Source organism: Centroberyx gerrardi, chromosome 6 (genome assembly GCF_048128805.1).
Source record: "Centroberyx gerrardi isolate f3 chromosome 6, fCenGer3.hap1.cur.20231027, whole genome shotgun sequence".
In the NCBI taxonomy this organism is placed as follows: domain Eukaryota; kingdom Metazoa; phylum Chordata; class Actinopteri; order Beryciformes; family Berycidae; genus Centroberyx; species Centroberyx gerrardi.
This window is the reverse complement of record NC_136002.1, coordinates 27,717,655-27,789,743: the sequence shown is the minus strand read 5'-3', so window position 1 is coordinate 27,789,743 and position 72,089 is coordinate 27,717,655. Positions and strand designations below refer to the sequence as shown.

Sequence of the window (72,089 nt, the reverse complement as noted above, 5' to 3'; positions counted from 1 at the left end):
TATCCCCAAAAAGCCAGTCTGTGAAAACGATAAGGCGAATAACCAACGTATTTGTATTCACAGCCCGGAAAGTAGTGGATCAGTCAGTGGATAGTCTTCTACCAAACTCTACTGTTTACAATCTGACCTGACTGTCCGCTAAACTAGTTCATGCCTCACTCACACACTTTCAACCAACAGCAGTCTGTGCTGCGGCAGAGAAACATAGTTCCATGATTTCCTGATTAGTGAAAGTGTCTGTAATGGTGGAATTGTGTCACGAAATCAGAGATAATTTATGTACTTTACAACTTTTCCATTTACTCTAACAATCCCCTGTGGAGCCTACAAATGGCTTTTTTGGAGATATTTTGACAAACCCTGTTTGGACCCATTGTTAGTAGCAAGAGCATCGGGAGCTTGCTGTTTCGACTCTGGAGCCGATATTGTCTGTGGGTCCAAGTATAGGTATATATAAGGTCCAAAATTGCCAAACTTATCCATTAACCAAAGAGAATAGAAATGAAGGTAATATCAAGCCTGATGAAGAGGCAGAGGGGCCTGATGGTTAGGGAGACCGCCCCCTGACTGGAAGGGTCACAGGTTCAATCCCTGTAAAACACTGTTGAAGTGTTCAAGAGCAAGATACTGGCCCCCTACCTGCTCCTCTTACTCCTCCTCATTGTAAGTTGCTCTGGGTAAGAATGTCAGCTAAATGCCTGAAATGAAATGTAAATGTAATAACGTGAGGCTGGAGCCAAAGTAAATGTTCTGCATCTTACCATCAGGACGGTAGGTGTGTAGCCCAGACCGGTGGGTCGTGTCCTGTGTTCAGCAGCAGATGGAAATAGTGATAATCCCTGTATGGGAGCGCTGGCCCTGATCCGCTGCGTTCGGGTCTGGCACTTGTCTCGCTGTTCTCTGCTGTCTGGTGAACCTTCCACAAACCGATCTGATCTACCACAAACTTTCTCTGCTAATTCAAACAGCTCACACTCTCCAGTCAGACTTCATCCCAGGCTCAAGGACAGGCCTCTACTTTTGATAAAACTGGGCTAGTTTCTGATGTCGAGGCAGGTCTGACTCACTCCGGCTCCGGCTTATGGACGGCTATCCTCAGGCAGTTCACCTGTGGATGTCTGGCCCATCTGGCCCAGGTGTCCCCTCCGCCCCCTCACCCCTCTGGGGAGGCACGTCTGACCCACAGGACTTCAGTATCCCGCCCCCACCTGCACTGGAGGCCTGCAATCCCTCCTGCCTCCATCCCCTCTGAAGGCTGAAGGATACGCTACACTGACTGCGATCTTCTGGGAACGGAGTTGTTTAAATGTTCGCTGCACTAATGAGCACGAGTTATTGTGCTGAATGGACTTTAATAATGAATTGGGAACGATTATTGGGGCAGCGGGGCGGCGTGTAGTGATTAGGGAGCCCGTCTCTCAACCAGAACGGCCTGAATTCAATCCCCTGTGACAGCAAGATCCCAAGGGGTGCCATTCTGTAGGTGAGGGGAAGGGGGGGGGTGTCAAGATGAAACTCTTCTTCAGGAATCAATAGAGTCTCAGGAACAAGTGTTTTATTCTTACGCATACGTCCAGGTCCCATTACGGTCCTGTAAGAAGAATAAGAGGTATGTGCGCTTTCTAGGGTATCATGGCTACAGACAGTGATCAGGTGCTGTTGTACTCACTGTGTTGCGAGCGGGACAGAGAGGAAATTGCCCCGTCTGCCAAACCTCAGCGGATCCTGTGAGAGGCTCTGCCGGGGTGACCGAGCCTCCTTCAATCAGGCCCAAGAGCAGCCAGGACCCCTGCATCTGGTCCTGCTTAGGGCCGCCCCCAGCCTGTCCCGAATAACTTTACAATCATTTGCTTTTGCTCTAGCCACGGTGCTCTACCACGGTGAAGCTGCAGAGGGGTTGCTTGTGCGTGTGTGTGTGTGTGTGTGTGTGTGTGTGTTTGTGTGTGTGTGTGTGTGTGAGAGTGCTAAGACAAACTGCTGGGTGTGCTCCTCTCTGCCATGTAACCAAAGTATGCGTGAAAACAGTCAGGGTTTGGGGAAACACATGCACAAATACATAAATAAACACACACATGGAGACTCTCTCTCTCTCTCACACATACACACACACACACACACACACACAATGGAGAGAGAAAAAGGTCAGCTCTGTCTTGCCCCCACCCTCTCAGACATTCCTGGAGCACCTGCACTCACTTAATATTTTGGCAGGAGTGGAAAAAAAAGCTCCTCTGCTCAGCGCCTGTCATGTTTGTTCACTGAAGGAAACAAGTTTGGTTTTAATTAGAGCCCCTGCCAAGAGCTGAGGTAATTGCCACTCTGTATGTCTTGTTTTCTTTTTTTTTTTTTTTTACTTTTCTTTTCTCTTTTGTTGCTTCGTGGTTTTAAAACAGAGTTGCGTGGAGTTCCCGTACTCCCTGGGAAAACAGCATTTACCCAGCATGCATTAAAGGCGGCCAATGGGTCCATCCATCCAGTTGAAAAATGGAAAAATACAAAATCAACAACCAGTGAGTGTAGATTGACCTGTACTGTTTATGGCTGCATAGGGTACATGATAGGGAACATATACAAAGGTGGATCGTTTGCGGCTCCATCCAGGCCCTCATCTCTCTCTCTCTCTCTATATGTCTCTCTCTCTCGTCTCTCTCTTTCTGTCTGACTGTTATTGGCCCAACGCAAGGTTTTGTCCCCGAGGGTCCAGGGTTCCGCTCTGCCCCCCCACCCCCACCCCACCCACCCCCCTACCCCTCTCTCCCCACCTGTAACCCAGCTGTGGCCTTGTGCAGCTCATGAAAATTCCCACCAAATTATTCTGACAAAACACCAACATCTGCTGCTGAGAGACACCCCCTTCCTTACACACACACACACACACGTAAGCAGATGCACACACACACGCGCACACACACGTAAGCAGATGCACACACACACGCACACACGCACACACGCACACACACACACGCAGTCACCCCCGAGCCCATGCATGCAAACAGATTTACATACAGAAACAAACATGCTTAAACGCATTTAGACGCATGCATGCACACACACAGGCACACGTGCAAACTCTCACATGTGAATGCAAGCCCATGGATGCTAAACACGCACAGATACACACACACGCGCACACACACACACACAGATTTGACATGCTCATCCGTCATCCTGCTGCCCTGCTGTACGTTCCTGTCCTTTCCTGCAGTCAGTTTCATCACACCTTGTGCAAGCAGTCACAGCGTTGAGATTGAGAGGGTGTGCTTGAGACAGGGAGACACTTTTGATTTGTCTGTCTGTCAATCCGCGGATGGGAATCAGGGATGCATTTTCTCCTGGGCTCTCTCTCGCCGGGGCCTCAAATGACTTGAGCACATGCTGGGCCTTTCAGAGGGCTTTTATTTTGATGTGCACCGGCAGGGGAATGGAACGGAGCCTGCTTGGTCTCTCTCCACCCGGGCCCCTGTGGACCCATCAGAGCCGCGCTCCAGTCCAGAGATGAGACGCCGCGGCGCTGATTTACTATTCAGAGGTTATTCATCGCCTGTGGATAAAAAGACAATTGAATTATGTCGTTGGAACAGCCAAGGCTGAGCAAGAGCAATTCAGGACGGACGATCTGCGTGAACCGAAACAGAGAGAGAGACAGAGAGAGAGAGGAGGGAGGAAGACAGAGAGAGAGAGAGAGAGAGAGAGAGAGAGAGAGAGAGAGAGAGAGAGGTCTGATTCTTCTCTTTGCTCTGGGCAACTTCCTGTTTCTCTGATCAGTTCTGTGGTTTGATGTAAAACAGAGATGGAAGTGCTGTTTGCAGTCAAGGCTGCTGATATCCGCTCTGATGTCCACAAAGCGCTGTGTTGGAAGGGTGGGGGTCAGGGCTAAAGGCCTCGAGAACGTAATTGTGGTCAGGTGTGTGTTTGGAGTGATTCAGTCCAAAATGAGATGGCTACCATTTGAAAGATTTGGCACCTACTGTTACAAAATAATTTATAGCATGAAAGTAAAACAGACTTGAGGCCTTTACATGGAAAACAGCAACATTTCAGTACTTTAAGTATTGAGCAAAAAACCTTGGGTGACAATTTTTTTCCATAATGGATATATAGCATTTGGAGTCAAACCCTTCATTTGTCCTGAGAGAACAAGAGGAGAGAGAGAGAGAGAGAGAGAGAGAGAGAGAGAGAGAGAGAGAGAGAGAGAGAGACAGGTTTCTGCTCTCCCCCTATAATGCCCTCTGTGGAAACACTGTGGACACGAATGCTTTAATTTATGGACATCATGTCATATCTGTAAAATGTCCAACATATACAATCTTTTCTTATTTTTTTTTTTGCTGCAATGAAGTAAGAATGCTGTCAGGATTGAAAAGTCAAACATCAAGTCCACACCCATAGTAAAACGGTTTCTTGGATGTTCTACTTCCTTTCTCCTCGATGACATCATGCTGTTCGTCCTGACCTGCCATCAGTGCAGCTCCACTCTCTCTACAAACGGAGAGAGTGGCACATATATTCTGTGCCAAATCCACTATATGCACATTTGTGGAAAATTAACAGCCCGGTCATGTCTCCGATTTCAGCGCAGGTGAAATAAACCTCAAGGGGACGCTCATTAATATGCGGTCTCCAGGCTTCATGGCCTGCATGGGCCACGCTCGCCATGTTTCCTATTAAATAGTTTTTTAATCACTGCTGCAGAAATGTCTCTGCCAGATGCTCCGAGGTGATGGCAGGACATCCTTCGTTTTGAAGGACAAGGATGTTTTACCCATTTCCCATCACTCATGTGGACCCGCTGGTATTAAATAGAAAATGCACATTGAAAACCTGGGACACACACGAATCGCGAAATTTCAAAACATCAACAACGCTAAACGGAAAAACATTTAACAGCGTGAATCTGTGTATCCAGTCAAGCAGCAGTTCAGTCGGTTGGGTGGCCTTTTGCTCAGGGGGTGGCCCACCGCAGCATGTTATGAGTGCTGATTGTGTACAGTGTGAGTATCAATTGTAACGCCCCTCCTCCGCTCGCCGAGGGGAACGCAGCTCCCCGAGCCCCTAACCTCCCAGGACACAGAAGGTGAACTGGACACTGGCCCAGATAAATGTGCTGTCTGTTCCAGCTGGGGTTGTTTCAGGATCTCCTGGGCAGCGGGGACAGGCCGCTCTTTGTCTGATGGGAGCTGCGTGTGGTTCGGTATCTTAAGAGAGTCATAATCACTTTGGCGATCGGAGTGTTAACAGGCCCCCACAGCTGTCAGAGAGCGATGCACTCTGGGAATGCATGACGAAGGAACCGCTGGCCCGGCGTGTTGCCGTATGTGTTTATCTGCGTACGCACAGCATGCATCTGTCTATTCATTTCTATGGGTGTAATATGGGTGGACGCCTGATTTCTTGCCCAAACACACCAACAGCTATGGCAACACGTCAACAGCTCAACCCTCTGTAATTTAAATGACTTATGACAAGCATCTGTTTGGGGCATTGTGTCAAGGCACAGTGAAATTCAGAGCGACGCTGTGATTTATCTTCTTCAAACAAGTGTTGATCTACTGTAAATTACTGGATTCAAAAATAAATATGACAACATGAAACAACAATATAATTTCTGAACCGAAAAAACCCCAAAACATCATCTGCTTTACATCAAGCCAGAAACATTCTCTCTTTGCCGAAGAGACGCTCGGAGGCCTTTTGATGCCTTGAGGGTGACCCGAAAATAGCCTGGCGGTTAGGCGAGGGGATCTATAGGGCATCGCACAGCGCTCTGTTCATGACCCGCGCTCAAGTACCTCCTGTCCGGGGGCTGATTCATGGCCAGGGGTCAGTCCTTCAGAGTATATATCAGGTTCTCAGTTTGTTGCTTTTAGCAGCTGTTATTGCATTTAAGAGACTGAGCCGCCTGCGGCTGCCCCCGGTGAGCTGCAGGCATGAGGGGGGGGGGGGGGGCGGGGGGCAGGACTTTGCCCCCAAGGGCCCCAGCATGCAGGCAGAGCAGGAGGAGGGACATTCATGATGACGCTATGGTACTACAGCCCAGCCCATGCAGGGATACAGTAACACTGCGCCCATGCCAGGCTTTCTCCTGGCTGGCAGGCGAGGCAGCGCAGGCTAGGTGGTCCAGCCTTGTTTACCCCTTCAGCCGCGTGCGCAGGCTTGTTTAAACAAAGCGGGTGCCTTCATAAGCTTCCCCTCAGTCTGTGGACGTCATCAGGCAGGCGCGTGTTGATGTGGCCTTTCCCTGGAGCACCCTGGACTGTTTACTCCCTCTCTGTCCAGGTCTCGTCTGTGTGCACTGTGTGTGTGTGTGTGAGAGGGAGAGAAAGTGAGGTGTAGCCAGCTGCAGGCCTCAGACCACAGCACCCCTGTCCCAGTTGTTTGACCAGATAACTGCGGGCCAAGCCGATGGTGGAACAGCATCAAAATCTTGGCTCTCTGGCAGCACTGATTAACATTTGGATCCTAAAGTCAGATACTCCAGCCAACGATTCAACCTTTTTCCACTTGGGCCGGACAGTACTGCCAGCTCTGTCTGTGCTCACTCTATACTCACTCCATCACCTGTTGCCTGCTCCCTACAGGTGATCCCCACTGTTATGACCACTTGTTAAAACCATAACAAGTATGGGAAGCCATGTGGCAAAGTACAGTTAATATAAACCATGCGTTATGTGAAGGCTGTTGCACGCATTTCTAACGTCATGTGTGGGTAGGTGTCATATGGTGCATGAAACAAACAAAAACTGAGGAGTTCCTAAGAGCCACAACCAGACCATGTCAGGCAGAGGAGAAAGAAGGAAAAAAAGGCAAAAAAGAGGGGGAGGGCGAGTGAAGGGGGACGTCTATTTTTAGGTACAGTCACAATCGCTAGTCCTATTAGCCCAACCTGAATTAAAGAGACCAAAGAGACCAAGTTAACCAAGGAAGCCAGAAGGCCATCACACAACATTAAGGACTTAGAGAAGTGCTTTTCTAAGTCTGGGTTGGGACCCAAAGATGGGCCACAGGAAGATTAAGATGGGCCCTGAAATTACTATGGACAAATTGTTTACAAAACTCTCCAGCATATATTTTTGGCTAGTAAGTTAAATGTCTTATTTTCTTTATTTATTATATTTATTCATTAACCTATGTTATAGCCTGCAAAATAGCATCAGGCGATGATCTTTCGTGTTTAAAAACCTATAATTTGGAGACTACATTGTCTTCAACTTGTAATAAAATAAAGCAAATCGATCCTTTTAAAGGAATTGAGCTATTAAAAAAAAAAATCGTATTTATTCTTCATGGGTGGAGGTGCTGGTAGGAATCTCTAGACAAACGGTCTAATCAGCAGAAACATTTGAGATGGACTTTATCTCCTGAAAACAGGACACTGTTATCCAGCTGAACCCTTTTTAAAGGTTGCCTGAGGAATTTTAACTACAGCACCTCTCCTTATGGCGCACCACTGTCACTGATACCGGGCCACATCCATATCAGTCGAAAGCAGTTGAATGACTCATTAGTAACTGCCATGAAGGCCACTTGGCTGCTCACTTTATCATCAATCAAAGCCCTGTGCCTCTTAATGGCACCAATCGTGTGTAACAAGCAGCGCTATCTGAGTGCTTTGATCATGCGTCTGTCTGGTCTCTATGATAGCGCTGGCCCCCGGTGGCCCTGGGTGGCCCTGGATGGCCCTGTGTTGGAGGCCTGGCCCGGTCCGTGGGGACAGGGTGTAGAAAGGGTGTCTCTCTCTCCCCTCCTCCACCTCGTCTCCTTCTCCGCCTGCCTGTGCATTCCCCCCAGCCTCCTCTCCAGCTCATGAAAGCGAACAGAGGGCAGGCTGGTCTGATCCCAGCCGCTGACATGAATTTTTGATCAATGGCTGGTGCCTCTGAAGGGCCTTTTCCAACACGGCTCCTCTTGCCAGCCTCCCCGCCCCTGATGGCAACCCCCCTCCTCCCCTTTCCTCTCACTCTAAAGCTTGGGCAACTCCAAATGTCAATGATGTTAGTTTAGCCATTGTACACGGCTGGCCGCATCTGAATGGGTGACTTGTCCCCAGGCCAGCCCCCTACAATGGCCTCCTTTCTCACTCTGACTTGTTCTCAGCGTTTTCCCCCTCCATGAAGAGAGGGTTCTCTCTCTCTCTGGCTCTTTTAGCTCTTTGGCTCTGCTGAGAATCGTGGAGCCAGAGTTAAACTAGTAGAGAGGGAGCAGGAGAACAAGTGAGAAAGGCAGAGAGAGCGAGGGAGAGAGAGAGAGAGAGAGAGAGAGAGAGTGAGTGAAGGACGGATGGAGGTGGGGGGGTCAGAGGAGAGGTGGACCGTGACAGAGCAGTAAGCGGTTTTATAAGCAGAATTGTTTCAGCGCACTCTGCCAATAATTACCAGTACAGAGGAACGGCGGTAAATCTGGCTTTCACAGACCAGCTAAGCTTGTTAGTGTGCTTAATCGGACAGGGAAAGAGTGTGTTGTAGCGCTGAAAGCTTTGGGACTGAGAGAAATGCGCGCCGCTTCCTAATGAAGAGTGACGAGAGGAGACGGGTGAAGGAGGCGGCTGGGGGGAGGTGGGGGCTGGAAAAGTAATACATGTATGGTGAATTTACGGATCTGGATGGGTTGAAATTCCTCAACTGTGAGAGAGAACGCAGTCGCACCGCTATATGGGCTGACATGGGGCCGGGGGACAGAGGGGAAAAGTTATGGAGGGGAAAAGCCAGGGAAGCAGCTTGGGGCCCTTATCTGGTCCCCTTATGTCTGAGAGAGGGGGGGGGGGGTCACTGGGGTTCAGCTGATGCGGTCCGGCCCCAAATCTCCTCCACCAGCAAGTCTCCAGTCCCCGCTTGCCTCATCAGCCGCTGAAATAATAATTATCATTAAATACTCTTCCTCATTTCCCATGTGGAAGAGGTTTATTTTAACATATTAGAAGACAAACAATATCAATGTTATATTTTCTTGGACAGCTGCTGGCTGGGCTGCTGCCAGAATTCGGAGAGGACTGAAAAAAAAAAAACCTTTCCCCCCTTCTATTTCTTTTTCTCAATCAGCTTTTTACAGACAGTGAACATCTGGAGCGGGAAAAGGCAGTGATGCAGAGAGAAGGAAGGGTGGAGAAGGGAAGTAACAAGTCACTTACTGTCACTAACTCCCTTGTATGGGAATGAGGCCATTGTATTGGCAAGAGTTATGATTATACTATCATGTTTAATGCCTAATGAATCTCCTATCATGCTTATTTATGCATTCGGTGATTATTATTCATTCTTGCTCAAGGAAAATGTCCATAATTGAGTTTGGTGTCAAGTTGATGTTGATGTTTTCCATCCAATCACATACAATACCAAAGCTTGAGGTACAAGACAATAGTAGCTGTGGAATCTGACACCTAAAGCCAATATTTGCTCTACCTTTGAACATGAAATAGAAGAGCAAATCATTTCACAAGATGGTTTCAAATTGATTATTTAGCTATAATTTGGAACAATTGCTCATCTCCAAGCACCGGTTTCTACAAGCCAACCTTGTGTGCTGCCATCTACTGGTGCCTCACTGAATTGCCTCTTGCTGTGCGGGGGTCAGGTACGTCCACATCTGGAAGGCACATGGCTCCGAAAAACAGATGTAAGAGGGGGTCAGGGGTCATTTGGGCCCTTTAATGGAGATTAAAGAAGAAAGTGAAGAACAACAGAGATGAACAAACCTCTGTAGTGGCTCCAAGGCTGGACAGCGCAGACTGAGACTCTGATCAGCGTCAGTCTGGGGGAAGCGTGTGATGAGGGGGAAGTCGATTGCTCACGCCATGTAAGAGGGGCGCTGAGGACGGGAGAGAGGCTGCAGACATCGTAGGTCCAAAAACCGCTCAGTGTGTACACTACCAGTCAAAAGTTTGGACACGCCACATTTCTCTTTATTTTAGAATAATAGTAAAGACATCAAAACTGTGAAATAACACTAATAGAATTATGCAGTGACCAAAAAAGTGTTAAAGAAATCAAAACTATCTTATATTTTAGATTCTTTAAAGTAGCCGCCCTTTGCCTTGATGGAAAGACAAAGGCTTTGGAAAGAAATTCATACATAGGATCAACTTCACTATTTATATTTGTCTAAGAAAGAAATTTCAAGCATTTAAGCAGAAGCCTTTAGATCAAAACGGCTTTAAGAGAATGAAAAATATAATATATTCAATCAGGTGTGTCCAAACTTTTGACTGGTGTGTATGTGTGGTTACAAAGACAATACTGGGCTATATGTGATGCGGAATTGTTTCAAGGCTATTTTATTGCAAAATTGAGTGTTTTATTCTCTACAACAAACACACACTTATCTTCGCCTTCACAGAGGATGGCGATGACTTCTGAAGCTCTCATTTTGAACGTGGATGCGTTACACGGTGTGTGTTGTGTAAAAAACGGACTTGTGTCGAGTCTTTGTTCCCTCTGTTCCTCTGGTGCTCGCTCTGCTCAGACATGTTTCTCTCTCCCTCCCCTAAATTCCCTTCTTTCAGAGAGAGGTCAGAGGGCAGGGACTGTGACCCAGCCTGGGGGCGGGTGAGAGATCCCCCCCCCCCCCCCCCCACACCCACCCCCCTCCCCTCTCCCTCCCATCCCTGAGAGATGGGCTGAGCCTCCCCATCTCTTTATTTTGTATACACCTGAGTCCCTTATTCTCTCTCGGATCATCTGACAGAGTGCAGAAAGAGCCGCTATATCCAGTTTCCAGCTCTATTTTGGCTCGCTCTGATTGATCAATACGCCCCAAAGCCAGTTTGTATGGAGTCATTGTATGCAAAGTAAAAAAAAAAATGGATGGAATGGAACTTCACTTAAAGTTTTGATCACGCAACTTAAAATAAAGTTATCAGTTTACAAAATCAAGATGACATAATGGCGCCTGTGGAGAGCTGAATAATTTCCATTTTGCATGGTTTGCGTGGATTTTTCCCAAATAATTCACTCCAACCAGTAATCTCTTGAAGGTTTCCACATCCTGAGGAGATGAAGACTCATAGATGACGCAGTTTATAGAGGGATTTAACTGTCACTTCACCTGGTTCAGGGAGGGGGGGGGTGGGGGTGGGGGGGTATTTATGTACAGGTTAGTTTTGATGAAGTCAGCGCCCCTAAAAGCAACATCAGACAGTGTGTGACTGTTCCCATCCAGAGCCACAGGTCAGAGTGTTTTGAAGCTGACCACCCTCCCTCCTCCCGTACCCCCCCGCCTCTCTTTGGCACCGGTCCCTGCTTGTGTGTTGGCTCAGAGGAATTTTCTGGAGCCTGCTGGAGAAACAGAGTTGCATTACACACATCACTGTCTCCCGCCCGCTCGCTCGGTCCAAAGCAAAGTGTTGCTCTGTCTCTGCTTGCGCTCTTCAAACACGTTTAAACAACTTGCCTCCTCTCCGCTCCTCATTCCACGTTTGACAAGCCAGACAAGCAAAGTGTTTGGGAGGAAGCCGGGCCAAGTCTCAAGCTCGTCTCTTCTCACTGTGCCTCTAGTGATCTGGATGATTTTCTAGAATCTGATGCTCGGCTTCCCAGGCACCCGATCAAACGTTTCTTACGGTGCCTGTAGCTCGTCTTTTTACATCCAACTCTCGAGGTCTGAGGGCATTCATGAAGTTGTGGTGATAATTCACTTTTCAGAGAATTTTCAGAGAATATTCATATCAATATCAACTGATCATGTTCTAATGTCAATGCATTTGTGTGTGTGTGTGTGTGTGTGTGTGTGTTTTCTTTGCTTGTTTTGAAATATTTTGAGATATTATTATGAGACCCTTTTTATTTCAGGTGCACCAATTTAGTATTTTTGTTCTGTTCTGTGTTTTTCATCATTGCATTTTATCACATATTGCTTTTCCACTTCACTTCTACGTTTTATAACTGTACAAATGAAGAATATATTTTTTTATTTCAGCCGTGCCAGTTTATCATTTTTCTTCTCTTCTGTGTTTTTCATCATTGCGTTTCACCACGTGTGTTTTTCACTTCACTTCTGTGTTTTATAACTATTTTTTCATTCACCTGTGCCAATTTATCATTTTTCTCCTCGTCTCTCTGTTTTGTGATTTATTCCTGTGAAAATAAACCAGACTTGAACTAAAACTAAACCAAATATTTCAGCAGAGCCAGCGTGGAAACAGGTTAACAGTCCCTATAAACTCCTGAAGTTACACTTGGCTTTTGCAAGGTTTTATGAGTGGGATATGAGATTCTGCCCTTCAGCTGGTGGCATTCCTTTCCTCCTCAAATGCAATTATCTTTTCCCATTTGTCTGTTTTTGTTTTCCCCATCCTTCCCTCTTACGCTCATTTCCTGTTTTGAGCTACGCTAGGCTTTTAGCTTTGCCCCCGAACCTCAACCCCCCCCCCCCCCCCCCCCCCCACCCCCATAAGTATGAGAGCATATCTCTTATTTACAGCCCCCGGGGGCTACCTGTCATTCTCACCGCTCCATTGTGATTGCCATGGTGACACCCGAATTCCACGGAGCACAGGTCCCGACCCCCACCCGCTCCTCCATAAAGCCCTGACCCTTCACCTCCGCACCTGGGGATGCAGGTCACAAAACTTATTGCTGTTGATTGGAGACTGGAGGAGGAGATCTGGAAGGAGAGAGAGAGAGAGAGAGGGAGAGAGAGAGAGAGAGAGAGAGAGAGAGAAGGGATCGGACAGCTGGAAAGTCACAGAGTTGCAGAGTTGTGATGGTCATTGCTAGCTATATATGGAGAATACAACTGTCTGTGTTGTATTGGTTCTTGTCCGATCTCCCTCTGTGTATCCTTGTAACTTTAATTACAGTGATTTTACATTTTTTAGACTCCTCTTCGGGTTGAGAAAAGTCTCTTCTCCTCCTGGGCTTAGGAAACCCTTTCAAAACCCAAATGGACAACGTCAAAAAAATGCATTGTCCTCAAGCTAAAAATGTGGCTGCTCGCCTTAGTTCCTTAAAAGTTGAAATTTTGGAGATACAAGGTTACATAAGCGATGTTATGTATCCCAGCAAATGTTTTGAGGTTGAATAGATGTTGATACAAAGGCCTGCAGCAGCGTTGAAAACCTGAATACAGCGCCAAAATGAAACCTGAGACGATGTGTGTAGTCGTCCAGAGCTGCTACCGGCGTCGTTTTGTAAAATCGCGAATGTCTGAAATCAGTTCAAAACAGTTTCCAAAGCTGTTTTAATATCAACTTTTACCATCACATTCAACATCATGTTGTGAAAACGCTGTGCTTGTCCTGGTCTCGTTCTGCACACACATTGCTTCTCTGTGAAATGCTTTCTGGGTATTTTTCACTGCCTGAGGATCTGTAGAAAAAAGGTTTGATCTGCGTTTCTGTTTCCCTCTGTGGTCTTCAAGTTCATTGAAGTGCATCAGTCTGGATGTGTTTGCACATGTTCCTCTGAGAGTCAGAGTGTGTGAGTGAAGAGACTTCTCAGGTCCGTAATATCCTCCTTTCTTTCTCTCTTTCTCTATGTGTGTGTGTGTGTGTGTGTGGGCAGCTTTGCATTGCAGACCTGTTGCCATGGGTACAGCGGCAGCAAGAAGAAGACACGGTGGAAGGTGATAAGACGGCTGTTTCGAACTCGTGACCCCGACTTACAGACTTACAGACTTACCGACTGACGCTGATTGTAATCTGTAACCGAAATCACGAAATGTAAGGGTATCACCTAATAGAACGGCGGAAAATCATCCAGCATTGGGGTTTAATTTTCTCCTCTTGTAAGCCTTAAGGGCTGACTCATACAGCTGCTACTGTTACGAGTAATGGTGATATGTCTGTCTGTTAACGAAGGCCCAGGAAGCCGCTCTCGTTCACGGGGCGCCGTCAAACGTCTCGGAAAAGAGACTCGCGCTCGTGTGTTAACATTGTGCGACTGTTAACATTTAAAGTTGGGGCGAATTAACCTCCCGGTCCCTCAGGCTGTATTACTCCATAATTACATGGTTTCACGTTTTCCCTTACTCATATTTAGCCATGTAATGGTTTACTCCTGCAAAATATTTTGGTCCAGCTGGCGCTATAGTGTAACTGTAGAAGGGGAGCGCCGTGTAAGAGCGGAGAGGCGCTTTCTTGTCTGCTCACGAGTTATGTTTGTCAGAATATCCAGGCAGACATAATAAAGTCGTGGAGAAAATACATATTCAGAGACACAGAGAGAGAAAATATGAATAAGTGGGAAGAAAAATATTATTATATATTTGGGGCGTTACTTTAAAAACTAACATGTTACAAAATCCGCCCTTAGATATTATTACACCGTTAGATATCATCGATCTGCGATGTTCAACGCATTCCAGGAGTTATTTTGTAATCAAGTGTTGATCACAAAAATGAACCCGCTTTCCCTCAACCTGCCTACTTCTCACTTCACTTATTGATTTCATACATTTCCCAGAATGCCTTTGGACAATCCCCAGAGAACGGACGTGAACTTGTTGCATTCAGCTGTGGGTTATACGTACATGTAGGGGGAGAAAGCGTTAGCGGTAGTGGAACAACTCTCGCTCTCTCGGTCTAAAGTGAGAGTTACACCTCTTACACAAAACGCAACATTTCTTGCTGCATTGCATTCTGGTCTATTGAGGCCGCTGTCAGTGGAGAAATCGGTCTCTCTGCCTCTTCTACGATGGATTTCTCCCTGTGTGATTGTTGAACTTTGGTGCAAAATGGTGAGTCTGGAAAGAAGCTCTTGCTCTTTGATTCTGAGAGACTGACACCAAAATCTTACTGTTGATGTTTTAGATCAAACTCCATTGTAGCTGCTGGAAATATCTCAACATGACGTCACATTGTCTACATTTGGCTAGTTAACCACAAGAATAAGAAAAATACACCACTTTTTTCCTTTAACAGTTAAGTTATAAATGTTACTTCTGTTATCAGAAATGTGTTTTTGTCCAAAAACAAAAGTAACAACAAAAGTACTGTATAGTTGATTGATATTCTTATGTGTAAAGTAGGAGAATGCAGTAAAAGAATAAGTAACCAAATTATTCAAAAAACGAACTAGTCAGGTGATTACACAAGCTGAAAAAATACCACACCGAGTTACTCATTACCATAAAAAGTAACCTAAGCACTCTCCCTGGTTATTTAGCAGTGTGTTAACCCCATCTGTTCCTTTTATAAGATTTACAGTCCTGAGCAGAGCGCTTCACGAGCTCCTTCCCCTCTGGAACAACTGGTCAGTCTCGTGGTCCAGTGTGAGGCCAAATCTAATGAGGCAGACATTATTGTTGGCCGGGCGGCTCGTGCGCCGGGTCTAATCCTTTCGTGCCAAGATGCCAATCCGGATCCTACATTACTGCTTTCCATCTGACTGCCAGTCTGGCCGCTCCGCACCCATGTGACGCCCACCTGTCCGTCAGCGTTTGTTTGCCTGTCTCCCGGCCTGTCCGCCGTCGGGCCAAACCACACAACCATCTGCCCTTTGCCTGGCACGGATCGTCCAAATGTTATCCCACTGTAAACCTCAGCAGAAGTAGTGAAACCCCAGCGCTCTGGCACACTCCGGTATTGTCTCTGGGATGTGAGGCGGGTCAGTTCGCGGGAGGCCGGACTGTAAGAGTGATTCCCTCCCCGGGAGTGCAGGAGGCCTGGCCCGCTTCAGACGGGGCAAGACGTCGGGTCAGAGGGCCCCGCTTCATCTGCTGTAGGGAAACACACACACACACACACACGAGGATGGTAGAACATGTGGGTGGTTAGGTAACACACACACACCCCTTCCTCCACCCATGGCTGTCATTTTGATTTTTTTGCACTTTTTTCTGTTTTTATCACTGTTTTGAATAAGTTGTTTTTGTTTTTTAACCATACTTTTGTATACTTTTACCCTTTTTTCCCACTTTAATTTTCATTGTTTTAGCTTGTATTTTTATTCTTAAACCTGTGTTTTTGTATTTTTATATATACTTTCTTGATAAAAGCCCAACATCAGCCCTACAACTACAATGCAGACGGATTCACTTCCTCCTTCTCCCGAGAGCTGAAGAACTTCTCCAGCCCTCTTCACCCTAAACCTCTCCATCAGCCTCTTTTCATACACTCCCTTTTCGCTGTGTCTCTACTCTTCTCTCTCCTCTCTCTGTCTTTGTTTGAAAACAGCTTTCAATTTCCTGGGTAGCCGTCTTCAAAGGGAGCGGGAGGGGGCGAGAGGCCGAGGAGAGGAGGATGCCAGAGGCACAGTGACAGCTGGGAGGCAGGAGACTCCGACAGGAGATCAGAGGGTTCGAGTTTCTCCCCGCCGCAGACACGCTGTCACTCTCTCAGCTCCCGCCCCTGCCGCTTTCTCACACACACACACACATGCGCACACACACACACACACACACACACACACACACACGGGTGCATGCACACACATACAGAGACGTGCACACATGCAAACAGATGCAGAAATACACACTTAGATACATATAATAGTCAACAACAACATACTGAGTCAGCAGACGCATTAACAAACACACACACATGCACACATGCACACACATGCACATGTGCAGACGTGCACAGATACAGACAGATGCAGAGACAAAGACACACACACACATACAGACAAAAGCAGAGATACAAACACACATAGTTACACACACATACAGTCAAGCAACCACAGACAGACGAAAACACACTTACTTACAACCATACACACATACAGACAGATGCACAGACACAGATACACACACACACACACACACACGCACACATGCACATAAAGTCAGATGCAGAGATACTGCCAGAGATACACACACTTACATACAGGAACACACACAGTCAAACAACCATGTATACAGTCAATAGACGCACTGACATGCAGAGATACCCACAGCCACACACACACACACACACACACGCACACACACACGAGTCAAGTGTTCATCAGAGCTACAACTGAAGGCTGTCGCAGAGTAAACTCAGTCTAAGCACCTGCCTGACTCGCTGCCCTTTCTTCCAGCGCCAGAGGTTTTCTGAGGCTGCGAGCCGGGTTGCGACATCAAACTTTTATTCCCAGGTGATGATGTAAGTGTTGAGGGAAGAGCGAAAATAATCTTATTCAATTTACATAATGTGTTGACTTTGGAACCGACACCATTCTTTTGGAGAGAACGCAACCCCCTTTTTCATTGGCAGCCCTCGCGCAACACATTTTAGTGATTAATGCACTTAAACAGAGTCGAAACATCTGTCCCACTTTCTCAAGTAACCGTCCTGTGGCGCTGCAGTTGGCCTCCTCCCACCGTAGCGGCTGCGGGGTTTTCGGCTTGTCTACCGTACACCGGCTCGGTTCGAGTCAGGTAATGGCGCTCGGTCTTTGTGATGCTGCCACCGGCTCGCAACTATAAAGAGCCTTTGAAGATCCAGGATGCATTACAACAGTATCTCTCTCTCTACCGTTTAATCATACCTTTCTGGTGGCCCGATGAGCTCACTACAAAAGGAGACAAATTGTGGCTCAATGGCGACGAGTAAAGTGATGCCAGGCTGTTTTGTTGCTGCCTGACGTGTGGCCTGGCAACCCTGTCCAGCCCCCGGAGTAAAGTGACATCAGCGACCGCAAAGCTCCCGTTTTTGCATATGACCGGGGCATAAAGGGAGAATCTGTTTAGAAAAGGGGGCTCGATGAGGATCTTTTCCCAGTCTCACCTCAAAACCGAAGTGTTGACTGCCCCCCCCCCCCGTATTCCCAGCGCATATCACACTCTCAAGGAAAAATATGCAGAAGCGGCAGAGGAAAGACTGAGATTGAGTATGAAAGAGAGGGCGAAAGAAAATGAGACAGCGGGGACTCAAGCTAGAGGGGAAAGTAGGGAAGGGGAGGGAGAGAGAGAGAGGGAGGGAGAGGGAGAGAGAGAGGGAGAGTGAGGGAGAAAGAGAGGGGGGGAATGGTCTTTGTTAATCCCTCCACATCTGGCTTCTATTAGGATGTGGGGGCCGCTAAAATAATGTTTTTCACCCTACAAGCCTTTCTGTGCTATAAATTACCCACCAGCCACTGTGCCTTACTGACTGAAACTCTTTCAGTGAGCCAGTTTTCGTTTCTCAGACAGTCAGCTCCTCCCCCCTCCTCCTCGCTCTTGTCCTCTCTGCTTTCTCCATTTCGAAACTCCCTCTTAGCGTCACTGCAATAAAACAGGCCTTTCTTCCTGTTCCTCATGTCGGCCTCTCTCACTTCCTGGCTGCGCTCGGCTCTCCACCGGCTCCGCGGCCGCCGGTTGACCAACACCAGGGTGTCTTCGGTCCAGTTGGCATCTTGGCTTCAAAGGGGGCGAACGGATCAGGTTAGAGCCAATGATCTGAGTCCCTCAGGAGCCGTCAGTCTCTCAGCGGTGAGACAGTCAGCCAGGCCCGATCTGTCACCGGTGATGTGCCGCTGCTCATCACCACCAGGGGTTAAACAGAGTTCAATGTGCAGAGGTGCATAAAAGGAGCGGGCTTGCGTGTTTGTGGCTGGAGACATGTGGTCTAAGGGCCGGCGAGAGGGCCAGGGCAGAGAGGGAGGTGGAGGGGGTGGCGGCGGAAGGGGCGAAGGGTGGAGGGTCAGTGCCTCTTCACCAGTAACACCAATTAGATAAATGAGAGCTGACAGGCTGGAGGATGAAAGGGAGAGGATTGACTAATGCGTGAATTCAAGCGGTAACGATGAACCGGCCGGAGCTGATTTTCTACCCATTAGGCACCTGTTGGTGGAGGGCAGCTGGTGCTGCCAGGAGGCCGAGGCATCCCCAGGTGATGCCCGATACCCGGGCGCATCTGCTCCGAAACCAGAGCCACGCCGGCCAGGGCGCCCTGCTCCTTTGATGACAGCCTAATCATTAGAGAGACGGCTTTAGAGATCAAATTAAAGAAAGACTTGAAAGGCCGCTCGCGCCTCAGCTCCAGTCTATCATGAGAGCAACAAGAGAGCAACAAGCGCTACCTCACCCTCTGAAACTGGCACTTCATGGGTAGTGGCCATCAACGTGAGAAAAATTCTGTCCTACTCAGCAGGAGAGCAGTGGAGGTATCACATATCGTATGATTTATATGCTGTAATGTGGCAGTGTTGCGGAGAAAGACGGAAATTTGGCACAGTTAATTCGACTTTTGTGCGCATACTTTTGATTGTTTGAAGTCGTCCAGAAAAAACAACAGGCATTACAGGATCATATGAGGCCAGAGAGGAGAGTGTGCTGACATATTTCAGCGGAGCGTAACTCTAGCTGGTCACGGCCTATCATCTGGATGGAGAGGATGTCGTCCCTGTGCGGGTACCCATTGTGTCAGTGGGCCCGATGCCACATACTTCGATGTACCCCCCTGTCTCCTATGTCTGTCTCTCCATTACTCCATCCCGTAATTACCTTGTGTGCTTCACTCAGTGAACCCAATCCTTCCTTTGCCCGTCTGCCAGCTCCTCAGATGTTCAGAGAGAGCCATGTCATTAGCCTGCTGAGATGGGCTGGCCCGAGGAGTGACTGTCTGGACCGGTCTTACAGAGCCTGTATGTCTGTTTTGAAAAACAGAATGTAAAACCAGCCTCCCAAACAACTCAGAGTCTTAAAGACACAGATTTATTACGCATGAGTTGCAAAGCGAGCATTTTTGTGGTTCTATCGTAACTATATCTATATCTCTGCGGTCATCTCATCGTCTAAAAGCGCTGGTGCTGCGTCTATCTGCTAGCATGACGCCTGCGTATCTTCAGGCTGTCAGAGTTTATCTCAGCTTAAAGCCAGAACGTCTAGATAAGAGATGGGTAATGAGATAGACAGCCTGAACACGGCGGTTGCTGATGAGAGCTGTTTCACACGGCGAGGCCCTCTAATTCCAGCATGGGAATGTCCCATCTTATCCGGCCTCCATCCCATCAAAGTGAGCCTCGCATTAGATCCTGTGAAAGGTAAGGGAGTCGGGGCTCCGAAAAGACACAAACAACCTTTCATAAAGCAACATAGATGTGTGTCAACCACGGTCGGGATACTAAGACCCACGTCATTTTTCTGTCATGATCCATGGGATTATTTGTATGGAACGGGGGGGTGAGGTGGGGTTGAACAGGGGAGGCTATTCCTCCATGCAGGGGTCTAAGATATCAAAGCCGGAAGGCAGTGGGGAGGATGGAGAGGGTGGATGGGATGGGGGTCGGGGGCGGGGGGGGGGGGGGGTTGTGGGGGTTGGCCTTTGTTCCAACCCCTCCCCAGGATCCCATGAAAGGATCACCGAGCAGCCCGATTCGTCACGGCTCCCGGCTCTCCTCTCTGATTGGTTCCGCCGGGCGAGCAGATGTTGGAGCTGCAGCAGGGGGTTCGTCCGACTCCGGCTCCTCGCTCTCACACCGCGGGACGGTCGCGCAGCACCAGCAGCTCTCACACACACACACACAACCTGTTGAACCGAGGGCCCGCCGCTCACACCACACAACACACACTCGCTCACTCGCTCGGGTGACTCTCAAAGAGAGACGCACACTTACCACCGTTCACTTCTGTTTCCTTACATCGAAGTTGAACGGAAAAGCCACCTCCGAACTATGTTTGCGTCTGAATTTTATTATGGGTGTTAATTGAAGCATGTGTCAATCCACTTCAAGGTGCTATTGGGAGACTAAAATCCTGTCATATAGGGTCACAGCTTTACTCCTCCTTGAGAATAGATTACAGATTGGATGTGGATCTACTGTTTTTAATGTGATCCAGGTTCATTTTTTCCCCAATATGTTCTATTGAGTGTAATTATCAGCCACATTATGTTTAATACCCTCTATTTGCGACATTCTTATTTATATCCTTGCTATTGCTATGTCCTATTCTTTGTTGCTGCACTGACACAATTTCCCCACTGGGATCATTAAGGTCAAGTTTCATCTAATCTAATATAATCACATTGAATATTTCACGTATGTTATTCTTATAACCAAGACAAAAGTTTGTGTAAATCTAAACAAGCAATAGAAATCAGAGATTGTACCACAGCCTGTAGTTTCTCTATAGACAATGAATAGGAGACTGATAGGAGACACATGCCTGAACTTTTACATCCATATGTGTTTTATATTCTCATATTGTAAGCAGCTACCAGCAGTTAACTGACAAGAAAATTAAGTCATATTGATACAAGTGCTAGCAGTTAACTGAACTATAAAATGCAGCCAGATCTCCAGAAAATGATCCTCAATATTGTCATCATCTTTTAATTCTTTCGCAGTTCTTTCTCTATGGAGCTGTACATCTGTGTGACTTCACAGATCAGGAATCGCTATTGGAAAAGTTAGCTCACTTAAATACAGCTAACTGCCCAACAGAATAGGAATAACATGCTTTAAGGCTAATATTCAGACCTATCCCCCTTTAAGTCAACTAATTAGTGTGATTAGTGTAGAGATTAGTTGTCTGTCTGTCATTTGAGTGATCCTGTTTCCCGTCCCAGTAGCTCGGCAGCTCTTTATCCCTATCTTTAGCTCCTCCGCCGCGGGAGATAAGAGTACAGCATGTACATAGTGGTCTTGTGATGCAGAGACTCCGCTTGGAGGAGCAATGAGTCCTGCAATTTGGGCAGGAATCGTAATTGCTCTGCTTTGCATCAACAAGACTCGTGCTTAGTGAAGGGTCTGGGTCCCATACAAACGCTTACTGGCAGAGTTCGGAGGCAGATAGGCTATCTGGAAAAATCTGCTGGGTCTGGAGCTGAAAACAGTTCCCATACTGTCCCTCCTCTGCTGGCGAAAACCCCAGAGTGAACGACCATTTGGACTGTCTTCTGGTTTTCTCTTTCTCTTCCTGACATGTGTTTTTATACACAACAACAATAACAACCAACACAGACAGATCAAAATGAAGTGAAAAATTATATATATAAAAAAACAGATTGTTAGAACTAACAATACAAACTTATAATATGGTGCCCAGGGACAAGTAGAGAACAAATTTTAATCATCTCCATGATTTAGATTGTAGGTTAAATCAGGTCATGTCTAATAAATCTCCACAAGACCGTGATTTTCATTCTCATTTCTGAAAAGAAATTGAATAAATAAACTAATAAAGACTAAATGCCAGAGAATGTTTTCCTTTCATCTTCACGTTCGGTTGGGATCCCCAAATACTGTGCTGGAAGGAGTCTACACACTTGTGTGTGTGTGCATGTATGTGTGTGTACACATACTCTCACACACACAACACAAATCAGAACATTTGGAAAGCCAACAGGGACTCTTTAAATGAAGATCCCACGAGATTTATGGGTCAATTTAAGGCATTGCATTTTCTTGTTCAGAAACAAAACAGATGTAAGGCTATCATGATGGCAAATGTTTTATTGACAATGAGGCCCCTGAAGCTGAAAACCTTTCAGCCTGCGCCTGGACAACTGCCACCAAAAATGAAGAGCAGGAGTGCAGCTGGCAGGACATTTCTAACGACTAGGTGTGTTCATCAGAACCATACAGCCACGTCCCCAAGGCCTTCAGAGCAGGACTGATGTGTTCAAGGTTGATTTAACATTACTCAGTTTGTTTCCAGTGTTATTTTTCTGCATGGCATATTTGCTGCTCCGGTTAGTTGGATCAGAATGTGTTTTTTCTGTGTGGTGCTGCCACATTATGTTGCATGTTTTTGATTTCCCTGCAGTTCAAAACTATGCGGAGACAGGCAGTTAATGCCGAGTGATTTAAAGCAGGTGGCACACACACAGGAAGGCATTTCTGATTGATTGAAATAATGAACAGTCAGTTTGTCAACGTTAAAGCCAAAAGTCAAAGGTCAATGCCTCTCAGAGAACAGACAGGACTTGTCTTATCCACTAAAAATCAGCCTGGTGTGGCTCCGTTGCGTGTGCGAGTTCACTCTCTTTGAAGCGGTACGCTCCCGTAGGTACAGCATGGCGTGACTTGAGCCGAAAATGGAAAGGAGACCTATGAGGGGAGATGTTCTGGTAGTGTTTATCGGTGTGCTATGCTGGCACCCAGGCAGCACAGCATGTTGGAGAGATAACAGGCCTTTGAGAGAGAGAGAGAGAGAGAGAGAGAGAGAGAGAGAGAGAGGGAGGGGGGGGGGGAGAGAGAGAGACCATCCACCTTTCAATGCCATGTGACCAGGCCTCCACCCAGGTCGCGGACAATTGAAGTCTAAGCCAGTAATGCACATCTGTGCCTTATTTTATTGCTGTTCAATTTTGTGTCGGTATGTGCAGAGGGCAACAAACAAAGCACAGTTCCACCCTGTTCCCATATCCCCAACTGAAGCCCCCCCCCCCCACCCCCCCGCCTTCCTCTCTCCCCCCGTGTGGAGACCCATTTGGACACACATAGGCATGCATTACAGGGAATGCAAAGGTACAGATCTTATATTGAAGTAGCATTCCAGCGTAGCCCCCATGGGGTAGATGACAGGCTTTACTTAAAAGAAAAAAGGCAGGGGGAGACTTCAAGTCTGAAGAGGATATTAGAAAAATACATTGAAAAAAAAATATCCCCTCTGGCAATTTTTTTTCACTTTCAGGAACAATTTTGTACCTTTCCTTCAGAGGGAAAAGTGTGTTCAGTTGTGAGGGGGCAGAAGGAAGGGAGGGATGCCGTTTTTTTTTTTTTGGGGGGGGGGTGCAGAAGGAGAGGTATTGTGTGGGTCTGAAGTGCAGAGTGCCTAATGAAAACCAACTGGCAGGCCGTCACTATCTATCTATCCTGGCGCAGGAGTGCATGGACATGGAGAGGAAAAACAGGCCCCCTCCTAATCCAGCCAGGCCTGCACTTCTCTTTTTCTTCCCTCCTCCCATCCCTCTCCTTCTATTTCATTTTCAAGACGGAAAACTGTTTTCAAACCGGAGTTGATATTTTTTCCAAGTGATTTGATTTTCCATCAGAAAACAAAGACTGTTTCAATGACTGTGTGTTTTACAAGAGGGCTGATGTGAGTGTGATGTGTGAAATGAACAGGAGACGGCACCAGGTGAGCACTGTAGCTGTGCTGAAGGTTATGGACTCTTCTGTCTGAGACTAGACTAAATTTTCCAACAACACAAACTCATTTTCACTATGTGTCCCTAACAATATCAAGAGCAAACTGAGAATGGACTTATTTTTTATTTTAGACTTCAACATCAATTATCTGATTTCCCTTTTTAATCAATCTAACACAAATCCTCCATAAAGATTCTCAGAAATATCAGGCTGCATTTTAACCTTATATTTTGCTTATGAAATGGCAAACCTGGGTTATCTAAAAGGAAGTAACACATAGGATTGTGGGATGGAACAGGTGTGATTTGGTGGGTTGACCCTGGTGACGATGAGTGAGAATAGAAAGAGCAGAGTGTGTATGGGAGCACAGAGCAGCGGGGGCCACTGCCAGTTGACTTTAGTCAAGCTGACGGGCCCGGCTGCTGTGTTGTGTCCCTCCCGGCTGCGTGCTGAATGCCGTCTTTACAGCGACTCTGAAGGTTGCCCCGCACCCCGGGGGTTAAGGCTGCGGGGCGATAAGGCCCTGAAGAGAGCTCTTTCACACCCACGCTGCTTACTAATCCGCACCGCGCCACCCAAACCACCAAGCCCAATATTAGCTTTCCTGCAGCTGGCGGGCCCAGGTAATGAATATGAGCATGTTTGTTTGATTGCGTGTGTGGTGTTACAGACCTCTGAGAGGCGCGTGGGTGCTGCTGAGGAGAACGTGTCTTAGTTTGCAGCGTGGGTGCATCAGAGCTGTTCACTGAATGCCTCAGGCTGCCTGTTCATTACACTGCAAATAACACTCTCTTGGGTATTATTGTGAAAGAAATACATTTTATTTGGAAGATTAGTGGATAGAGACGCTGTTTTCTACCTGCAAGGTCACAACAGCCAATGCCTCTATCATCAAATGTTCTATCAAGATATTCTCACTCACTAAATGTCACTCTGGATCACTTGGACATATATGTAAAAGTGTAAGCACAGTATAAACGACTCAAACAATTGAAATACAAGAAAAAAATCTAAGATACTCAAGATGTGAGGTATAAAGTTAAAAAGCCTTTATTTTCTTAGCTATATCATAATAGAAAAAAAAGTTAAAATCAGGATATGAGGCCTAGATAGGTAGAGGTGTTAAAGCACACCTACGCATTTTGGTGACGTTGCCTTTATCATGGAGAGGGACACCAAACATGTCAAGTAGCGTCAAAAGATGACTGAGCAAATTCTGATTTACACAGCATATCAATACATCACAGTATTCAGAGAAACCACTGTGGTGCCCATTGTGGCCTTGGTATGAAACATTTACGGCCACTGCTACGTAGTTAAACCTTTGTTAACACTCCATCTACCCTTTCCTAATCATCAGTCATTAGAAAAGCCCCAACAGGCTCCTCTCATTAAGCAGCGCAGGCTGACAGGTAGGGAGAGCCTTTCATTCTCTCCCCATTTATTATTGCCTACTTTAATGAGCACTTTTGGCCATCACCTTGACTCTGTGATTTATAGCATTTGTAGCGAAGATCAGAGGCCCGGGCCTGTTGCGCGCCTGTGAAGCCGGCAGCCTTTCCTGACACCCTGGGCTGGCCTGGGCACTAGGGGACACAGCTGGGCCCAACATGGGGAGAGGTGTGAACTCCCTGGGCTTAATGAGCTGATGGGAGAGGCGGATTACAGAGGGGGTCAGAGGTGACGGGACTGGGGCCAGGGAGGCTGGTCTTAATATCCATGAGCCAGATTAAAACAGAGGAGATTAACTCACCAAAGTGTCGTCCCAGAGAATTCCTCAAAACCAAAATGCTCATTCTGGGACAGGTTACCCTTTTTGACGAGCAACCTGCGAGTGTCCTCTTCTACAGAGCTTGTGATGTATGTAATTCGTTAAACCAGAACACCAGAACAAAGAGAATGGTACATGCAGGAGTGATACTAATATATTTTGAGTTGGACTGGGTAACCCTAACCCTAACTCTAACCCTAATGCCATTGATGTTCGTAGGACCACCAAACACACAACAAGTTATCCCCCATAGTTCCACCTCAGTCTTCTCCTAAACTATTGAAGAAAACATAAAATGTCTTTCAAATTTCTCCAAACAGCGCGTGCAGCATAATCCAAGTGTTTAGTAGCCAAACAATTGCTCTGTGGGTCCAAAAGTCCAATATTTGTATCATCATCTCCTACATTTCCTCACTGACAATGCTTTGTTCTAAAACATGCCAACAGTTGCGCATGACCCTAAGTAGCAAGCAGAGTCTTCTGGATGCTCATGCAACCAGAGTATTGTCAGTGCGGAAAATAGGAGATAATGAGGTAAATGTTGGACTTTTGGACCCACAGTGCAATCGTTTGGCTACAAAACACTTGGATTATGCTGCACAAACTGTTTGGAGAAATTTGATGAACATTTAATGCTTTTTTGGAGCTGTACAAAGATGGTTAACTTCAGAAGGTTAGGAGAAGGCTGAGATGCAACTATGAGGGTGTGTTTGGTGGTTCTACAATCAAGTTTTGACTGATATGGGGGTGAGCAGATAATGACTACATTTTTATTTTGAGGTGGGTGAACTATTCCTTTAAGGTATTGTTTTCCAGCAGCATCAGAAATTACCCAAGCAAGCCTCTTAGGTAATATTTTACAAATAATTGTTTTAAAGTGAGCGGTGGACCGATCATATCTACCGGATGGGCAAGGACAGTAGATGGTCTAACTATTGAGGCTGTTTTGACAGTCATGGTGCTGCGAAGAAACTGCGAGCAAGGGAAATTGATTCCTTTGAGAGGGCAGGGTCGGGTTCGCCACGCTCCTCCTTTTCCCCTGACCCTGAGCAGCGGGTCCAACGCACTTCTACCTATGAGCACCTGGGGTGAGATCAGTCATTATCAAAGCATCTGGCTTGGGGCTCGGACTGGTCGACATGACACCATACCTGCAGCAGCGGCAACTGGTCCTTCACTTCCCCCTCCGCTGGTTCCCTCTCACCCTGAACCCAAAACAGTCCTGCCATCGTCCAGTAACATAATGACGAACCTGAGCTGCCTGAGTGTTCCCCATCGTACCATCAATCCAGACCAACGCCGGGACTAGAGAGCAGGCCCTTCTACCAGCCCCATCTCTCTTTCAACCAATTTGTCCCGGCTGCTCAGTTACTCTTCAGATCTGCCACTCAAAACAAAGAATTATCCTCTTGTCCTCTTTCTCATGTCCTATGGCTCTGACCATAAATCTACACACTTTCTCGTTATCCAGCTCCCTTCTCTCTGTTATGTGATGTTCTTGTTTTGTTTGATATGCACCAGATAATGCATAGCCTCTTTTATCCTACTTATGCCTACCATACATTAGAAGACATTTAGTCTGACACACTCTCACATTTAACAACAATCTGTCTCAAGTCAGGAGTTTTTAGCCTTAGAGGTTCTCACAATTTAGGATTCTGTTAAGTCCTGCAGCATCACACAGTAAAAGACTCCAGCAGGATTTTTGGTAGTAGTTCCTTGCTTGCATCACGCAGGTTTTCAGATTGGCTGTTCGCACCGTTGACCGTCACACACCTTTTGAGCCAAGACTAAAGACTTAAGATAATATTAAACATTTTGATTTTGTCAGTCAAGACGAGAAAAAGACTGCATTAAGACGGCTCCAACTGAGTTTTCCACCTTATGATTGTGGTGATGGGAGCGTGCAGCAACTGCCGTGAAAATTTGTCTAAAACTGTGAAATCGCTTCACATATCGTCTCGTGTAAGGTCAGCATTAGTTTCATGAGAGAGGCTTAACTCTGCGTTGACCTATAGGTCCATCAGGGCATGGCGGTAGAAGGAGAGAGGAAGTCCAACGAACACATGCTGGGCCGGGGCATTAACTGTGGGAGCACACAGGCCATGAAATATATGCCTCTTTAGAGAGAGGTTTTTATTCGCCTTTAACGGGGCTGTAAAGCGCCTTTCAGTACCCTGATCAGGAGACCACAGGCGCAGTGACACCTACAGCCATCGGCCCCGACACACTGACGTACAGAAGCACACTCTCACTATCGAGTTCCTGTCCGCGGCCCTGGAAGGCCTCAGTAATGGTATATGGGAAGTAGATATGGATCGAATGCAAGGTTCGGGTGGGCCCTCAAGGGGTTGGGGGTCTAGGTGACTTTTGTCCAGCAGACCTAATTTGAAACAGGAGCCTTTTCAGACAGCTCTATCTGGCTCTCGCTCGCACTGTCTTTGCAAAAGCCCCCCCCCCACCCCCCTCCAGGGAGCTGCAATTTATGCCTCTGGAACAGGCGCAGAGAATGGAGCTGAGAGAGGAGCGCAGCCCGCGGGATGGAGCGGATTGTTCACGGCTCTGGCTGGTCTCTCTGGCATGAGGGAGGCAGCGCTGGGAGTGGGAGAGAGACCATGAGCGAGAGGAGGAGAAGGAGATTATTATGAAGACATCAGTGTCTGAGTCTCCATTTCACATCTGCCCAAGATTTCCCCCCCAGCCCATCCTGTTCCGGGGGATAGTCACTCCTCTGGGGTTTGATTTGAGCCCACCAAATCTCTAGCATCTCCCCATTGATTAGATAGTGAACATTATCGCAATGCGGTTTGCGAGACAAAACATCCCAGCACCCATGGACATGTTTATATGTGTGCACAAATAAACATACACACATATGCAAGAGCCCGTGCATGGATGGACACACACCCAACACACACACACACACACACACACACACACACATACACATACTGTCACAGGCCCACATGCATACGCACCATCATGCACATTCACTTACACATACAAACATGCACACACACATAAACACAAACATGCACATGCAAAAGTGCACAAACACAGACACACATGCAGACACACACACTCACATAAACACACACACACACACACACACACACACACATACAGAGACATGCACATGCAAAAGTGCACAAACACAGACACACACTCGCATACACACACACGCACACACACACATACTGTCACTGGCCCACATGCATACACACCATCATGCACATTCACTTACAACACAAACACATGCAAAAGTGCACAAACACAGACACACACACAGACACACACTCACATACATACACACACACACACATACAGACACTCTTCTGTTTACTCTTGGTGCATTTTCCTGCGGCTCCACAGTGATTATCTGCTGATATTCTGCAGTGATTGTGCGCTGGCTGTTGCCTGACGGGCCGGGCCTGTGTTCGGGTCTGTGAGGCTCCACATCTGAAAAGCGGAAGAGAGATTGATGGTATCTTCCTGGATGGTGCGTTGGACCAGCGGGACGCACAAACACAAATGATACTTCTCCGAGATGAGGGCGGCGTCTGTGATGGGAGAACGGGAGAGACGGGCGACGGATGAGGGCATGGGACGCTCTATCACACCCTGACATCCTGTGCCCGGCCTCCCTCCATTCGCCACGCTATCAGCCGACTCTAATCTCTGTGTCTTTCCTCGAATCACTAAAAACAAATGAGCATGACGGTGCGGTGAAATGTCCTCCAGAGGAACATGCCCACTTGAGGCTTCTGCTAATACCAAACCATTCTGTTTTGTTCCGCTCTCTAAATAATGTGGATTATTTTAGCACCTATGGGAATGCCAGAAACTCCAAAGGCCATAATGAGATAAGTTTAAACATTGAAACATTCGGGGCATGCGCTCTCCTTTGGGGTTTGTTTGACAAATGCAGGGAGCAAAAGCTGCGTTCAGAAATGCACGCTGACAGCTTCATGGCCTTGTCTAAAACAGGGACTAAAGCATGATGGATGGCGTCCTTCTTGACAATGCCAGCTGTTAGATGTTTGTATATGTGTGTATTGACATCTATATATATATATGTGTCTGTGTGTGTGTGTGTGTGTGTGTGTGTGTGTGAGCGTGAGTACGGATGAGGGGGGATTACCTTGAAGAGATTCCTTTTCTTTACCCCTTTGTCCTTGTCTCTCTGTCCTCTCCTCAACAGCTTCCTGATTCATTCCCTACAGAGCTGAGCGCATCCGCAGATTTATTTCCAAACCTCCAAGTTTATGCTTCTCTGCCCCTTATGCGCTGTGCAATGTCCCACTTCAAATCATAATAGTGCAGTAAAGTCCTGTAGTGTGACGATAAAAAGGGAAACCACGGCACGCACTGCTCACATAACAGAACGATCGAGGGAACTCATTCAAAAGTCAGTATAGGAGTTACTTAGCGCTGCGGTTCTCAACGTGGGGTCCGGGGACCACCAGGGGTCCATGAGGGGGTTCCAGGGGGTCCTCAGCAAACTGATGAATTGTTAAACTTCACCGTTATTTCATTTACAAGAAGTTAACACGAAGAATGACTGTTTTGGTCATAGATTTGTTGTTATCTCTCTGCCTACAATACAGATAGTCAAGGAATTCTGGAGAAAATCATATCTAACAGTAAAAATATTCTCAGATTTGGGTCCATGAGAAAAAATGTAATCAAATGGGGGGTCCGTGGCCCTAATGTGGATTACATTAGGGGTCCTTGATATGAAAAAGGTTGAGAATCACTGACTTAGTGTGCAAGAAAAAACGCTGAATGTAGAGTCCGGGTTTGTGTGTGGAGGTTATATGACCAGACGGAGCGTGAGGGAAAGAGAGTGTGGTGACCTGGAACAGCACCCGCTCCGTGACTTAAGTCTGGAGCTTTTAAATCCACACGCCGGGGTCCTGGACTGAACTCACAGTAGACTTCACTCAGTATAGACAAGGCAGCCCCAATGGGAAACCGATTGTTTATTTAACTACTGTTTTATGGAATACCTAGTGACAGGAAGTCCTTAAAACAGCAGCAGTTACTATTTATATAGTCCCTTTCGGAGTAAACACTCGCTCGCCCCTCCTCCCTCCAGCCAGACACCCTGCCGTTGAGGAATGCGCCCATTCACAAGCTGGTGGCCATCTTGGAAGCTTGCCTCTCACTTCCTGTTTCCATGGCTACACTCCAATACTACAGGAGATGATAAGCACTCCAAGTCTCGGGTCCTAATCCTCTTCATCTAGCTCATTTTTTTCATCACTTCATGCCATTCAGAATGAGCTGGAAGAGCCGGTTAGTCGCAACGAGCGTCACATTTTTTACGTGCATAATCTTTGGATTCACAGAAAAAGATTTAAGGAAATTTACACAGAGGGAAAGACAAGAAATGAGGCTAAATATGTACAATTGCTTCACTTGTTTTTTCTCTAACAGCCTGTAAACATTAGATTCAAAGGAAGGCTGATTTGAATGTGAATGCGGACAAAGAGTAGCAGTGGCTGCATGTGAGGGTGTGTATTGGTGGGTCTGGTATACACATGTTTGTGTGTGCTTCTATGGGGCAGCTGTATTCTGATCTGCTCCTCCAGCGCTGCCCCATAAATCACAAGGTCACCATGAGCCGGTGGGACCAGAGGAAACATCAGTGTTAAACAGGAATGATATTTCACTTCAGCCTCTTCCTGCTCTACAATTCCCCAGATACTTGTCCCTCCCCCCCCCCCTTCCCCCGCAACTCCCAAATGCTTTATCATGACAGCTTCACGTCAATTTGGTTGTTGTTAATTATTCTGGTATGCCATGTTCATATGATTGGGGAAACTTGAAAAAGAGAAGGAGTACATGCTTGGTGTGGAGGTGGTAAAGTGCAAGGTTTGGTAGTGACGGAGCAGTTGCAGAAGTGTTATGTGTCTGAAATGAAAAAAAAAAAACCTGCACGCCTTTTTTTGTCAGAGTAACGTTTCGGTCCAACTGGACCTTCCTCAGACTAATCACGTGTTTGAAATACCAAAAAAAAGTAACTGTATTCCCTTAAATTACCCAAAAAATGATGTATTCTGATTACACTTGTGAAAAATTATAAGATTACTTCTGGGAATACTTAATAAAGTTAAAGCAAGAAACTCACATCATTTCAACAGTGGCAGATGTTCTGCGTCTTTATAAAATGTGGCGCAGAAGAAAATTTGTTTGCATGCAAACCTTAAATAAATTTCCTGAACTTTGTAGTTTTTAACTTTTTCTTATCTTTCCTTCATACCTCAAATATGGCAACGCAATCTGAAAGTAATACATTACTGAGAATACATACATTACTGCCAATTTTGTAATTTTTAACTGTAAATTTTAACTAGTAAAAGTGTGAAAAAGCAACGTTCCTGTTAAGCCTCCTTGATGCTTGACATTCCTCCCTCCTTGATTTATTTAGTTCCATATTGGCAAAGCAATAGTTGTGTTTATGTGTATTCGTTATGGAGCCATAGTGTGAAAACAGAGCATTTTGGGGTTTACACAGTTTTATTCCCCGTATAGTTTTGACTGAGGCTGGATCAGGTGAAGGGAGACAAAGGGAGTGAACAGTAGAAGTGGGGGGAGAGGGTTTAAAGACATTCGGAGGATGTGCAGGGTCACCGCAGTGTCAGGAGGGACCGTCCTGAGCGCTGTGCATGGTGAAGCCCAGGGAGATGTGTGAATAAGTGAGATGTTACAGACTGATGAAATTCCCAGAGAGCCTACGATGGATAATGTGATCCTACAGCGGAGTGATGCACAAACCAGATGGAGAGGGGTTAGCCTTCAAATTTCTCTTTTTCTCTCTTTCTCTCACCCGTCCACAAATACACAACCGCAGCCACACATACCCCATGCCCACAGACACACACACACACACACACACACACACACACGCACACACACACACCTGTCTAAGCCATGAGATATACGGTCCTCCTCAGGGAAATCCATTTAGTCTATGTTGTAAAATGTTGTGATTTTGCTCACTCTCATATATTTCTTTCACCTGCACAAAACTTTCCTCACCTACTCGTGCTAAGTATCAGACTCTTGAAATCAGACCAAAATATAGCTAGCCACACATTATTTTTTCTTCTTTTTTCTTTATTCTCCTCCATGGCCAAAGACGCTACAGTAACAGAGAGAATAAATGCATTTTTGTGGCATTTCACCCAATTTTACCCAGATGCATAGTCTGCTTTTAAGTAAATTTGAACAAAGTGTCAGATCCGAGGCCTAAGCATTCACCCTTGGTTGAATTTATGGCCTTGCTGACCAAACCCCCGCACCCTGAATGGCCCGAAACAGAGGGATGGCACTCCTGTTATCTGAAAGTGCCTTTTAATAGCACCGGGAGTCGGGCGTCCCTCGGGCCCCCGCTGACAGAGTCAACACAACGGAGCGCTGCTTTGCAGGTCGTAAACACTTTGTTGACAGTGGCCAGAGGCTTATTATCCTCAGAGCAAGCTGGATGTACCAACTCCAAACAATCAACAGCCTGCGGATTTGAAACCCAAAGCCCTTGTTAACACGTCTCCTGTCATTCCCCCTCTTGTTTTAGCTCGGTCAAGGCATTACACACAAGAATAGCCGCCTCTCTATTGAGTGTTTTGGTGCATAAAGTGTGAACCGCCGGTGTTTTCCAGGCCTCTCGTCTCGCAACGGGTTTGGAACTCGCCGCGTTATCTCGTATTGACAAAATGCGGCGTAATCTACTGGTATTTGATCAGGCCTGAAATCAGTGAGGAAACAAACCTCGTATCAGTTAAATGTGGGGCAGAGGTCGGCGCTGCTTTGTGTGCTTAATGTTTCTGCTGCTTTCGCTCTCGGCCAGCAGCCTTCTGAAGCCGCTGTGCCTCCAGAGTGCGGAGTTGGCAGCTCCGCACAGATAAGTGAGTATATACCCCAGGGGGCCAGAGACAGCCGAACCCTCAGTGGATGAGAAGTGTCTGTGCTGTCAGCTTTAGTTCCCAGCGTGGCCTCTCCTCCGCGCCCCCCTCCCGCCCCCCAGCCCCTCCCTGGCCCTTTGTGTGTGGACCCTGCTCCCTGTGGACTCCCCGCTCTCTGGCCTTTCACATGCGACTGTGTCCAATCACCCCGCTCACCCCCCTCTGAACCCAGAGCCTCCGTCTCCATCTCCAACCAGCCCCTGACCCTGAGAGAGAGAGAGAGAGAGAGAGGCAGAGAGAGAAAAGACAGAGGGAGAAAAAAGGGATTCCTATCAATGAGTGGAAGAATAATCTAAAAGAAAATGCATCACTTGTATCAAAGGAGGGGAGGGGACTTGGCAGTTAGTAGAGAAAAAAAACACAAGAGCGTAGGAACAAAATATCATACATTACACTGATAGAAAAGAGCTGCAGTTAGACAGAAGTGGTAAAAAAATGAGATAGCAAGACTGTCCAGTTCCTTTAGTGAGGAAAAGCAGGAGAGGCATCCGTCCTTCATCAGGCCCGTCTCCGCCACCTCCTCCATGTTGTTTTCCCTCTCCTCCGGTGTCAGAGGTTTGCTGGTTTGTTGGGTTTGGCCCCGACCGCCTGAAGGCCCTCATTTGGCTGATCCAGCCTCGGGAGGATTGGATCACACCTTCCATAGGAGTCAGCTGTCAGATGGTGAGCTGCACCTGCTGTCTGAAGCAGGGTGGGCCCGCCGCCGCCGCCACCGCCGCCCAGCCAACGCTGCAGCGCATGATTACTGCCTCAAAGATGATTACGCTGTTTACACATGCCCATACGCACAACAGATGACTGTTCCACACACACACAGGCTTTACTCGCCAACTCCCCTCTCCCCCCGCCTCCCAGTGAAGGCGTCGCACCTAGTGATGAGGAAATGGTCGGAGCCAACCAACATTCAACCCATCCAACCAACAGCTCCGATGCCAAAAATGACCCATAGCTATTAGCTGTTCAAACATCTCCCTCCCACATAACTTTAATTCAATTGAATGGGCCCAGTGAGAGCCAGTTTAATCTACAAGGTGCAGTGTATCCCACTGCAAAAAAAAAAAAAAATACTGTTATGCCTTCGGGGCAGTGTTGGGGCTGAGGTTGTTTTTACAGTTGCATAGATGAAACTAATGTAATCTTAAACTGAAAGGGAGCATTACTGACAGTTATTTCACATCTATAACAAAGCTCTAAGTTTGGGCATCAACATTATAAGCATATAGTTTGCCTGTATGAATAATTATGTTTATTCTGTTCTTGCTAACCAAATGTTGACAACTTATAGTAGATGTATGTAGTTTATGTGAACTAAAGGTTTTGAAAAGATACATAATGGCCTTCCAGTTATTTTAACATTAAGCATAAGCAGACTATACAGTAAGCAAAAAACCTCTCACTCAACCTATAATGCTTCAATAGAAGAATAGTAAAACTAGTTAGTTAGTTAGTTAGTTATAATATAGTTATAATCAGGGATGTAGTGGAGGGTAAATAAATAGAGTTCATCCACCTTTTTTAGGCAGATATAAATCTTTATGATGTAAATTCACAGTATACATGTTTGTAAGTAATATCAAGCTGATATAAGTTATGTAGATAAGGTACACAATAAGCATAAATGTCAGTAAGTGCTGATTTTTGTTTATATTGGTGGCTGTTTGCCTTATGATGATCACCTACTGGAGGTCATGGTTTACTCACCTTGTTATTTAGCCCATCACTGGTTATCAAGGCTGGTAAAGAATACAGCCTGCAGTAGGCTAAATTATAACGTGAAAGATGAAATTACTTTATTGTCCTCCTGTGCAATTTCACACAAGTGTCCATACTGGTTATATAGTCCGCAGCCAGTGAAGTAGAGGTAAATAAAGAGGTAGGCAGACACAAAATATAAAGAAAAATCAATTATATTTTCAAAAAAGCGTCAATTTACACCCTTTATCCTGAAAAAAACCTTATCCTCATGTAACTTACACCAGTTTGATACTTCTTACTATGAATTAACATCATAAGGATTTATGTCAGTGGGTAAAATGAGTTCAGGTGGGTTTACATCCTGGTTAAAACTCATACAGGTGAGGCGAGGTGTGCGCAAGGAGGAAGGAGGAAGTTTTTTTTTTTCCTAGTTAGATGGTAAAGCTTGTTAATACACAGTCTATATGGGCAACCTCCCTCCTCCCTCCCTCTCTCTCTCTCCCTCTCTCTCTCTCCCTCTCTCTCTCTCTCCGTTCCCCTTCCCACTCTAGGAAGCGTATTGAGCTGTGGGGTTGGGACATTCCTGGTTTGACGACCAGCCTCGCCGCTGCCATGATTTGCTGAGCAATTCGACACTGGGTTCAAAGATGCGTGTGTAGAAGAGACAGCGGTACAGAGAGAGAGAGAGAGAGAGAGAGAGAGAGAAAGAGAGAGAGACGGAGACCGAGAAGTGGAGAGAGAAGTTACAATAACGGGGTTGGAGAGAGCGCACCAGGCCGGGACGCGGCACTTAGGACGCAAAACTTCAACATAAAACAACATAAACCCACCCGCTACCTCAGCTCGAGTTAGACTAGGGGGGCCGTCGCACCTTGGCTCCGAAGTCTGCGCTGCTTTCCGGGGCTGAAAACTCCCTTTTTTTCCCCTTATTCCTCCAGTTTGTCTCGCACTTTGAGCCCGTGTCTAATGGAGGGCCCCGTACGGATTTGCCACCATAAGAATGCGTTTTGCTGCTAATTCATCCGGCGGCTCGCAGCTTTTCCCCTCCTGCAAGAGAGGTAAGCCCGGGGAGAGAGAGAGAGAGAGAGAGGGAGAGGGGAGAGGGGAGAGGGGTGTCCCGGCTGGGGAGCGGGGCTGGGGGAGGCTTCGGTACGCGCCGGGCTGGCCGGGCTTCTCTGAAGAAATACCGTTAATGATGACATTCGGTAAAGCCAACGCCATCCACGGTGCCGGTTTACACTGTTTCCCAAACATTGTCGTGTTTTCCTAACGTTGTATTGTGGTAGAAAGCGAGGCACGGCGGCACTGACTCGGAATACATGCGCTTTCTGTGTGGTAGTAAATGGGGGCGCCCGTGTACGAGGCACGATATTCTGAGAGTCTGTAATATATCCATGGATTAGTTGTCCACTGTACATGTCTGCTGTAGCTTGTAAACTACCTGTACTGTGACTCTAAAGCTTTAGATTTATATATAGACTGTGTAACTACACGTGCAGTGTATTCCTCACTACAATGGCAATACTTTTATTATTGAAAACAAGGACAAAAATCATTCTAAATTAGTTTTCCTGTAGCCATGTGTCAGAATAGGCTATTTGATATAGTGTTATAGATTGCCTTTTGTTGACTCGGAGCTTAATCTCAGTTAAATCATTACCTGAAGAGAGAATAACCTAATGTAATCCCTATAGGCTACAAGATTTTTTTGACTAGCATTTCTGCATAAATCATGCTGTAGGCTATTGCTATGGAAAATACACCAGAATTCAGAATTTAGCATTATCAGTGGTTATTATCTATCCGCTCGTATTTTCATACAGCTCAGCTTTGTTTCCTCTGCAGCTTAATAAAAGAAACGGCCTAAATATTTGTTTGGTAAATAGAACAGGCTACTTTTGCAGGCAGCGACACTAACTTGCATCCCAGTTGAAAACAGATGGCCTGCGGGCTGCATTTCTACTTTGAAAGATGAAAGAACATTTTTAGAAATGGCAAATATGTCCCATGGTTGACACATTGGTGTCAGACTCATAAAAAGGTGAAAATGGACTGGAACAACAAACCCTTCAGATATCTGAAACATTACTTTGTGCTAAAGTTATACTTTTATGGACCTGATTTAGGAACCAGCTTTATACCACAGTTACCACTGTGCAGAAACATAGATGCTTTGAATAGGAAGCAGTTTTTTCTCTCCCCCAAAGACAGACAACCTTTATTGTTTTAGTAATGTCCCTTGAGGCTGTCATAAATGTTGGTTTGGTAAATCCGTGTGTGAGTATTGCTCTTAAATATCAGAAGTTAACAAAATCAATTTAAAAAGCACTATAAAAGCAAGTGTAGTACCTGCCTGGTTAAAGAAAACTTGTAAAAATAATAGTGGTGGTAGGAGTTGTGTATATTACAGTGCTGAAATTTCTCACTGAATAGGATAATGCTTTTCACTGATTCTTGGTATGGGACAAAGTGTTAGTTTAGTTATAGAAATGACAAAAACACTGAAGATCCCAGTTTAACAAGCTTCTAAAAGACACTGTAACAAGAAGAGATGCAGCTGTGTGACCACAGTCTGATCAAAGTAATCAAACAGTTTGTGCATTGTTGCTTATTGGCTCCGTTTCCCAGGTTTCCTCAGTGGAGTTCACTCCCTCTCATAGGGAAAGTCCCAAAATACAGAGTTTGTTTGAGATGTCAAACAATAAAAGTGTCACAAGTAGCTCAGGACTGAGTGTGCAGAGGAGTAACTTATTTGTCTTGCAGTGTGTCATCTCTGCTCCGCTGTACTTGAAGACGTCAACTCAAAACTTGATACATTTTGAATTATACCATCCTAAAGCAATGACTAATATTCATACATACTTGACCAAATTCTACAATTTTAAGATTAAACAACATTGTTCAAATGGAATTTTCTGTATTTTAATAAGAAAAAAAGTTAGTTTTGTCTTTCTTTTCATGCTAAAACTTTTTTTAAATGACATCATACAGCACACATACAGCATACGTCATGAGTAAATGTAATATGTGCTATTAATGTTAAGGGCTGTGGATATTCTTTCCATGATAATCACATAGTGTTAATCCCAGATGAGATTTATGGTAATGTGAGTCTGACCAGAAATGAAAAATGTCCATTAGGATGATAGAGTATGAGAGTAATGATGTGGCTACTGAGATAAGTCCCTCACTTTTTTTTCTTTTCCCAAGCAATTTCCTCAGTGTGCTGTTCACCCCTATCATCAGAGCTGCACAGTGACTTCTGTTACATAGGGGTTACACTCAGAAAATGGAACACTTAAAAGTTATCGAGAACAAAGTCCTGAATCCGTCTCAAACGCATGACATCCAGTCGGTGGGACACACATGGGCGCTTTCAGATAAAACACTTTCAAGTTCAAACAGTCGCTCGTGCATTGTCACGTCGGCGGGGGACAAGAATACACTTCCGATGGCTTTCAGATCCTTTCAGTGCTCTCCCATATTGGGTGAGCTTTTGACAGGGTCACAGAGAGAGAATTGCTATTGTGCTGCTGAGGCTAAAGACACTGACGACGTTCAAATTAAAGCAGAACTCCACCCTAAGATGCTGTTAAATATCATCGATCTGTGATGTTCAGTGCGTTATTTTGTGATCAAGTGTTGTAATTCACGTTTTTGCTGAACTCACTTTCCCTCAACCTGTCGCATCTACTTCTGCTTCAGTTAGCGGTTTCCTACATTTCCCAGAATGACTTTCGCCCCTTACTCAAAGCGTAACACGTCTTGCGGCTGCATTGCATTCTGGTCTATTGAGGCTACTCCATTGCAGCTGCGCTGTAAATATCGCGGCATGATGTCGCGTCGTCTACATTTGGCCAATTATCGCTATAGGAATAAGGCAAACGCAGCATCAAACAACAAAATGGACCCAGAAATGCAAAGTACATTGCCAATAACTGTTTTTTTAACAGAGTTTAAGAATTTTAGGGTGGATTTTCCCTTTAAGTTGAACATATGGATGCATGGAGTATATTTAGTTTGCGGTATCGCTGACCGCTGTTGGTGTGTGGGAGTTTACCCGCAGTACATCTGCATGGCGAATGTGATTGAATGAGACAATGGCGATGCCCAGACAGTCATTTTGTTCTCAGAGCCTGTTTTTTGTGACTTGTAGAGAGAAATTAATAAATCATTAGTGGCCCGGCTCTTATCAGACAGACTGGAACAAAGCACAACTACGCCATTAAGTGCACTCGAATAATGTTTGAGCGATTAGGGCTCTCGCTAATGATAAACACATGTTGCTGTAGGAGAACTATGTTAAGTGGGCAATTTGAATGTAAGCACATGTAATGATACCAGCCCCGGCACTCATAATGGCTCTCTTGATTTTTCTGACGCAGTATTTTAATCACACACCCCTCAACCTGCATGGGTTATAGATGGAGGGAGGGGATCCATTATTGGAAATACCACTGATGAATGGAAGTTGATCAGTAGAGATTTACAGCGGGTTTAGGTGCAGTAATATGTGGAAATACATAGTGGATCGGATACGTTATTGATTAAAGGCAAAGCTAAGCATTTCTACCAAGAAGTGAGGTCATACACGAGTAGAAAACTTTAATGGAGTGTTGCTGTGACAGTGAGGTAACTTTTGGTCGCCAGGGAAACGTGACTGGTGGATGTGTGAATGAATGGCTGTGAGAGACAAGGGGGTGGAGGGGGTGGGGGGTGGGGGAGGGTGTGTCCAGATGGGTGACAAAAGTGCACCCAGTATATTTTGGGAGTCTTTCCTGCGCCATGCAGATGTGAGGCAAGGCAGCAAACCTCAGCCCCGGCCCGCAGGGGATGAAAGTGAGTTTTAACGGCTAAATCACAATGCGGTTTGGTTGTTTATTTGGGTTTTGCGCTCTGATCTGTAATATTATTGCTCTAAAGGATCAAGTCTTGGCCAACGCAGACGTGCCGAAAATACCGACTCGTAAAAAAAAGAGAGCGGGAGAAATCAGAATTTTGGGCAGCCACCTTATTTTTCATCATCATCACAATATTTTGACCATTTGGATTTTAGTCTAAATCGTTCTCTAAGTCTGTGATGGATAATCCATTTCAGCTTCTTAGGATAATTAAGTAGAATTTAGTTGATTGTTGTTTGGCTGACTTTTGACCCTCCAGCGAGCATTCACACACCAAAACCTGGCTGGGGTTTGAACTATTGATGCGCAACCCTCCCTTTCCTCTCATTGCTCAGGGATTGAGTCATACTGTATAGCTTTTTTCTTTCTTTCTTTCCCGTTTCCTAACGCCGGGCCGTTACTTTGCGAGGTTTCAGCTCCCATTCGTCAAGGACAAACCCCGGAGCTCGGGGTCCATTAGATGGACAGAGGGGAGTTTCGGGCAGCCTGCCAAAGAGCCCCCATGTTTCAGGGAGCCGGGGTGGGGGGGGTGGGGGGTGGGGGGGGGTGCTGACTGACAACACCCAGCAGCCATGAGCAGGGGGTCGATGGGAAAGATGGGCAGGTCAGGGAAAGAGTTTGAAATTGAGTTCTTCTGACTGCTGGGTTGGTGAGTGCACCCCGCTGCTGCAGTTTTAGCAAAAAAAAAAAAAAAAAGCCTGTATTTTATTTTCCACCCTCCATTTCCCTCCCTAAATTTATTCTGGGGACAAGCTGCGTGTGGAATTGGGCAAATTGAACCTCCTCCCCGGCTGTGTTGAGCTAGCCAGGCAAAAGCAGTAGCTGGAGGTGTCACTCTTGTTTATATGGAGCTGTCATTAGTAGCACTTCTTATCTGCTCCGAGCACACACTGTCATTATTTTAACTATACAACGCATATGTCTCTCAGTGGAAACCCCTCACAAGGTGTTTCTTACACGTCCAGAGCCTGACAGATGATCTAAACAGCCGCGCCGCCGACTGCCTGTCCCGCCCGAGCACGCTCCTCCGGGAGGTTACAAATAGGGTGAAGGCTTTCTTTCCGTGCAAGTTCTCCCGAAATGTCAAAGGTGAGCGGACTGTAGCGGCGTGTATACAGCAGCTTTCAACAGATGCTCGTATTGGGTTCCTGAAAAATTCAGAACCTTCAAGGACCTGAGAGGGGATAATGACTTTCAAGAGATTTGAGAAATGAAATGAGAAACATCGGGGCATAATTGTTAAAACAAACAAACAGTTTTTGCAGCAGCAGAAACAGATGTTCCAGCCAGCCACCGAATGCAGCGGGACGAAGCCGTGCGGCAGGAGATAGCGGGGCTGCGAGGCCTGTTTCTTCTCTGAGACGGTTTGTTTTCTGTAATGTAACGGTAATATAGGCTTCACTAAAATATATATATGTCTGTTTTCTGAATATGATAAGGGAATGTAAACCGGTAGCACACACAGATGGTCCTTCAAAGCATAACACACTGTTCAGACTGCCACAGATAATCAAAATGCCTCAGCAGCAGATGGTCAGAAGCAGTTTGACGCTGTTTGAGATAGAAGCACATGCACTGATAGAGACACTGGTTTTTACTGTAGTAAAATATTTAATGTAGACTCAGATCAGATCTTATACGTAGTTGGTGGGCTTGATAAAAAGAGCAAAAGACCGTGGCAGACTGCGAAAGACCGACCTGTCCTGAGCCGTTTTTGAGCTTTTTTTTAGCTTTACAGTTTAAAGTTTATGACTTTCTGTTGGCTTTTATCATGTGTTTGTAGGAAATGAAATGCTAAGGACATTGTATTGTAATCGTGTGTGTGGGTGTGTTTGAGGGAGAGGTTTTTGGCTTGTGCAGCTATAATGTACAGTATGTGCCTTTAACGTGATGTAGTACACCGCATGTGTGGAGGGAGAACAAAAAAAAAAGGCCAGTTCCCTTTGGAGGTTTCAACGTGGCATTTTACACAATACTCGCCCCTCGCCAAAAACAACTATTTTTCTCATAATCGTCGAGAAACGCACGATGAGACCCCTTGTTCCCCAGCCCATGTTTCATGTAGTTTTTTTAGCGGTACAGCAAATGAATCTCCAGCCCTGGGGAAGATTTGAGGGAGTGAACTTCTGAACCGGACCCTTGCTGACAGCTCTCACAGAAAAAAGGAGTATTTCAGAACATGCTAGGGAATTTTTTTTTTTTTTTTTTTGCATCCTCAGCGTCTTCCTGTTTGCAAGATTCATTTCTTTTTCCCTTCCTGAAATTGACCCTACTACAGTAAATATGCCTGACTTAGTCCGTTGCCTCAGCGCGGCCCCAAGAGTTAGAGCCTTTCTTCTCGAAACTATGAGTAACCACAGCTTTCTATTTCAAATGTTGAACCAATAAGTCACATCTGACATGGGTTTCTCCGAACCCAGAATGTGTGTGCCGTTGAAAAGCCGGCGAGAGGATCAGCAAGACTATATTAAGGCAAAACTAGTGGCTGGCACTCCCCTCCGGCTGACAAACAGGCTACTTGTTTGAAGGGCTGTTTTTCTCCCGGATCAGAGTGTGAGGCAGTGTGGGTGCTGCTGCTGCCTCCGGGCCTGCGGTCATGGGTGCCATTTTGGGCCGTCCCTGCTGGAAGATGTGGCCCCTCAGGGAGCGATGGAACCCCTTATTTGTAAAAGATATTCGAGACTGAGGAATAAAACATATGGTTGGTCGAGCCTTCTGCATTGTTCTGTGAGTGGAGTCCACATTATTTTAGACTGAGCGCCTGGATACACAGTATATACTTATGATCGGTATATACGCTGTAATCGGTGTTTGGGGTCGTTACTGGAAAAAAAGTAATAAAATACACATTACTCGTTACTTTTCTCAACAGTAATGAGTTACTTTACGTGTTCCTCCCCAAGAAAAGTAATTAGTTACACAACTCGTTACATTACTTTTGCGTTACACCCTAAAACGACTGTGTTACGCTTCCTTACCAGCAGAAGTATCTAAATAATGACTGACGCAAAATCTTTCTTTCAAGGTTTTTAATAAAGATAGAGCCTACAGCATTAAATTCAGTCTTTCCGAGTCATATTTACCACTTTGTTGGCTCGTTCATGTGCGCTCTACTCATAATTCTGTTATTTCTGAGATGACTTGAAGTCAGGACGGGGAATTTTTCGACAGATACGCCCATAAAGAGGTTAAAGAGGCTAAAGAACGCCCTATCTATTAGATCAGTAACTGTAATGTGATTATTGAAATGACTTTGTAAGGCATTACCCCCATCGCTGCTCATGATATATGAAAACATCTCCTCGGTTCGACAGACTTTAATCAAGTGAAATAAATCAGTCGTCCCATTCTGTGATTTGCCTGTCCTCACCCACAGTAGCACACACACACACACAGCTGAGTTAGCACACACCACAGTTTCTGTATTATTGCTGTGTTTTGCTGTTGTCATGAGGTTGTGTTGCTCTTGGCGCCATCGGAGGCAGTACGTCATCTGCCAAGCGCTCCTCTCACCTCCAACGGCGCGCTGAGAGACTGGATCCTAAACATGTAGAGGGGTTTAATGATTTGACCCAGAGCCAGAAGTGGAAAGTCAGACTGCGAGTTTGTTGAAATCTCACCACCCAGTTTGTTTTGCGATCCCTCGATGCCGCACAACAAGTGTGGAGTGTTACAAGGCAAGACGGATAAACATTTAGACAAACTAAATAAAGCATTTACGGGCTGCGTTTGGGACTACATATTTATCTTCATGTCCTCAAACATGTACGTACGAGGGAGCCGGGTTGTTTGTTTGGGTTTTTGAAGCAGATTTGTGGAATCGGTGAAGAAGACTAATTATGTTTTAACCTTTTACATGTGTTTGTTTTTGTTCTGTCTGCTGGCTGTGTAGCTCGGGGTTTTTCAGCAGACAAGAGCAGGAAGGCTTTCTGTCCCTTAAATCCCCCCCCCCCCCCCCCCCCCGTGAATATATGGCTATTGCTCCATTATATTCGCGCAGAGTCAATTTATCATTTTGAGAAATGAAAATACTGTGTGTACTTTCTTTCTCACGCCTCTCGAGTGACACACAAAGCAACAGCGAGCGCACACATACACACACACACACACACACACACACACACACTGAGAGCAATCCAATTTAGTTGTTTTTTTTCCTTTTAGGATATTGGTGAGAGTTCTTTGTAGAACTCCTAGTTTCTTGTTAGTATCTGTTTGGGACACACTGTCATTTTGTTTTCGTTGTAGATGTTTGAAATTACATTATTTAATATATGTTTTAGCTTGAAAGTGCTTTTGGTCGGCAGCCAGGGACCTATCTGTAGGAGACTGAACAGAAACTGTTGTCCACGTCTTCGGCGCTCGTTGCCGTAGAGACGTCGGCGGTGATGGAATCCAGGAGAGTTGGGGAGGGATGGGGGAGAGAGGAGGAGGGGTGGGGGGGGGACGGGGAGGGGGAGGGGGGTGCAAACTGGATCAGATCACTGTATGTCCAAAGTTCACAGCCCACACAGCGGGGTGTGGAAACACAGATAGCGTCCTGTATAACTCTCCCAAGAAAAGGTGAGATTTCCAAGACATTTGGCAAACCTGACGATTATAGATTTTTTTTCCCAGCATCGACGCGTTTTCCCATCATCTCTCTAATCAAGGTCGATAGCGAGGAATGTGAATCCCCGGCCTCCTCTGCCCGGTGCCACGGCTGCACAATCCCCAGCTCCCCTCTCGCCTGGCGTGATGAATCAGACTCTTGGCACATGTTGGAGATCAGTGTTATAACACACCCTGCGGGCAAGAGGGCCTTCTTGTTGCATTCCTCCCTTCCATCAGAATTACCTTTCGTCTGAGCAGACGTTCCCCTGTGGGCTGAAAGGCCTGTGAAATCAGCCGGAAGGGCCCAGAGAGCTCCGACAATGGGAACGGGTTGTTAGTTACATGCGCTTTGCAAAAGGTCTCGAGGTGGCCTTGTATGGCGGCGATACCCAGGGATCTGTTTCCAGTGTCCGAGGCCGCTATTGAGTTTCGCCCCTGTGGTTAATCCTGCTGTTCAGGACCTTGGGAAACAACCGTACCTCCCCGCTCTCCTGCCCCCCTCCCCCCCCCCCCCCCCCCACCCCGACACAAATTCCCAGGAAAAACAAGACATTGCAGAACAATCTCCAATTAAGATGGGTCTTACATACTGTACCATTCAGTCCTCGCTCTCTCTCTCTCTCTTTTTCTCTCTCTCTCTCTCCCCCTTCTCAGCCTCCCATGCTCTCAGTTCACTGTTTGTGTCCTTGGCCAACAAGCCTCGGGGTAGAATTAACGCTGTCTCCCAGGTCCCGGCCCTGGCACTTTGGGAGGGTGGGGGCTTTGGTTGAACGGAGGTGGGGGGGGGGGGAGGTGAAAGGGTGGAGGGTGGGGAGGTGGGGGGGTGGGGTGGGGTTGTGTGTCCTTGGTAAACAGGGCTTTGTGGGATGTGACTGTCTGATCCCTGGGGGCCCTCTCCTTTCATTCCTGCTCTCGTCTGATCCCACACCATGGCGGTGTCGTCAGGGCTGCGGCGTGGGCGCTTTGCGGCGCTCTGGGACCCGCTCGGCCCCGCCGTCACCCCGCGCCTCCCCGCGCCTCCCAGACCGCCGCCGCTCCTTCCTGTGGACACAGAGAGAGAGAGAGAGACAGAGAGAGAGAGAGAGACGCCACTGTCTGAAAAGGAGACTGTCCTTGAAGATGTATCCCAGTTTTTTTATTTGCTGCCTCACGCTTCGTTCCAATGATTTATTGAGGAGACTTGCATTAACTTTCAGGAGAATGACGTTTTTTCAGAGAAAGGCCAGTCGTTTTGTATTATGGATCGACTAAACCCCTCGAATTTCATTTTCTCCTCAGTTCCCATCATAAAACAAAGAGGATTCCTCTCCCCTCCTAATTCCCTTAGTGCATTCCAAATCATGTCTCTCTCTCTCTCTCTCTCTCTCTTCTTCTCTGAGTCTCTCCCACTTTTAATAACGTCTCAGTCTTTAATCAGAGAGGTAGCCCAGACCAGAGGCCCAGTGTTTCCACTCATTAGTCTCCTCTGTGGCCCCAGGCTGCCTCAGTGGGCTCACCCAGACCAACAGAAGCCCATAATGGTCCCCTCCAGTCTGTTCTCCTGAGCGGCTCGGCCCACTTTCTGCATGGGCTTTAGCTGATTGCACCATTAATGTTGCAGGCTGAGCCGTCAGGCACTTTGGCAGACACGGATGTGAGTTCGCCCATTATCTATACGCCTCTATCTCCAAGCCAGAAAAAAGAGGGAGGAGAAACTTTGGCAACTTTTCACCTCCCAATGAATGTTTCACCTCTTTATACCCCCATCTCCTTTTACTCCTGTCCCACAAAGCTTTTTTTTTTCTTTTTTTTCCCTTATTTTCTATCACGTGCTTTTCCCTCATCGGCTCTCCTCTTCTTGTTTTGCATTTAACTCCCGTCTTTAGTGTCTATGTGTGTCTTTCTCTGTCTCTGTCTCTTTCTGTGTCTCTGCCTCTCTCTCTCTCTCTCTCTCTCTGTCTCTCTCTCTCTCTCTCTCTCTGATCGGGGACTGTGGAATGTCTGTGCTGCAGATCCTCTGTCAGTGAGATGTGGGGCGAGTGCCGACAGGTTTGGGGTATAGCATGTGAATCAGCTTCAGCGCACAGGTCAGATTAGACCATCATACCAGAAAAGACTTGCTCTTTCTCTCACAACCCCCCCCCCCCCCCCCCCCCCTGCCGCTGCTCCCCCCTACCCCTACGTCTTTATCTGCGACTCCCAGCTTAGCTTCGTTCGGTTCCGGACATTAGTTACGTTTTTTTTTTTTTAGATAAACCTTTCAGATTTTACAGCGCAGGACTGCCGTTCATACCGCTGCGGTATCGATTGCCAGAGCCGGCTCCTGTTATCGGCGAACGGATCGGCGCTGGAGGTGCTTCACGGTGTTTGCTGTTGGCTCTCGTTCAGCTGTGCAGTCTTGTGAAGCGGAGAGGCCGGGCCCCCGCCTCAGTCAGCAGCACCAGTTGTGACCTGTTCTTCCTCTGCCCTCTGGGCCTTTGATGCTCCGCCGCGTTGCTTTTGTCCCTGTTTACTCAATATGACAGGGATATGGGCCAGCCCCACATGGGGGCAGATGGGGCTTTAAGTAGGGCCCTGCAGAGAGGAGGCCAAATAGAAGTGCAGGTGCTAAACTCCCCCCCTCCCCTCCACACCCCCCACCCCCCCCCCCCACCACTCGAACCCCTTCCCCTTCCCTGAGGCCAGCCTGTCAGTATGTTTATTTTCTCCTGTGTCATCGCCAGGAATCCCTCTTGTCCTACGAGGAGGGGATAGATGGTGCTATTCCTGTGTCTGTCCTCCAAGTGAGTTTTGTATCGCTCTCGGGACGGCGCACCAGAAAAAAAAACCACAAAAGGGTGCTGCTACCACCGATCCATCTGGAGGGGAGTGGGGCTGTTCGACATGACAGACAAAGTGCTGGAGATACAGAGAGAGTGTGAACGAGGGACACGGGGTTTTCTAAGAAGGCTGCTGTGTTCTCTCTCTCTCTCTCTCTTTCACACACTTAAGCCAGGTGTCAGTCAAACGTTTCCCAAACATGCACGGGTCAACCCCCCCAAAAAATAGGGACTTTTCCACTTGAACTCACTGACACGACTCCATTTATTTTCATGAACTGTCCTCGCGTCTGTATATCAGCTTTCCGCGGCGCAGTCTGTTTTCTCCGCAGGATGTCTCTCCGCTTTAATGGCGAGTCGATCCCGATCTCGAGAACGGCCACGCATCTACAACATAAGTGCAAAAGCAGAGAGTAACAGAAGATCGGACGGGGGAGGAGAGAGGAAATCTGGAACGCAGGAGTTTTCCTAAGTAGTGTAGTCTGGTGCCTGGAGAGGAGAGGAGAGGAGAGGAGAGGAGAGGAGAGGAGGAGAGGAGAGGAGAGAGGGAGTGGGCCGGCCGGCTGGCTGGAGATCAATGCTGGAGGTGGTGGCGGCGGAGGAGACAGCTCTCAGGCCGATCAGACTTCACTTGACAGGGGACTTCCCCTTTTGTGAATGGGTATGTTCCAGGCCATTCCAGCTTTTGTCTGGGTGTCTGCTCAGGAGGAAGTGGGACTTGCCTTTTCCAGGCAGCCGGCGCTGCCAGCATCAGGATGCGTCTCTGTGATGAGGGATACAAGATATCCTCTCAGTGTCTGTCTCCTCTGAGGCGGCTTCATGGTGGCGGATGTCAGAGGAAAGCCAAACAGATAAGGGGCAGGAATGATGCCCCTGTGTTTCCTCGTTGCGCCAGATCAATGGGCCAGATAGGCAGCTGTGTGTGTTTACACACGGGCACCCAGACAAAGCTGGAGCACTCAGCCGCTACACCCACCGGGGGAAAGTAAAGGGTTAAACACGGAGAGAGAGGGAGAGAGAGAGAGAGAGAGGGAGAAAGAGAGTTACAATATCAGCTCTGGTTTCTCGTAGTACCATGTGCCAATGTGCCCGTCTCTGGCTGTGCGTTTTTATAGTGCCGTTGTTATTATTGTAATTATATATCATTATTCCGGCAGAGAGAGAAAGATAGTTTCCACTGATGACATGGGGGCAGTGTGCAGGGCCTGTTGTGACTCGTGGGAAGGAGAAACGCTAGCTTACAAGATGTGGGTTTGATCTGCCTGAATGAGCATGCACACACTTAAACTGGAGCCTGTAATGCATAGTGTGCACCACATGTACAATACAGCATGTCCTAAATTCAATATTGCATATTGTTGGTCACAGTAGCACTTCAGTCAGCAACAGTTGGTGTGAATCAAGTTGAAATTTGAACTTTTGAGAAAGCAGCATTATTGTTTTTTTAACAAGTTTATTATTGTTTTTAAGTGCTTTTACACCTGTTTTGGGTGGAGTGTTTGGTAGTATGCATAGAAGCAGTAAAAGCTGCATGTGTCTGTGTGTGTGTGTGTGTGTGTGAGTGAAAGAGAGAGAGCTGGAGGTGACCTCTGGGGGCCGGTCCAGGGCCACCAGACACCCGCTGCTTCACCCTCTCTCTCTGCTCCTCCCTGACCTTTGACCTGGGGGTGAGAGAGGGGCGTGAGCCAGGAGCTGGGAGAGTTTATTATTTCCTGCCTCCTCTCTCCTCCTCCTCCTCCTCTCAGGATGCCCTCTGAGGGGGCGGAAAAAGAGAGAGAAAGATGAAGAGAGAGGGAGACAGTGTATATACATATGTGTGTAAAGCATCTTTGCCTAAGTGTTTCAGTTGTAAGACCGTAGAGACACAAACTACCGACTCGCGTCACTCAAAACTATCGCTCAGTGGTCCCCTTGTCATCCTCTGCACATTGCAACACTGATACAACAAGAGGTGGAACGATAGACCCGCTTGAGGATAGAAACCTGTTCAGCTTGAGCGCTCCCACCCAGACATCATCCTTTTAATTTGACCCACCCTTCAGCCCCGTCCGTCCGGCTAGCCGCCTGTCCTTCCGAGCCACCGAAGTGCCAGTGTGAATATCGCAGCTGGACGGCCATTGTCCCCCCCGCCTCACCCCACCCCACCCCACCCCTCGGCCTCAGGCTCAAACCCCGGTTACCAACCAGGAACCTGGGATCAAAGACTGCCCGGATTACCCTTAGTAGAAAGGAGGAGGAGGTGCCGCTGTTGGAGGGGGTGCAGGCTTGAAAAGGAGAGAGGAATGCTCCTAATTACGTGCCCTCCACTCCTTTTCTGTCTTCTCCCTTTGGGTCTTCTCTTGTCTCCCTGTGTGCGTCTGGGGCCTGCACTTCAGGCTACAGTGAACCTGTGAGGAAGCAACACACTGTGACAAGAGAGTGATATTAAGAGTGAGGCGACAGTCTCTCCACAGCCACTCCATCAGCGGGAGCCCTCAGCGGCCCGGCGGGGGAGAGGGGCAGGGGGGGGCGGAGAGGCTGGACATTCCAGCCTTCTGGGAGACACTCAAGTGGGTGAGAAGACGGGTCAGAGGACAGGGATCTCCGGGGGTGAGGGGGGTGGAGATCAAGGAGTGTGTAAAGGGGATGTGTCGTGAAGATTAGAAGGATTGTTGCACAGGATTCATTTGGAACCTAATAGATTTTCTTTTCTTCTAACAGTCGACATTTCAGCGACGGTTCACCGCTCAGATCCAGCTTTTGGAAATCCTCCTCCGGCTTGTTTGCCGTTTATTTCAGTCTGTCTTGTCCTTTTCGCTCAAGCGGATGCTGTCGTGTTTCAGTGCAGAGCTCTGGTTTGATGTGTTTCTTCTTCTCCCCCCCGTGTGTGTGTGTGTGTGTGTGTTGCAGGTTCGCTGAACAGACAAGGGTGTGTGTGCCGGGCATCACGGCTGCTGGCAGGGGTGAAAGGGCACCATGGACGGTGGCCTGAGGGTCCTCCTGTCCACTGTGCTGTGTCTCAGCCAGTCCCTGCTTATCAGCTGCTCATGTAAGTTGCTGCCTTACTCTTAACTTAACATGGATGGAGTGGTTAGATCTATTCTCACAGAACTTCACAGAAAGGACGCTTGCTATATGATACGGGTACTGATCGGTATTTGTTCAAAGTAATAATTCGTGACATTTTCACATAAATAAATGCCTGTTCTAATACTCTCACAATAGTGTTTCAACCTATAGCCAGTTCATGTTCTACATACAGAAAAATAAAGGTGCGAACTGGAACAGAAAATGGTTTTTCGGAATGCCATAGAAGAACCAGTTCTGGTTCCACAAAGAACCTTTCAAGAACCTTTTTCCCAAATGTATCCCATTAAAATGTTCTTATTTCTTAGTTAGTGGATGGTGGGTGATGGCATAAATGTGGAAAATAACCAAACCCCTCCATAGTATATATTGTGCAATTGCAAATGAGGCGATACAAGGGCAGATAAACAAAAACAAGGCAGGTGTCTAAAAAAAAGGCACAAAGGCATCACTCTGAAGAACCATTTTCGGTTCCAGTTCGCACCTTTATCCTTCTGTGTGTAAACACTTAGGCACTTAGGTGTTAGGTACAGTAGGTCTTTCCTCTGGTGAACAGGAAGTGATGCATTTCAGAACCAGGTAGTTAGCATGAGCAGTGATAGCCACCATAGTTGAATAGACAAAGAAAAGAGACAGAAACTTTATCAGCAGGAAATCCTAGGAAAAAGACGTCATGTTACCACCCATACCGTTTGAGTGACAGGTGATCTCTGGGAAATGCAGTGCAAAAAAACCCCAGCAATGACCTCTTAGCACAAAAGATGTCACCAAAATAAAACAAAAAAAAAACACAAGGACTGAAGATGACCACTTCAGCGCTCTCTGACCCTTGGTTTCCTCTGATCCTGTCTTCCTCCACCAGCTCAGTCTCCCTCCTTCCGCTCTGAGCCGGTCTCCTTGGTGCAGAGTCAGGGCTCCGTGGCTCGCCTGCGCTGCTCGGCGAGTCCCGCGTCGGCGGCGGTTTCCTGGCGCTTCGGCGGCCTGCCCCTGGACCCCGCTGCCCTGCCTGGGGTGGAGCTCAACAGGGGCTCGCTCACCATCTCCTCCCTCCAGCCCCGCCATGTAGGCATCTATCAGTGCGTGGCACGCTTAGACCGCGGGCCCGCCGTCGCCAGCCGCCATGTACGCGTGGCGTTAGCAGGTACGGATACAGAGAATTACACTTCCACGCACACATCCACAGAGCTACACACACACACTAACATTTCCTCAAGCTCATATTCACTTCAAAGTCAGGGAGAGGGGAAGTCGCTTTGAGAATAGGAAGGCCGTTTCTCGAGTGTGAAACACTTAGTGAGACTGCCTGGCCTCGGCTGCCTGCAGCAGAGCGGCGGGGCGTGGGGGGGGGAGGAAGCAGTAGGATTTTTTTTTTTACTCGGGCAACCTTCCAGACGCCTCTTGACCGGTATCCTTAATGAGCCTGGGGCCTTCCTGTGTAGCGTGTTATGTTCCTGCTGGGACGCCGCTCTGGACGCTACGCCGAGGGGACGACCTCGATCTGGAGCCGTATCAGGCATTAATAGAATTATTCACTGGAACAATAAACAAACCCGACGATCCAACACAAACACCTCCACTCAAGTAGCGCGGGTTTGTCTTCGTACTTGGCCGCGCGGACACTCTCTGCGCGTATCACATGTCAAGATGTTCTGCGCAGATGTGTGTTGTTTTACGGCTGAAGGACTCTTTCCCACTCTCTCTTTCTTTCTCTTGGCCTTGCAGAAATATCAGAATATGAGGAAAGCCGGCGGCGGTCGTTAGCGGTGCAGGAAGGCAGCACCGTGCTGATAGAGTGCCCTCTTCCCCGCAGCGACCCTCCAGCTCTTCCTCGGCTAAGAGCGCGAGGGGAGCGGATAGAAGCGTCAACAGGTATTTCTGAAACCAGTGTATAAATGTGCCGTATGTATTTTTTGCTCTGTAAATATATGCTGTTCACCTGCTTATGTTTGCAGACACATACTGTCTTGATACAGTGCAAACAAACAGAGAGGGGAGGGAGATTTTGGGCTGTGGTCTAATACTGAAGCTGCTGTATTTAATAGTGTTCATTATGTCTCTCTCTTTCCAGATGACTATTTAGTTCTTCCATCTGGGAACCTCCAGATTATCTCGGTTTCTGCCCAGCACCAAGGCATGTATAAATGTGGTGCTTACAACCCTGTGACCGGGGAGAGCAGGGTGCAGGCTCACGGTACCAAGCTGTCAGTCAAACGTAAGTCTTATGGCATCATGTACACTACCAGTCAAAAGTTTGGACCCGCCTGATTGAATGTACTATGTTTTTCATTCTCTTAAAGCCATTTTGATCTAAAGGCTTATGCTTAAATGCTTGAAATTTGTTTCTTAGACAAATATAAATAGTGAAGTCGATGCCTATATGAAGTCTTTGCCTTTCCATCAAGGCAAAGGGCGGCTGCTTTAAAGAATCTAAAATATAAGATAGTTTTGATTTGTTTAACACTTTTTTGGTGTTATTTCATAGTTTTGATGTCTTTGCTATTATTCTAAAATCCAGATGTTTTGATACCTCGCTTGTCGTTTCTGGATAGTCCTCTAAAGCGGTCCATTCTGTCTTTAAAGATTCGGACGCCTCCTCCCCCGTGCGGATAGCGTACCCCACCGCCCCCAGGACGATATCGGTGGAGCAGTCGCAGCCGCTGACACTGGAGTGTATCGTGACTGGCAGTCCGGCGCCAGCGGCCAGATGGTTGAAGAACGGCAAGGAGGTCGTCCTGGGGCCTTCCCACCTGCGGCAGCACAACAACCTGGCCTTTCTTACGGTGAAGAGGAGCGACGAAGGGAAGTACCAGTGTACTACTCAGACCGAGAAGGGGACTGTGGTCAGCGCCAACTATACTGTGAATGTACTAGGTAAAAAGAGAGTTTTTTGAGTTTGTCATTGTAATAAGGGGGTACAGAGTGGTCCGGCGATGACGTTTTTTTGTAGGCAAACCCAGAAGTTAGCTCCGCCATGCTCCGTTGGTCTTAACTATAATGGGTTTTTGAATGTGGTTTGGGACTGATGCCGAAAATAAGCTCTGTGTTTAACGCAGGCTTCATACATTTTGTTATATGAGATAACTTTGACAAATCAACACTGCTTTCATGAATTTTAAAGCATAATTGTAATCCATATTAGTAAAAAGCTAAAAAAAAAAAGTATTACAGCAGAGGTCACATTCCTCCAACGTCACAAACATTCAAGCTTCAGCCTCAGGCAAGCTAGCACGCTACCAAATTAAAAAAACTACAATTGGAAAAAACTATAAATCAGTAAATTTACAATCTAAATTGAAATGAGTGCGGTTCAGAGGCTTTATGGCGGACTATTCTGTGGTTAGCAATTTGTTAGCAACTTACTTAATGGTTTATTTTATCTCATAGAACAAAACTTTCTTAAGCTTGTCTTAACCACAGACCTTATTTTCAGGATTTTAACCAGAACCAAAATGCTGACTCACTTCCGGGTTTTAGGACTCAAAACCGGACCGCTCTATTGCTTGTGTATGCAACCAGTGTGCAACAGCGATGGTCATAGCTGATCTCTCTCCCTCTCCTCCACAGAGCCTGTGTCCGTAGTGCAGGGCCTGACCGACCAGGCCGTCTCTCCTGGCTCCTCCGCCCGCTTTACCTGCATGGCGAGGGGAAACCCCTCCCCCAACGTCACCTGGCTGCTCAACGCTGATCCCGTTACCCCCTCGCACCGCTTCCAGATCTCTGGATCCTCGCTCGTTATTACGGACGTGATGCCGCGGGACGAGGGCGTGTACCAGTGTCTGCTGGACAACGGGATCGGCTCGGCGCAGTCGTCTGGCATGCTTACCACCCAATCTGGTACGTATACACTGATTTGTCGCTTTGGTTTATCGATACGAACGAGGACATCAAATGGAGCGAGTTTGAGAAAAGCCACGTTGTTTTAAACCGGTGCCCTTTAACTGGAGTCGGAAAGGGTTAAGGCATCTTACCGGGCGGGATCTCTGTGGGCCTGAAAATCTGCAGGGAGGCCTGGCTCTGCGTGTGTGTATGTGAGTGTGTGTGTTTTTCTGAGGGCCGGTAGGAGAGGCTTGGCCAAGGCCGCCCTCCTCCTGAGCCCTGGACTGAGCTTTAGCGTGAGAGTGAGCTTTGTGCACGCCGTCAGGGATAAGCCCCCGGACACTGGAATGTAAGGAGTAGCCGTGGAGGGTTATGACGAGGACCAGACCACCCAGCTGTCAACATCATACACAACTGCCTTTTATTTATTAACACATCGCCCCACTCCCCCCCCCCCCGCTCCCCCAAACCACCCCTCTCCACCCCCCCCACCCCCCTCCAGCCGGCCCCATTCCTCAACCAGCCCCTCTATCTGCAGAATGATTAATACCGCTGCAGATATAGGGAATACAAATCAGAGAGGATCGGGTGGGCTTGCTGCAAATATTTGCTCTCCCCTTCCCAGAGCAAAAGGAAAAAAGAATGGGATATAATATTTCATGCTGCAAACCGTGTTTATATGCAAAAAAACAGAATGTGAACCTGATAAGAAGGATGTGCCAAGCAAAGGGAAACATTCTGAGGTCAGTTTGTGTTAGGTTGTTGTTTAGGTACCAGGCACCAGCGCTTATCAAATGCCCTTTGCAGTGAAAGTAAACTGTATTGTTGATGTGCGCAGACTGTTAATGTAATTCATCAAAGAGAGCACGCTGAAGTATGTTGGGTTCTCTGTTTTGTATTATTGTTCCCGACGCCGTGACAGCTAGCCTTTTTCCTTGCATGAGTTGGAATGTAGCCTACCACAGGGGAGACGCGATGTCCTTATCCCGGCGTGCGATTGGCTGTCCCCTCCCCTGTCATACGGCGGTGCGACTCTGGCAGTCCCGTCGCCACCCACTGCGCTCCCTTTGCCCCCACGCGGCCAAACTAGGGCCCCTAGTCGCAAACCGCCGCCTCCTCGCCCAGATCTCTGGCAAGAAGGAGCTATCTCGACGTCCAGGCAGTCAGTCAGGGGCGTTTCAGGCAAATACATCTGCAAGGCCTCCGATGAGCTGGGCTCCGTCCAAACTGAGGCTCTCCTCGGTTGGTAAAGCCCCGGTGATTTACTGGCCCGTTTACTCCCAGGTGTTCTCTTCTAATGGACTGACCTTTTTTGCTGGGAAGGACCTGGCAGAATCTCTCCGTCCAGGTGTAGCTGCACTTACTCAAGACATATTAGTCCTCTCCATCAGTTGGCGAGGACACCGTGACTCCTCTCTCGTCTCAGGCCGGTGGAGTAAGAGCCGTGACTCAGAGAGGGGCAGAGGAGTTGGAGGGCAGAGGGAGGGAGAGAGACGGAGAGTGTGCAGGACTGGATGTTGTGCTGGGGTCTGATTCTCTCCGGTATTTTAATGGTCGGTGTGTGGAATGTGTGGCAGCTGGCTGCAGTCCCAGGATCAGGTCTAGTGTTACCAGCTCCGGGCCTGTTTGTTTTGTAAAGTGAACCGGTGCCGCACACACCAAAAACAGCCCGAAACTGGACCCAGGACCCTGCAGTGTGTCCCTGTGGCAAGCCTCGCCGCCTTAACCTCCTTATTCAGTTGTTTAGGTTTTAATATTCAATTATGGTGCTCTTTGCCTTCAGCGGTGCGGCTCGCAGGCGAGCGGTCCCCTCTCTCCTCGGTGTCGTCCAAACGTCTGTGAAAAATTCCACCCGGCCCTTGCCAAACCAGTGTCAGCCATAATAACGCTCCCAGCTTGCATAATTTCCCCAGGTGGACCGCTCTGGCTCTGGTGTAGCTTTAATGAAAAAAACAAACAAAGCATGATTATGTACTGCTGTGGTGATCCAGGTTTTTCTTGTTATTTTATGTAGATTGAAAGGTTTGTTCCCAATGTAAAATTTTCCAGCTCTGCCGGCCGGCCTGTCCTCTGTGGACACATAGTGCCGCCTCTGTTAGCCACAGACAGAATAACACTGATGTCTTTGCTGCAGCTTTTCGTCATTTTATTGTGCTTTCTGCAGTGACGGCCATCCAAAAGTCACTACAAATTGGATCCATGTTCATTTTCAAGGCAGTAAATATTCACAGCACAAAAGGGTGTACCTCGGCAAACAAAATAAAGCAATACCCTGAGTTAATATTGAACTTGGAGTGGTCTTATGCTTGGTTGATCAATGCCTGAATCGTCTCCGCTTCCTCGCCCCGACAGAGCCTCAGTCCGGCTCCACTCCCGACGCGCCGCCGGAGGCTTCGCCGTCGCTGCACCCCATGCAGAGCGACGAGGGCGAGGGACACTTCCTCGCCGAGGAGGAAGGGCTGGGCGACGCGATCGGACCGCCGGCCGACAGGAGCAGCGACCGGCCCACTCCGGAGGCGCCGATCATCACCAGCCCCCCTCAGACTCACAAGCCCGACGTGTACGACCTGGAGTGGAGGGCGGGGCGAGACGGAGGCAGCCCGATCAACGCCTACTTCGTCAAATACCGTAAGGTGAGTCGAAACAGTACAGCGACTTTCTCCCTGAAGGAAGAATTATGGTCGAACACTGTCCCGCTTCATTTTTGTGGCAGCACTTCATCCTAGCCATTGTCTAATAATCAGATTTGAGCTTTTACCGCAAACACATAACCACTCCCCGGAGCGTTTCGCCTAAACCAACTGCGAACTCTGTGTAATGTGCTCATTAAAATGGGGAAGGTAGGGCCAGCGCCTGGACTGACTGAAGGGTTGGTCATTTCCTCTTTAAAAGCCTGTGTTTGCTTCAGTAATAAGCTCACTCTGACTATAAAACTGCACCAATACTAGTTAAGATTGCATTGGCAGCGGGACTCCCAAGTTTTGCTGGCACTGGAAACTGTGACATAGAAATCTCACGAGCGTTGTTGCTCTGGCTGTTCCCCATCATTATTCAGGCTTGGAAAGAGTTGGAAGTATGGAGACTTATAGACTAACAGATGATTTTGTTTTTCTCTGCTGTCCCCTTTTTGTCATGTGTTTGTATTTGTCTGTGTGTGTGTGGCTGTCTGTGTGTGTCAGGTCGATGAAATGGGGACAGTGGTGGGGAGCTGGCACACAGTGCGAGTCCCCGGCAGTGAGAAGACGCTGCGCCTGTCAGAGCTGGAGTCCTCCAGTCTGTATGAGGTGCTGATGGTGGCTCGCAGTTCGGCGGGGGAGGGCCAGCCCGCCATGCTCACCTTCCGCACCGGCAAGGGTCAGTTCAAATGGACTTAACCGAACTTAAAGGAAAAATTCACCCTCAAACAAAGCACTGTTAAAAAGCAGCTATTGGTCCGTTTTGTTGTTTGGTGCTGTATTTTTCTTATTTCCATAGATAATTAGCCAAACATAGACAACGTGACATCACATCCACATATTTCCAGCACAGCTACAATGGAGTGTAATAAGAGAAAAATGTTCAACTGTCTAAAACATCAATGGTAAACGTCACATCAAAGAGCAAGAGCTTCTTTCTAGAGTCATTATTTTGCACCGACGTTCAGCAGTCATACATCGTGATCCACCAACAGCAGCCTCAATAGAGCAGAACGCAGTGCAGCCACAAGACATGTTGTGTTTTGCGTTTGATATTGGATATTCAGTGGATATTTGTTGTTCCAGCTTCAATAACTTATAAAGCGAATAAGTAAAACCACACTGATGAATATATTTGTGATTACTGAAGGAGGAACAACAAGTTACAACCAAGCTAACTTTACTCCAGTCACGAACGACCCGCAGCGAAATGGAACAAGTTCACGCCCGTTCTCTGGAGGATCGTTTGGGGAAACGTAGATCAGTAACTGAAGTAACAGAACATGAGGGGAAGTGGGTGCAACAGAAAACGTAAATTGCAACGCTTTATCACCAAATAACTCCTGGGATGCATTAAACATCGCAAATTGATGATATCTAACAGTGTAGGAGTATCCGAGGGTGGAATTTTCCATTAACTGACTTCAATCCACTTTTAACCGCGTCTCACAATCATAATCATAACCGCAATCGTAATAATAATTGCAATCATAATCATAATCATATTGAGTGATCGTAAGCACTTTTCAAAACAAAGTTGTAAAGCACTGGTAGGAATCAAATCCAAAAAGATTTTTAGAATAACTAACGCATACCAACAACAAGAACAACCGCAACAATTCCAAAAAATAACAATAATACTATACCACAGTAAAGTTAAGGACATTTTCACTGGTCAAAAATATGTAAAATGCTGCCAAATGCCTTGGATATGATTGTAACCCAAGGTTTGTCCTTAAAATCCAGGCCTTTTCCGAATTGAACCTTGGTTGGTGTGTGAAGTCCCTACTAAAAAAAAAAATAACCGTCCAAAACCAGACTCTGAAGTCCAGATACGGACCAGAAACAGCCCCGAAAAACTGAGGATATGCTTATCGAGAAAAGTATCAGCTTTCTAAACTTTCAAAACAGAGAACTGATATTTTAGGAAAATATAAACAGTTGAATAATTATTCTTCCAACAAGAACTGACTGGATTTACTTTGACTTGAAAACTGTCTATTTACTTTGATTAGCCGGCCAGTTAGAGGAGGAAATTTCAGGTGCTTGTTGTGTTCCTGAATACTGATAGGTTAGAGACACACACACACACACACAAACACAGATGCAAGACGCACAGCCAAGTGTAGAGATTGCTTGTTGTAACTGCAGCGCTGTCATGTGGGAACCTGAGACCCACGCTGATAAAACCAGAACCGCTCCGGAAACCAAAAGGACATTTTATATTTTAGAGCCGAGATATCCGGTGCAGGTCGGGGGCCCGTTCCTTGTGTTTCGGGTAGGAACCGATCGCCCCGATGACCTGCGTTTCTCTCTTTCCTCTCCCAGAGAAGAGCACCTCCCCAGTTAAGAACCCGTCCAAGGCTCCGGTGGTCTCCTTGCCTCCCAAAGCGCCGGAGGACAAAGCCCCCAACACACACTTTGGAGTCGTCATACATGACAGAGGTAGGGGCAGAGACGAACGTTTATTTTCAACCAACTTCTGTGTCGTTGTTGTTGCTGCTGCTTCGCTCTGAAAAAGATGACCGTGGGATGTTTCTTAAGAGGTTTTGGGCTTTCTGTCTGTTGTTCATGACCAGCCTCTGTTAGATAGATCTCAGCTTAATGTTTGGATGTGGTCTGCTTTGTTTCTTTGTGCCTTGGAAATATGAACAGTGGAATGATAGTCGACACCCTGTAATGACCCTTGGATGAGAGATGCTGTGAGCTATAAGCCGTGAGATTGTACACGGCTTAAGGGTTGGGTCTGCGTATGTGTGTGTGTGTGTGTGTGCGTGCATGCTTTTCTGGCGTTAAAAGCGGGCCTACTTTGCTGAAACTCACATTAGTCTTCTCACTAACCCCAGCTCTCTCTCTCTCTCTCTCTCTCTCTCTCTTACACTCTCTCCTGCCCTCTCTAACTATGTGGCTAAGAGCCCAGGCAGTAAGTACACATTCCTCCACAGCATGCCGCTACACTGTGATGTGTATTTTTGTGTTTTTTTCCTTTTTCCTCTCTCTGTGAATATGTTCCATCCTTACATGACATGGGATGCGAAGATGATAGTTGCCAGTTCCTATTGCGCTGTGTTTTTACTTGAAAAAGAAATAAAGTTCATATCAGTTTAATACATACAGTAATGTCAGAATTCTGAGATTAATGTCAGAATTCTGAGATTAAAATAAGAATTCTGAGGTAAAGTCAGAATTCTGAGATTAAAATAAGAATTCTGAGATTAAAGTCAGAATTCTGAGATTCTGAGAATGAAGTCAGAATTCTGTTTAAAGTCAGAATTCTCATTTTAAAGTAAGAATTCAGCCAAGAAGTCAGCTGATTTTTTCACATCCTCTTCCTGTGACTCCAGTACCCGAGGCTCCTGATCGCCCCACCATCTCCATGGCGACCGAAAGTTCCGTGTACGTCACATGGATCCCGAGAGCCAATGGCGGCTCTCCGATCACGGCTTTCCGCGTGGAGTACCGGCGCGGCCGCAGCGCAGAGTGGGTCGTCGCTGCGGATAACATCTCCCCTCTCAAACTGTCTGTGGAAGTACGCACTCTGGAGCCTGGTGAGTTACCGCATGTCAGGCTGGGGGACAAAAAACTTTTCCTCTAATAGACCAGTCAAGCGTGACATTATTTTTCTGCCCAAATAAGGGACAAACATGAAAATGAATATGGGTTTGAAATGATTGCCTCTAGCTACATCTGAGGCTAGCATTGACTATTGTTTTAGAGGTTTTCTTTTAAATTGGATAGGACTTCATATAAAAACTTTGTCCTGTGCCACTTCCATCGACAGGATTTCACTCATTTAAAGGACAGAACATTTGGTCCAAAAATCATATTCATTTTCACCATAGGCAAAACAAAAGAGTTTGGATAGGAACTGAAAGTTCAGAAATGACAACAACACTAAAGCACATGTTGAATAATCAAATTGATCATTGCATTGAACTAGTATGGTAATATAGAGTATAAGAGTTTTTGCCTTTTTTCATTAATTTAGACAGCAAAAATGTCTGTCACAATAACTCGATATCAGTATTTCCTCACAATATGACTTATTGAAAGATGATAAACGATGATATTGAATTATTGCCCAAGCCTGCTCTCAACACTGACTTTGTGTATTGTCATTGTATTCCTTTTTTTCAGGCTCCACCTACAAGTTTCGGGTCATAGCCATGAACATGTACGGCGAGAGTCCGCACAGCATCCCCTCCAAGCCGTACCAGGTGTCGCAGGCCAGCCCGCGTTTCTCAGACCGTCCCGTCGCCGGACCTCACATCTCCTCCACAGACGCCATCAGCGACACGCAGATCATGCTGCGCTGGACTGTGAGTACCGCCGTCGACACGCCCCGCGCGTACGACGAGAGCAATTTGCGAACCGTCGTGCGAGTTAGTGGCATTTCCAGATGGGTCAGCTGTGTTTGAGATGCTGAGCGGAGCTGCTGGTGGTTCTCTGGCAGAGGAGACTCAATCAGGCCTTTAATTGGCCGGCTGGTTTGATTAGAGCTCAGTTCAGGCAGAGATTAGGAGGCCCTGTCCGTGTAGATTTTGATTCAGCTCTCTTCAAAGCTATTTTTACTCTCTCACAGCGGTTTTCAGCCGCAGATGGACAGAGATAGTTCCCCCGCATTTACTTAACCTCAGACAGTCTCATTATTTCCTGAACTTCAGACAGACAGTGCAATCACGATCGTGCCTGCAGTACATCTGTTGATAACAAGGCTGGCCATTAGCTGCAGGAAAATTTCTGCTCTTTGAATAATAATTGCCTACCAGATTGTGATAGTCTAACGTAATCTTTTTCCACCCCCACCCAGTATACTCCCTCCAGTAACAACAACACTCCAATCCAAGGCTTCTACATTTACTACCGTCCCACAGACAGCGACAACGACAGCGACTACAAGAGGGACGTGGTTGAAGGTAAGTTGGAATGTGAATGTGGCTGATCGGGTTTAAAGGACAATTCCAGCGTGATTTGAGTTTTCGCTCATTTTGTACATTTTCATTGTACATTTTAACCACAATTACATATTTTTAAATCAGTTTTGCCAAACCTCTCGGGCTCCTCATTCACTCCCATTCAATTCCAAACGGAATAGAAAACAGCTCCGGAGACTTGTAATTTGGTCGTTAAAGGTAATCCATCACGGTGAATGTGAGGCCGCCAATCGTGTTTTGCAAAATTGCATCAGAACGCCAATATCAGGCTATAAACTTTTACATTTTGAAAGAAGTTCCGGTCACCGGTTCATATCAATGTGTGCATTCGGGAATCCGATCTCTGCTTCTAAACAAGAAGAGGCAAGATGCCGCTTCCGGGTCACTATGTGTCGGATTTCTACGTTTTCCTGGCCAACATAAACCTTTCAACCAATAGCGTTCTCTGCGGTTACGTTAGGACCCGCCTCCTGTCAATCACAACACAGTCAAGCCAACAGACAAACCAAAGCAAGACGCTTCCGCCAGCTATAGTCTGTAAAATTTTACGGAAGATAAAGCTGGATTTTACACAATTATGGCTTAAAATTGCTGCCCTCTTCTTTACTGGGAGTACCTTGTAATATTTAGACAGAGTTTATTTTAAAATATTTACTTTGAAAAACAGCTTAGGGAGGGAAAAATAGCAAATATCTCAAGCGCTGGGAAATGATCTACAGTGATGTAAAACAGTAAGGGAATTCAGGAAATGAGCAAAAACGCTGGAGATGTCCCTTAAGTATATGTGTGTGTGTGTGTGTGTGTGTGTGTGTGTGTGTGTGTGTGTGTGCGCGTGTGCGCCCTGGCCTTGAGAATAATGAGCCGGATCACCGAGGTTCAGCATTGTGGTGGTAGTGGTAGTGTGTTTGTCAGCAGCCCCATCCTGTCCCGGATGCTCAGCTCGTGCTGTGCAGATAAGCTGGGAGCCGGGAGGGTAATGGATACCCAGCGTCTGGAGCGGGGCGGCGTGAGGACGGCCATTTCTGCTGTTTGATGTATGGGGAGTGCTGCGCCCGGGCAGCGAGGCGGTCTGAAATCTGTTTTTAATAAATGGTTGCCTACTAATGGCCCAGAGCTGAAATATGAGAATGGCCAGAGGAGAGCGGCTCAGGTTGCCGGGAGGAATGCTAACAGAGAAGCCTGGTAGAGGGAGGGAAGGAAGGCCGGGCCCGCTTGCTCCGCCCACCTCCTCCCAACCTCTTAACCCCTGGCTCTCCCTGGGCTCCTCGCTGTCAGGGACACATGCCTGCCATGGACAGTTTCCACCCAGATAAGCTGCTTGTGGCTTGTTAAAAAAAAACTCCCTACTTATCACTGTTTAAATGTGTTTATTTGAATCTGTGTTTGAACATGACTCGGGGCACGCACTGGTCTTTGTGTGCGAAGCCATGCTTTTGTATCGGTACTAGTGTTGAGTAAAGCTGTCAGAGAGGCAGGTTCCTTTATTGTTGTCACTTAGTAGAAGTTAATATTCTACTAAGTCTACCAGTCAAAAGTTTAGAAACACCTCATTGTATGTACTATGCTTTTCATTATCTTAAAGCCATTTTGATCTAAAGGCTTATGATTAAAGGCTGGAAATTAGTTTTTTAGACAAATATAAATAGTGAAGTTGATGCCTATTTATGAATTTCTTTCCAAAGTCTTTGCCTTTCCATCAAGGCAAAGGGCGGCTACGTTAAAGAATCTAAAATATAAGATAGTTTTGATTTTTTTTGGTCACTGCATAATCCTATTTGTGTTATTTAATCGTTTTAATGTCTTTACCCTTATTCTAAAATGTGAAAAATAGAAAAAAACGTGTCCTAACTTTCGACTGGTAGTGTACCTCAGGGCAAAGGTAGTAAGCATGCGATGTTTTGTTATGCTTTCATACCAAACAAAACCCGGCACAGAACAGCGGCTCGTTTCAGCCTCAGTTGCTAGAAATGTAGCATTTCCATGTCGGAGATTGCGGCCCCATCTCTGATTACAGAGCGCGTAGTGTGATTGTGTGTGGCAGTGCAGCGGCGGCGTGTGTGCACAGGGCTCCACAGTGTTTTGAGCTCTATGTGTGGAGTGGGAATACTGGAGGCAAGCCAGGACAAACATGAAGCTGCCATATATGGAGCTCGTCTGGAGTAAAGCAACTGTCTGGGCCCTCGTGGGACTGAGTAAGGGGGGGGGCTGAAGTAGAGAGAGAAGGGGGGGTGGGGGGGGGGGGGGGGGGTGAATGAGAGGGAAAGAGAGCATGAAAGAACATGACCTCATGAGAGTGTGAGATAAAGAGAGTAGAGTAGAAGCGAGGAAAGCATTGATTGTGAGTTTACCTAGGGAGGGGGCGGGATTCGGGGGCAACGTGAGTCAACACTGGCTCGTACAGGAAGAGATTTCTCACCTTTGCCCCCTTCTTCTTTTCTTTCCCCTCCCCCTCTCCAGGTGTAAAACACTGGCACATGATTGGCCATCTCCAGCCAGAGACTTCTTACGATATCAAGATGCAGTGCTTTAACGACGGGGGAGAGAGCGATTACAGCAACGTCATGATTTGTGAGACCAAAGGTAAGACACACACACACACACACAGGCACGCACACAAAAGGCCGGAGAGGAAATGACTCATGTGCCAACCAAGCCTCCACTTTATCAGAAGTCCAGGCATGTTGCCGTAGAGGCTATAACTTTAATGATGGGTATGATAGCCATAATTACAAAACGTAAATGTACTGCGTTTTATGGGACGAACAACAATGGCTGGCATTGTACAGTGTTGTACTCTGTTATTTTTCACCGTTGCTAGTGGATGAAAAGCTGTTCCTCATGCCCCCCTCCTCCCCGTCTCTCCGCAGCACGCCAGCCCCCGGGGGTGCCCAGCCAGCACCCCATCACCCCGCCCGGCCCCCACCCCCAGGATCCTCCCAGCCCGCCTGGAGGACTGCTCTACCTGATCGTGGGCTGCGTCCTGGGAGTGATGGTGCTCATCCTTCTGGTCTTTATCGCCATGTGTCTGTGGAGGAACCGGCAGCAGAACAGCATGCACAGTGAGTTTAGAGGCAAGCCGAGTGCAGAGCTAACCAGGAAGCCTTGTAGACTGAAGCCGGCCAAAACACCTCTGAACCAACTTGTTAAAAATGTATACACACTGCAAAAACTGACTGACTTGTTATTTTATTTTATCTTGATAAGTCTGTATCCAGTTTCAACAAATTTGATTCTTTTTCAAGATGATGTAACTTGTTTCAGGACATTTACTTGGTAAAAGTGAAATAGTCTTGGAGAAAGTTTCTTGTTTCAAGATTTTCTTCATTGTTTTTAATGATTTCTTGAAAGAAGTCATATTGGCATGTATCAGGTGAAACTGATTGAAACCAGCAAGATTATCTGCCAGTGCAGTGAGATAATTTGACTGAAAATATCACAAAGTAAGCTTGATAGGTGTGGAAACACGTTAAAATCACTTGTCACTTTTTGCAGTGCACTCATGCGTTACACTAAGGCATATTGGATAAATGACATATTTATGTTAAAGGAAGAGTTCACCCCAAAATGAAAATTCAGTCATTACCTACTCACCCTCATGCCAGTCTCTGTTGAAACCCGTAGGATCACCAAACACACAGCGAGTTAGCCCCCGTAGTTCCATCTCATCCTTCCCCCAAACTATTGAAGTTAGCGTGGCCATCTTTTTGCAGCTCCGAAAAAGCATAAAGTGTCCATTTAATTACTCCATTCAGCTTGTGCAGCATGTTTTGTAGTCAAACAATTGCACTTTGTCCTCACTGACAATGCTCTGGTCACATGCGCACCCTACAGTCACAAGCAGAGTCGTCCCACTTTTGGACTTTTGGACCCACAGTGAAATTGTTTGGCTACAAAACACTTTGATTATGCTTTTTTGGGATGAACATTTTTAATAGTCTGGGAAAAGGCAGATATTGAACTACAAGGGCTAACTTGCTGTGTGTTTGGTGGTCTTATGAGAGGACCGACTGAGGTGGGGGTGAGCAGATAATGACTAAATTTTCATTTTGGGGTGAAATATTCCTTTAACTACAGTAGATAAGGTTTTAAAACTGTTGGCTAGTGTCTGCCTCCAACCACCCTCTGTCCTCTGTTTCTCCCTCACTTCCTCTCTCTCTCCCTCCCTCCTTACTGTAGAATATGACCCTCCTGGCTACCTGTACCAGCCCGCCGAGATGAACGGCCATGTTCTTGAGTACACCACGCTGCCGGGCTCCAGCCGCATCAACGGCGGCGTGCACGGCGGCTACGGGCACAGCGGCCCCATGCTACCCCAAGGATGCCATCACCTCCACCACAAACTCCCCAACGGCTTGGCGCTGCTGAACGGGTCGGGCGGCCTGTTCTCACCTGGCCACCCACACGGCCACGATGGCACCCTGCCCCACAGCACCATGGACTGTGAGCACTCGCATCCCCACCACCACCATAACGTGAGTGCAGGCACCACACACACACACACACACACACACACACACACACACACACACACACCAACACTAACTACTCACTTGAAACCTAGAGACTGGGCGCCTTATTCGCAGCTTTATCTGTGCCATACCAGTATTTTTTTGTGATCAACATTTTTTTATTTTTTTATTTTTTTTCATAAAAAGAAGTCTGCAGTACAAAACATAAAAGTGCAGTGTAAAAATAAGAAAAGGGTGGGGTTGTGGTAGGGAAGGGGGACAGACAATTACATATCACAGATGTTATGCTATTGCCTAGAAACTACAATAAAGATAAAATAAATTTCCATGCATCCACTGTAGAAGGTTTTGCCTTGTTTAACCTGGCAGTCATACATTCAAGATTTACAATGTTTTGAAAAGAGTGTATCCATATCATTTTCATGCAAATATCAGGGGAAAAATCAATTACTAATGATAGTCTTTTTTAGCAGCTGTAAAGCCAGAAAGCAACTTTTTTTTTTTTAACTTCAGGTCTTTGGTGTCACTAAGTAAACACAGACAGGGGTTAGGTACATACTGGATCTTAGTTAGGTTACAAAGGACAAAATTAACATGAAACCTACCTACCATGCCAAACCAGTATTAAATGACCGAACGTGGTCTGGTGCAAATTCAGTTTAGATTGGCTAAATCTGGTGTTTGTGTTCCCATGTTCAGGGCGGAGGGATGTACACAGCTCTTCCCCAAACAGAGTCTTCTGATTGTATGAGCTGTCAGAACCTCTGCAACAACAACAGGTAAGAGAAGAAGACTTTTTAATATTATTATTATTATTCAGGATTATGTTCATCACTTTCTTTTCCTTTGTCATGGAAAGAACTTGAAAATCTCATCGCTCATATTTCGCAAGAGGCAGCTGACCAAAGGTGTCCTACATTCCTTGTGACCTTACAGCTTCAGAAACGCCCCCCCCTCCTTCCCCAACACACACACACACACACACTCACACACACACACACATCCTCATTTCCCCTCCCGCTACTCCTGTTTATGTACTTAAGGGTCTCCAGCATCACAGTTTACTCTGTGTGCACCCAGCCAGCAGACCTAATGAGCCCTGTGTTTATTTACCTCTGGCTGCTGGGAAGAGAGGGGGGGCCCGACCCAATCACGGTCCGATAGGAGGAAGCGGAGTGGGAGAACGTGCTAGAAACTCTTGTCTGCGTTAGAGAACGGCAGCCAGCTTGAGAATCTTCTGAGGGGAGCGAGAGCACAGTGGGCCACAGTTGCTTCACCCTCAGTGGAAGCAGACCCTTTAAAGTCGAGATGAAACGGCATTTCGAGAGTATCTAACTCCCGTATCGTGACGTATTTCCGAGTGAAACAGGAAAGACAGGCGGGACGTAACGTTGGGAGGAATTTGATTTGAACGTTGAAAAGTGGGCGTATATTGGTATATAGGTGCACAATATGACCGGGGATGTGATCTAAAAGAGTTAAAAAGGCATTTTTCATTTCATCTCGACTTTAATCTCTGTTTCGACTGCTGAAAACCTTTTTTTGCAGCTGTGCCAGGGCGGCCCAGTTGTGTCAGGGCTGTCATTGTTTTGTATATTGTAAAGGAGCAGGCCTATTTACATGAGGGTTTTCTTAGTACGTCTGGCGGGAAAAGCCACAGATATTAGAGCCATCTGGTGTAAGGAGGAGAGACAGAGGTATGCGAAGCGGCATTGAGAGTTGTCAGCGATCCGTGGGCACCTTATAAAAGAATATGTCCCTCTTTGTTTCCATCTCTCTCCCTCTGTCTCCGAGCAGATGTTACACCAAGACCAACGGCACTTTCTCCAGCGGCACTCTGCCCCTAATGCATCGCGTGGCGCCGTGCCAGCAGGACGGGCTGGAGATGGTGCCTCTGGGCCAGGTTTCGCCGCAGTGCCACGGCCCCGACAGCCAGACGCACGCCGGCGAGCGGGAGGCCGAGCCGGCGTACGAGCCGGACGAGCACAGGGACTCCTCGCCCTCGCAGCATTCCTGCTGTCTGGTCGGGGACAACGAAGACTGCCCGGGCGACGACACTGGTGAGGCTCGTTTTTATACCGGAAAGCCCGCAAAAAGCTTTTCAAGTATTTTCTGTTCCTTCGAGTCTTCTTCTTCTTCTTCTTCTGGTGTGTTCTCACTTTTCTCAGTTATGCAGCATCGGTTGATAGTAGAAGATGTACGACCTTATCTGTGTGCTGTCAAACTTTAGAGAACTGACTGATTTTCAACAAATTCTTTCTGTTCTAATTAATAAAATGAAGTAAACATTTTAATTTAGAGCTGCAACGTGCCCACCCCCGTTTTCAGTACTGGAAGTAAATTTCCCATTCATTTTCTCCAGAAAAGCCCAATACAAACCCTTTTTTTTAGCTTTGAACCAAACCAACCAGCTACCAGTTCAATCATGAGCTTATATCAATGTATTCAGACAAAAGTATGTATGAAAACTGAAAAGGGGCAAGAGTACAAGACTGTACATACGAACAACTCATCTCACACAGCGTTGCAAGTGATGTCATCGATTCCCTTTCCCTCATTTTCAACGGTGATACTCAATAATATAATTAGGTTATATGATAATATAATAGCGATTGCTGCTTTGTAAGGATTTTCGCCCCTGCACACACACACTCTTCTCCTCATCCCCCCCCCAAAAAAATAAATCATGTCTGACAGCAAAACCATGGTGGAGCGGCGCCAATCACCGATACAGGTTGTTAGCGACTAACGTTACTTCGCTCTGGTCTGGCTACCAACCAGGCGTAGCTGTGGAGCGGGTAACGTTTCTATGGTTGTGGTGGGAGTTACGCACGCTGAAAGAAAGTTCACGAGGGGCTGATCACTGGTGTAAAAATCTCACATGAAGGAAGAAAAAAGGAACGTACACTTTAGCTCCATATGCATATTTTTTACTGACAGCGTTTCGGCCTAACCCTAACCGTAAGACCGAGAAGGCTTTATGCTAAAATGTTGTCAGTAAAAAATATTATGCATATGGAGCTAGAGTGTGTGATGCTTTTTTTTGTCTTTCATGTGAAACGTTTCTATGGTAACGGCGACCTCTCTGAATGGCAGGGACTCACTAAAGCTTGTGGGTAGTGTAGTATTTCACAGAGAACTCAGGGAACAAAGCACAACTTCTTAACAACTAAGATCAAATCAGACTGACTATTGGAACATATAGGAGCATATATATTTCTCAGTCCGATAGCTCATGGTAACTCTTACCTTACACTGTTAAAACATTATGGCTAATGAACTTGTTATGCATAAAATGAATGGTTAAATTTACTTCTGGAACCCGACATTTCAGCTCTGTTCTGAAAATATAACTTCAATTAAGAATCTTCACACCTTATGTGTATTTTCACACCACTACCGCAATCCTCATGCTGTAACTACGCAGCTTCACCCTCAAATTGCGCCATTGGGACTGTACAGAATCTGTAGTTATTTATTGTTAATCCGGTGACTAATCCCCAAAAACTCCCCGCTCTCTGTGTCTGTGCAGCCGAGGAGGAGCCGCAGTGTGTGGACACGGAGGGGCCTGTGGTGTGCTGGGAGAGTCTGGGCCTGCCCGACTTGGACTGTGACGAAAAGCCTGGGTGGATCTCCAGCAACAGTCTGGCAGGAGAGCTGATCCAGCCCAGTCCACAGGAGGTCTGATCGCAGCCCACACACACACACAGACACGCACACACACACACACACACAGACACAGACACACACTCCTGCAGCGGGGGCGGAAAAGAAAACCAGGCAGACGGACCGGGCGGGACGAGAGACATTGGTGGAAATATCACATGTGGCGAAAGGAGAGGACCAGCGATGGCTATAGTCAGAGACACTGCGTGTTACGGTGACAAGGACACTGAACCGTCAACGGACTTCGCCGGGACGAGCGACGTGCGGAGAGAGAGCGAGCGTGAGAGACTGAGAGGAAAGCCAGACGGAGAGACGAACAGCGGCGTCGCTCAAAGACGGAAACTGTACCCCACTAGAGGGAAGACTCTCATAAAAGATCAAAAACTCTTTAGATGACTTATTTATTTTTTGTAGTAGTAAAATATTATTTCATATGAATGTATCTGTTTTTAAAGAAAAAAAGTTTGTCTTTTATATTATTTATGCCTTTTGGATGAGAAATACTTTTTATTTTTTGTCGTCGTGTCCCTCTGTGTTCCACGCTGCGTGGAGATTAGCAATTGTCTGTGTAAAGTTTTGTAATAATATAAAGAGAAGATATGGAAGAGTAAACAACAACCTATTTTCAATTTCTTTTCCTCCCCTCCTTCCCTTCTGTGTGCGGCGTTGGATGAGTGATCGCCGTAGTGAATTTCCCCCGGCCACGGTCCAAACCCATCGATATTTCTGGCAGGTCTTTGATGTGGCTCTCTGACGGGCCGTCCCACTGCAGTGACCCCTGAACGGGGTGAACACTCCCTGCACTGTTCGGACGACGGTGCCGCTCTTTGCTTCAGCGACTGCTTGATAGCTCATTACTTTTACGCCAAACGCACTGTTCCTTTGAGCGCACTAATGACCCACTGCCCCCCCAATCTGCTGGAGAAGTGGATGCAGTTGTGTTAAAGCATTGTTTTTCACACAGGTCTTTATGTGTTTTGATGTAATCAGGGTTTTGATGTAAACATACATACAGCCTAAATCATGAAGTGAGGCTGCAACAGAGAAGAGCGTCCCGTTCCCTCTATTTCAGACCTAGTAGATTAACTTAAATTCTGGTGTCGGGTTTAGTCACTTCTCTGCCCGCATGAAGTGATGAATCATAACTTCCAAACTGTCTAGAGAAAGCTGGACTCACCAACATTAGATCTTTTGCCTTTGGTATGGTAAACATGAGTGTGTTTTGTGCAGTTTACTGACGTCACCTTACATGACTTCTGGGTATTGAAGTTCACATTTTTCAAAACGTTAGCTCTTGTTTCCATTTGGAGCCGCAAATGTGCGAAGTTGCCCAGTGCAGCTTTAATGTCGGTCGTGTCCTTACTACGTCTGACTAACTGTGGTGAGCTGAAGTGAACAATTCTGGAATGGGGAAAGCTGGTTATTCACCCAATTGCCCTGTTCAATCTCCGTACACACAGTAAAGAGACGTTGTTGGATGCTCCTGAGGTGTAAAAGCACTGCGGATAAAACAGTTGTAACGTACCCCTTCTCAGTTTTCAGCATGGGACGGCCCCAAAGCCTTTTTCTAAGGGTTTAAGCTCTCTATTGGTTTGAAAGTAAGCTCCGTGGTGTGCTGGCTGATTGGAGCTGATAGGATTGCAGCGGGCGGATGACAGCGCTGGCCGTGCTTCAGTGAGGATGACTGCGGCGCGGCCGTCCGATGCCCGGTGCCTGTCTGCCCGCGTTAGTGCCAGTACCCGCTGCCAGTCCTCAGGCCCCCGGCTCGCCTGGCATCTCTCCTCCCCTCCGATGCTACATGGGATATT

At 46.9% G+C, this 72,089-nt stretch overlaps 1 protein-coding gene across 1 annotated transcript; it reads left to right on the top strand.

Annotated features, from left to right (window-relative positions):
- Positions 1-35,961: 35,961 nt before the first annotated feature.
- cdon (cell adhesion associated, oncogene regulated) lies at positions 35,962-70,910 on the top strand. The gene is made up of 19 exons (XM_071902427.2): positions 35,962-36,421; positions 50,545-50,683; positions 51,584-51,862; positions 52,444-52,590; positions 52,790-52,933; positions 53,302-53,592; positions 54,286-54,555; positions 56,890-57,170; positions 57,717-57,891; positions 59,541-59,657; positions 60,557-60,760; positions 61,350-61,531; positions 62,023-62,128; positions 64,604-64,726; positions 65,014-65,205; positions 66,323-66,618; positions 67,315-67,394; positions 68,413-68,675; positions 70,148-70,910. Exons 2-19 carry the CDS (start codon positions 50,611-50,613, stop codon positions 70,300-70,302), a joined length of 3,378 nt encoding a protein of 1,125 aa, XP_071758528.2. The 5' UTR covers positions 35,962-36,421; positions 50,545-50,610; the 3' UTR covers positions 70,303-70,910.
- The last annotated feature ends 1,179 nt before the right edge of the window (positions 70,911-72,089 follow it).

Coding starts and splice junctions, on each gene's coding strand:
- cdon (XM_071902427.2), top strand. CDS start 50,611: ATGGACGGTGGCCTGAGGGTCCTCCTGTCCACTGTGCTGTGTCTCAGC. Junction 50,684..51,583: donor CCTGCTTATCAGCTGCTCAT/GTAAGTTGCTGC, acceptor TTCCTCCACCAG/CTCAGTCTCCCTCCTTCCGC. Junction 66,619..67,314: donor ATCCCCACCACCACCATAAC/GTGAGTGCAGGC, acceptor TCCCATGTTCAG/GGCGGAGGGATGTACACAGC.